The 62,176-nt window shown below is 41.0% G+C and overlaps 3 protein-coding genes and 1 long non-coding RNA gene across 6 annotated transcripts; 1 reads left to right on the top strand and 3 right to left on the bottom strand.

The window, feature by feature from the left end:
- Positions 1–2,671: 2,671 nt before the first annotated feature.
- On the bottom strand, positions 2,672–14,994 carry tbc1d31 (TBC1 domain family, member 31). Of its 2 annotated transcripts, none has more exons than XM_044117765.1 (23): positions 14,581–14,994; positions 14,252–14,392; positions 13,671–13,786; positions 13,350–13,528; positions 12,567–12,718; positions 12,315–12,474; positions 11,116–11,316; positions 10,853–11,026; positions 9,859–9,938; positions 9,628–9,774; positions 9,400–9,533; positions 9,181–9,314; positions 8,625–8,804; positions 8,312–8,544; positions 7,404–7,476; positions 7,205–7,284; positions 6,984–7,119; positions 6,771–6,863; positions 5,882–6,010; positions 5,546–5,740; positions 5,289–5,358; positions 3,241–3,393; positions 2,672–3,115 (listed from the first exon to the last, which is right to left on the bottom strand). In XM_044117765.1, exons 1-23 carry the CDS (start codon positions 14,649–14,651, stop codon positions 2,964–2,966), a joined length of 3,183 nt encoding a protein of 1,060 aa, XP_043973700.1. In that variant the 5' UTR covers positions 14,652–14,994; the 3' UTR covers positions 2,672–2,963. The 2 variants fall into 2 exon arrangements, with proteins under 2 accessions (XP_043973700.1, XP_043973699.1); XM_044117764.1 differs by having other exon boundaries at positions 3,241–3,396; positions 14,581–14,993.
- A 970-nt stretch (positions 14,995–15,964) lies between these two features.
- On the top strand, positions 15,965–23,177 carry derl1 (derlin 1). The gene is made up of 8 exons (XM_044117809.1): positions 15,965–16,364; positions 17,917–18,028; positions 18,120–18,184; positions 18,749–18,775; positions 19,862–19,957; positions 20,079–20,131; positions 20,213–20,323; positions 21,228–23,177. Exons 1-8 carry the CDS (start codon positions 16,212–16,214, stop codon positions 21,376–21,378), a joined length of 768 nt encoding a protein of 255 aa, XP_043973744.1. The 5' UTR covers positions 15,965–16,211; the 3' UTR covers positions 21,379–23,177.
- A 1,959-nt stretch (positions 23,178–25,136) lies between these two features.
- LOC122831557 lies at positions 25,137–27,397 on the bottom strand. Its single transcript, XR_006370716.1, has 2 exons — positions 26,137–27,397; positions 25,137–25,999 (listed from the first exon to the last, which is right to left on the bottom strand). It is a non-coding gene; the product is annotated as an uncharacterized LOC122831557 (long non-coding RNA).
- A 7-nt stretch (positions 27,398–27,404) lies between these two features.
- Positions 27,405–52,987, bottom strand: zhx2a (zinc fingers and homeoboxes 2a). 2 transcript variants are annotated; one of them, XM_044117767.1, is made up of 12 exons: positions 52,027–52,987; positions 35,174–35,588; positions 34,048–34,767; positions 32,432–32,644; positions 31,454–31,705; positions 31,099–31,314; positions 30,854–30,938; positions 30,548–30,733; positions 29,235–29,629; positions 27,968–28,220; positions 27,719–27,875; positions 27,405–27,520 (listed from the first exon to the last, which is right to left on the bottom strand). In XM_044117767.1, the coding sequence occupies exons 2-12, from the start codon at positions 35,270–35,272 to the stop codon at positions 27,406–27,408; spliced, it is 2,691 nt and encodes an 896-aa protein (XP_043973702.1). In that variant the 5' UTR covers positions 35,273–35,588; positions 52,027–52,987; the 3' UTR covers position 27,405. The 2 variants fall into 2 exon arrangements, with proteins under 2 accessions (XP_043973702.1, XP_043973703.1); XM_044117768.1 differs by lacking the exon at positions 52,027–52,987 and adding an exon at positions 50,402–50,423.
- Positions 52,988–62,176: the final 9,189 nt, after the last annotated feature.

Genomic DNA, 62,176 nt, shown 5'->3' with positions numbered 1-62,176 from the left:
GTGATGCGATTTGTTTTCTAAAAAAACCCAAAAACACCTGTAGTCTTCATAAAACAGCTGCACAACGTCACAGTTATGTAGATTAATAATGAAATATATTAAAGTTTGTGGCCGAATCCTGACAAATCGTGGGGTTCAGGAAGCATGCGTGCTCTTTCAAGGTTCCAAAACAGTTCAGCATCCTACTATGTATGTGAAGTAAAAAAAAAATGGGGAGGAATGTATATCTATGTGCAATTAAATGAAAGAAACACACTACTGCCTGTTTTCATACAGGCAGTAGGAAAACATTCACAAGTGCCTCTTAATGTGGTTAATAGTTCAGCACAGCAGACGTAGAGTTTTGTTCCCAGGCCTGAAACAGCTTGATGAGCGCAGATTCAAGCTGGATGAACATGAATGAGTGACTGGAATGAAGATGGCTGTCACTTCGGCTCCTGTCAAAGAACGGCTGACTGGCTTTTGGTTCAATGGCAGACACATCTAGACAGGGATTAGGAGCAGAGACACAAAAGCACAGGAGGAGGCTGTTTCTTACACTGATGATGATACATTTAACCCTTTGATGCATAACATGGGTCAAAAGTGACCCGGCTGAGTTTTTATCTTCTATATCTTTGCAATAAATTAATTTCATCATTCAGTATTCAAGGTATTCCTCAATTAACTTGTTTTTGATCATCATACATCCTTAATTAATTTTTTTAATTTTTTTTTGAACAAAAACCCTTTTTGTATCACTACCCTTCTAATGCACAACATGGGTCAAAAACGACCCGCATTCATTTTCCAGGTTACTTCATGTATGGTTGAGTGTTTCTATGATATACTTTTGAAATAAATTAATTTTATCATTTACTTTTCCAGATATGCAGTAAATATCTTGTTTTTGTTTACCACAAATCATCATTTTTTATTTCTTAAGTTATGAACAAGCACAGCTTTTGTAATTCTACATCAAGTTTACACAAATGGGTCAGAAACAAACCGCATGCATTTACTACAGCATTTGGTGGGAACTGTCCTTGTGTCAGATATTTCACAGCTCAGCACAGCACCCTTTGCCCATCTAATACATGCAAGTATTGTTTTTCAGTTGTTCTAACTTTACCTTAGAAAATTTTTTATTTTGTTTAATATGCACCTTGAAGTGGGTACAGATTACTTGTCAGCAATGGGAAGGTGTGGGTTAAAAAATGACACAGCCACCACTCAGCTACAAGAGGACATCAGACAGGAGGGCCAAAGGAAGAGGAAGAGGTGCACGATCTGCCCAGTTTCGAAAGCCAGAAAAGCCAGCAGCTGGTGTTCCCAGTGCACTAGGCCGGTGTGCAAGGAGCACAAAAAATTTGTCATCATTTGTGAGGCATGCAAAAATTGAGATGGCAGTTTGTGTTCTACTAATGTGTTCAGTTGTGTTTTCTTTTGTTTGGTCACATTTCACCAGTTTACAGTTGTTCAACCACAGATAAAGTTCAGTTCAATAGCTGTTATCTGTTATCAGGATTTATGTGTATGTGTGATAAAATGACAAACGTGTTGCAAGTATTAAATAAATAACTGTTTGGCCCCATTCACTTTTTTTATATAGTATTAAGACATTTAATTTTAAATCACACTTGGATGACCCATGTATAGTAATATAAAAAATATTTTTGTTCATAAAGTAGGAAATAAAAAAATAAATTAATGATCTGTGGTAATTAAAAACAAGATATTTAAAGAATACTTGGAATATTCAATCATAAAATGAATTGATTTTGAAACACAGAGCAAAGAAAAACTCAATCAGCATGAAATAACATGGAAAATGAATTTGGGTCATTTTTGACTTATGTTGTGCATTAGAAGGGTTAAGCAGATCTCCAGTTGACAGGCATCTGTCTTCAATGCAGTTCTTTTTTTTCTTTTTTTTTCTTTTTTTACCTTTTTGGAGGTTTTTCTGGTTTGGTTTTTGCTTTGCACTGATGCCACCCGTCAGGTTTAAAAGTTAAACACGAGTCTTTGCAACAACTTCAGTAGATAATTGTAGCTTTTCACTGCCCTGGACGCTTTGGTCACGCAGCGGCCGCTTTTGAAAAATGCTCAGGTGGCGTATTTTAGGTAAAATGTGAGTAAATCATTATAAAAATGTGTCAAGATGAGATAAATGGGAAACAAAAGTTACCATAAAACAGACCGAACACTGGCGCCTTTATCAAAAATGACTTTAAACGAGAAAAAAACATCTTTGATATAATAAAGATAAGAAAAGATCAAATTAGAGCACTGGTGCTCTTACCAAAGAAAATATAAAAATAAGTAAACTATAGTAATTATGGCCACTTATTATGGTTACAATGGCTGCAAGAGTTCATGCTGTACCGTCAGACTGCTCATTGTGCCCCTAAATTATACTCCTGTGTTTAAAGTTGTTGCTCCTTCCTTGTCAGAGGGTTTCAGTCTGAATAATACGCACGCTGAAGTCACGAGTACAGAAAAAACCGGAGACGTTCAGAGTGAGAAGACGCTCGGGTGAGTAGGAAGTGGAAATCAGAAATTCGAACACAGCACCAATCTGACACTGCTCAACTTGATCCATCTGGACCTTTTGCTCTTTGAAAAGTCCTTTGTCAGCAAAAAACTAATAAGTGCTTCAACAAAGACCGTAAAAGATGCAGGAACAACGCCAGGCAGGAGACGCATTTTATCGTTTGTTCACAAAATTCTACCCAGAACTGAAATAAATTAAACTTCTAACTGCGCTCAATGATGTTGTTAAGGAATCTTCTCATGCATGAGTTCATCTGCGTGAAGTAAACCCACAACCTGCCAGAGATGGAAGGGCGGATGATTCATAAACACGCAGCAGCCAGTCAGCACGCTCCACGGTCTGAGTCACTGTTTGTGTTTTGCTGCAGTAAGCAAAAGGTTCAGAATATGTTTCCTTAAACGGGGAGGCGACAGAAGGCAGCTGGTGGTCACTAGGACGCAGAGGACGGCGTGGGCACAGACGGTGAGGAGGTAGTGGAGGACTCTCTGGCTCGCGCTGCCAGCTTCTGTCTCAGCTCCCTGATCTCCTTCAGCAGCTCCCTCTCACTGCTGTCCAAGAGGGCCCGGCCGCGGTCCAGGGAGACTAACAGGACACAAACAGAACCCTTAATTACTATTAAATAATCATTACCACACAAAATCACTGAAGTAGATTAAGTACTAAAATGTACTTAATCTAATGACTTTTTACTGCTTAAACCGACTCACAGTTGGTGGTGGAGCTCCCTGAAGGTGAAGTGCTGTTGAGACACACCATGCTGGTGCCTTCCTGCCTCTGGGTGGCAGCAGAGCTCCTCGCTGTGGCTGTATTTACGCCTTTAGCTGCAACAGAAGCAGCTGGTCTGTGAAGAAGTCTCTCTCCTTCTGAGACAATAAAAAAAGACCAAATTAGTAGTGATGGGCAAATGAAGCCTCATGAAGCAATGAAGCTTCCGGCCCATTGCTTTGCCCAAAAGTTCATTACTCGATGCTTCATTCATTTCTCACTAGTGACACCTGCTGGTGAAGCTGTGGCCTTGTTACTCAGACAGACATATTTAAAAACAATTAGTAAATGCACTATTGTCACAAAGTTTTTGTCAAACTCACGTTTAGTAACAGGAGAGTCAATTAAATCCTATTTAACTAATCTTTTTTAGTTATTAAAATTATTTGTTGCCAATCCTAATGGCTGTTTTCTTCTGTCATTGACTGATTTAACAATAGACATTTGTTTTGGTGTACTCGGAGTCCAGTGCTTGTTGGGGCAGACAGTTTTCTTTGAGTTTTGATTTGCCTCCTGAAAAACTTTCTATTGGCTCTCTGATCTGATCCCTTATATTTTTACTCATAAGCCAGAATTTTACTCGTCCAACAGCTTTAAGTCTGTTTCTGCTGTGCAAGAATGATATATTTTTGCTGAACAAAGAAATGGTGAAAATTTCAAGAAGGTGAAAATTTTAGAGGTGAAGGGTTTAATTATTGTTATTTAAGAATATTGTGAGTGAATCATCTCAAAGTATTCCCAGATGTCAGATTTTTTCTTCTTGCTGGCTCCATTTCAATCAAGTTTATTTGTGTAGCACATTTCAGCAACGATGCAATGTCAAAATGTTTTACTTAATAAAAACACATAAATATAAAGTCATAAAATATGCCACAATAAACCATTGAGAAAACTGGTAACAAACATTACATTTTGATGAGTGTCATCATCAAAATCATTAATACACATGAACTATAAAAGGTTCCTTTTATTTCGGCCACTTATGAAGACAAATGCTCCACTCATGCGATCAAGCAGCGGCTCATCACGCTTTTATTTTGAAAACCGACACGCAAAATGAAGCAGTCACGTGACCCATGCAATGCGAGGCCTCGTTTGTTGCCAGTCACGTGGTTTTCAGCAAGACGACACAAGCCTCGAAGCGGGGCTTCATTGACACGCCCCCTTATTACTCGGTACAAGCCTCGAAGCCTGGCTTCAGATAGCCCATCACTACAAATTAGATCTGTGTAGTGCAGGTTTCCTGGCACATCATTTATGTTAAAATTCATTGGTGCGAGTTTTTTATTCTGGTAAAGAAGACTGGAATTGATTATAATTGATTAAACACATTCTAAATATTATTTGAATTAATCGTTTGGAAATGTTCCAATTTAAAATCCTGTAATGGCAAAAGAAAATGTTTTTAATCGATTTTGTGCAATACAGCTCATTTCTGTGGTAGTGACTGGCAAGCAACTTGATACACGACACTGCCACCTTGTGGTCGGGAGCAGTCTGAGCAGAAACAAGTCAGAGCACAATGAAAGAGTGAAGCCTTTCTCTAACACCCCCGCGGAGGTGACGGTGCGCATGCGCAGAACGCACGGCTGTAAGGTTTATGTTACGCGTGCACGGGATGGCAATAACAAAAACAATGGCGGATAGCGTTATGCTACGTTGTACTAATAACTGGTTCCGTTTTAACACGTTTCTGGTAAAGAATAAATGTGTTACATGAGCTCTTCGCTCCTGGGAGACGGAGGCAGGTTATTGTTTACAATGAGGCGGAAGCTAAGGGTGAAAAGCGCCTGCGCGTTCGATGACAATCTGAAAATCACATCGCCATCTGGTGGCCTGACATGACAACTACAGCTGACTCGAAAAGCTCCCCCCCCGTCTACATCGGAAAATGCAGGCAGTTTCCGGACAACTTTCTCGGGTAAATTTAAAGACTGTTTGACCATTTATTAATGTCCACCTCTACTATGATGTGTGTGTGGTGTGTTACCTGTGTCTGCTGTGGACCAGGCCAGTCGCTGCTCCTGTAACTCTGCTCTGCTATTCATCACTTCATCCCACTGCAAAATAAACACAGCAGTCACTCTCCATGAATAAAAACAGTAAAAATAAAAAACAACCTGAACAAACCCCACACTTCTCAGAGATGAAGCCTATTTTGAAGTCTGAGATAAAATCACACCTGTATTATTTGTTTCTGTTCCACACTGTAAACACTGACAAAAAAAAAAAAAATCCTATTCTCACTTTTCTTCCTGCCACTTCTCTCACGGTGTGAGCCAGTTTCTCTTCCTCTGCCAGAGTTTTTCTTTGAAGCTCTGCCAGCAAATCCCTCTTCCTCTCCTGCTCAGCTTCGACCTGCTGCAGGCGCCCCAACACCTCTCTCTGCCAGTCCGACTGTAGGCCCTGCTGGTACGCCTCTGCCAGGGACTCCCCTAGGACCTGTGTGAGAGTTTATGTCGCATGAACAGAAGGTAAATATTGCAGAAACTTGGACCAAAACCCAAGTTATGGTGACTGCTTAGTGCTTTCCTTGGAAAACTGTTGTCAGGTGCTAAATTTCCAACGGGGTGTGTCGCTGACCTGCAGGTTGCTCTCTGCGCCGTGCAGCAGCTCTGGGCCAGTATTGTCTGCTCTCTCTGCAGCTCTCATTTTCAGCTGCACCTCCTCTTCAACCTTTCGTCCGACGTGCTCCTGCTTCTTCAGCAGGTCCTAAGCAGCAGCAGCAGCAATTTTTTTCAGGGTTTGTTCACTAATCCCACAGTTAAACATTAAACACTTTCCAAGAATTTTCAAGGTAAGTTTTCAAACATTTCCAGCACCCCAGTGGAGCAGGGAGGAGGTAAGCTAAAATATAACAACATTTTATGTTTTGAAATGTCTTTATAACATTCACCCTATTACACCCGACTGGTCCAGGAATAACACACGAACTAAACAACAAAACATTATGAAATATAAGCCAACCTGTATTTCAGTTACACAGATAAGAACATAATTGAGTCATTAGGAATAATAAATACTCAAAACTAAAATAATAAAAAAACTATATTTTCTGGCTTTGTTTTCTGGTATTTAGCAAATCGAAATAATTTTGGTAATTCTAAATTAAGCTAAAATAAAAACAGTACAGTCTGATCTAACTCCAGACCTTGAGACAAAAAAAAAGTCTGTCTTTCTTTAGGAGTATGAAAATATCTGATTTTAACTATAAATAACGTTTTCCAAATTTAGGCCTCCAATCAAACATTAGATTGCAGTTAATTACAAAACTGCGCAGTTTGGAACTCAAGCACTTCTTCAAGGATTTTACAGAGAAATCAAGCACTTTCCAAATCGTAAAAATACCTCACTGAAATTCAAGCGTTTTCAAGGATTTCAAGCCCCTGTCCAAACCACATAGAGAACCATTAATCTAAGTGTTTTGTGATGTAAAATATGTTCCCCATTAGACCCAAGCGGCTCTCGTCACCTGCTCAAGCCGTTTCCTCTGCACCTCCAGCTCCATCTGTCTGACTTCTAGATCCTGAACCGCTGCGGCCGTCTCTTGCTCCCGCTGATCCATCTGCAGCAGAACGCGGGGGTTGAGTATCGAGGTTCATCATAAAAAACAAAAAAGCTCAACGCCGTGGACGACATGTCAGGCACGGCAGCTGTAGTTGCGCTCAGACGCAGAGAAGTTTACCTTCCTGTTGATCTCCTGGTCCAGCCTCTGTATCTGCGAGGCTTGGAGATCCTGTTGGTGCTTCAGGAAGCGCCTTCTAGTTGCGTCCAGCAGGTGTAGCTCCTTCACCTTCAGCTCTCTCTTCATAGCTGTCAGCCTAAACGGCGTCAAAACTTTAGTAACTAATGTTGCGTTTCTTCGTTTGGTAGCAACAACGAACACGGGAGACGGTTATTGGATACTTTGCCCTCTGCTGTGCGAGCTTCTCCTCCTCTTGTGCCAGGATGGTTCTGCGCTGCTCCTCGGCTTTCTGAAGCAACTCCTACATTGAAATGGTTTAATTTTGATCATTCTGATTATTTCAGGTGGTTTGTATTCAAATCTGAACACTTTGACACAATACAGTCTCTGCTTGTGAGGAAGTCTAGTAAATAAATCCACCTGCTGGGCGAAGTAGGCTTTCTCTTCCGCTTGGCGGCGGACAAAGTCAGCTCGCAGTGCCGACAGCTCCTCCCTGAAGACGACACAAAAGTCGCTTTAAGTTTGAATAACTTAGGATCAGACTAGAGACACAAACAATTAATCGCCTTATGATTAATTGTTTATTAATGGCTAATTAGTTGCAACAATGGTATCTTTGTCCAAATCAAATGTTTTGCATCGAGGGCCAAAATACCCAACTTGAAAGTCGTCAGGGGCCAAAATTTGTTTTCTCCTTCAATCTATAATGCAAAAACAACATAACTGATTTTTTTTCTCCTTTATCTGCACAACAATAAATTAAACAAGTTAAAATAAATTTAAAAAACATTGTATTAGGATGTCTTAGTGTTTACAGTTATTTAACTTTTTGGGTCAATTAATTTCTATAAAATATCTTTTTTATGTTTGTGGCATGACGATGAAACAAAAATAAAAGAAAAAAGTGTATATATATATATTTTTTTACATTTTTCATTTAAGATATAAACTTGGTAACAGTGAGTATCCATCTGCACCGGGTCCATGTGTCAGAGGGCTAAATTTGAACATTTAAGCCCTTCCTGTTATGGAAAGACGGTCAAGAGAAAACTCCGGTTTTTAAAAAAACTCCCGCTTATTAATCATTAGTCAATCAATACCAATCAACTTTAGATTAACTCGTTAATGCATCCTTAGCTCAGACAGGATAAATAATAATAATAATAATAATAATAATAATAATAATAATAATAATAATAAAAAGGTCATTCAAAGGTCGCAGTTGGAAAGCATAAAAATATGTTTAACCTTCTCTGCTCACAGATGTCATTACATCATCATGCAGCTGTGATGATGCAGTCATATTTCTGCTATTGAGATTAGCTTGCCTTTCTTTTAGATACTCCATCTCCTGCAGCCGTATTCGCTCCCTCTCCCTGCTTTGGTATTCCACTATGAATTCTGGGTACTGGTTGAAGATGGGGTACTGGCCGCTGGTGAGGGGCGTAAAGTCGGAGAGCAGGGTTCGGGGGTGGATGGCGGCCGGCGTGCTGCCAGTAATCCTGTAAGCCTCCTTTATCATCGCCGCAACGTCCAGGTTGTTACGATGGTGAAAAAAGTACTGAGGAGGAGGAAGGGACATTTGTGAAGCGGAAACAACAGATCGCAGTGGTGGTTAAGACGGAGGGGCAGAAAGTGTACCTCAAAGTCCTTCTTCTGGGAGCACAGCAGCAGAGGTTCCCGGCAGGAGATGACGTAGGCCACACAGGCCATCAGCAGGAAGGACGGATGGTTGGAGAAGACGTTGTCAAACAGCCGGAGCCACTCGTCGCGCGTCAGAACCTCGGAGAACATGGTCTCCAACAGCGGCCACACGTACAGCTGGGACAGACAGAGAGACGGAGGTCAGGGTTCTTAGAAATGAGGATAAACCCGCCTGATCCGTTACTGTAATGTGCAACTCTCTGAACGTCTAGTCTCTGACAAGTCTCCTAACATTCAGCATGGGAAGATTACAAAGTTTACCAGACGGAAAATTCTGAGTCGCTTGTGGCACATTTTGAGAGAATGCATTGAGATGAACAGATGAACAAATGGTGGATTATGGACCATCAGAAGAATAGATGATCTTAAAAGATGGATGGATGGATTAATTAAAGCCTAGAAAGGGCGGAAGCTATTTTCCGTTCCATCCTATCCAGACCTGAATCAGCAGAAGTCAGACTCCAGACTGCCTCTCTGTTGCTGCTGCCGTTACCTGCGTGGTGATGCCGCAGTCCTTCAGGTGCTCCAGCAGCTCCTTGTCGTGATGAGCCAGAATGTTCTCCGCCATGCTCAGGATGTTCAGAGGAGGGTTGGGGAAGTACTCGAACCAGTGCTGGCACCAGTTCACTAAACCAGCACACAGTGAGTCAGCAGAAATTACAGAGTAAAACTTTAATCTAATCTTTGAAACAGCGTCGCAGTAAAGACGTACCGATAACGGTGGCCACCACCTCAAAGCAGAGCATGGGGTTGTTCTGGAAAAGCTTGACAAAAGGAAACGATAGCAGAGGAATATATTCCACCTCTGAAAAAATGGCTGCCCAGTGAGCTAAGGCAGACAGAAGCCTGCAGAGGAGACAAAAAAAAAAAAGATTCACACAATTAAACCAGACAAAAATCCCTCCTGCAACTTTAAGCAACATTTGCAGGAGAAACAGACCTTTGCAATCCTCTCTGCAGTTTCTGGCTCTTGATTGGGTACTTGTCTTGCAGAGTGAGGAAGGCTGAATGCAGGCCTTTGTCGGTCAGGCTGCTGTACGCTGCGTGGTTCTCTGGGAGACACAGCAGAGACTTCCACACAAACATCCTGCAGAAACCACGCACAAAAGGATTGTAAAGTATCAAAATGCCCTCAAATATGGCAACATGTTTAACAGAAAGAGGTTTGCACCTGTATTTAGCTGGAAATTCCCCAAAAGCTTTCAGCAGAGCTACAAGTCTCTTCTTGTTCAGGCCAGCAGGTAGTTCGTTCTAAAGCACAAAACGAGAGAAAACCAAATGATCAGTGAATCTTCCTTGTTTGATTGAGGAAATATATTGGATGACAGACATTTCGTCATGTTACAATCAAACTGTGGCATGCTTATCATGAGTTAGACCATCGGAAAACTATTTTATAACTGTGAAAATAAAGAATAATACAATTAGGTGCATAAATATCTCATTCGTCTCAAAAGGAACCAGATTTCTTCTGGTTTTTTTCCCCAACAACTGAAAATTTTGTTGGTCTACCACATAAAATAATGATTAAATGAGATTAAAAACTAGGGACGCACCGATCTTAATTGGAAGCACCAATATCTGAGGTTTTGGTATTGGCTGGTACCGATAACGATCGTGCTAAATTGACGGAAAACATTTATTTTTGTAAACACAGACATAACTGTACAATTTTATTTGATAGTTCTGCATCAGTCCAGGACATTTAAATTCACATTTCACCAACTCGGTCAAATATGTAAAAACAGCACAACTTTAATTGGAGTGGAACAGCCACAGTAAATAAACAAAGAAGAAACTGAAACTGACTAAAACAATAGGTTGACTACTTTGGTCAAACATGTAAAAATAAACTGCACCAAACCTTTGAAATTGTTCAGAAAGTGTAATTAGAAATTCTAAATATAATGTCAAATAAATAATAAAGCAAGATGTCGCTCAGAGCACAAAGCATAGAATTAGACTGACTAGATCTGCCCTTCTGGATCAGACACCAATGCCCCATATAGAATTTTTTTTAAATATCGAGACAGATACAGAGATTAATATCGGATCGGTGCGCTTCTGGTAAAAGCAAGGGTAGAATTTGCTGTATTATAATAAAAATAATAAAACAAACGTGCTAGAAGCATTGATAAAAGTGATTCCTTCTGTGTTTCTCCTACCTCTTTGTCCTCAGCTGAAGAGCCTGCAGCAGGGGGTCTCAGTATCTTCACCTGTGTTCCTCTGCCTGATCGCCTGGCTGGTCGGACCGCCTCTGACCTAACCTTCATCTTTATGTTGGAAAAGTCGTGACCAGCTCCATCGCCAGAGACTACGGCCACCCGAGACGGAAGAGGCTGCGGCAAGGACGCACAGATGCAAAACAGAACAGCCTTCAGCGACCCAGTGAGAACACGTGTTCTGTGGCAACGTGTTTCACCGTCACCTTCTTCAGTTCCTGCGTCAGGCTCTGGACGCTGTAGATGTTGATGCTTCCGTTGTCCATGATGGCTGCCATGTGTCGGCCGTTGGGGCCGACGGCGACGGCGGTGATGGCTTCGTCCACGGATCCCGTGTGGAAGAGGAGTTTGCATGTGTGAATGTTGATGAACCGCATCACACCGTCCTGGCTCAACACCCCTAAAGTCTGTGGAGACCAAAAAAAAAAAAAACTAAACATGAAAACTGCAGGACTGCAGAAAAGAAACTGCAGACGGGGAATAGAAGTACAAAAGAAGGAAGCTGTTCTCTCCAATTAATTCTGCAAACATCAGACGGCCGTTCCAAACATCAAGCCTGAATTATTTAGTTCTTCTCTATTTGGATTATTCCCTCCATTCTAGTACATTTCTGATTTTTGTCAATCTGCTCGCCTTGGGCACACGATCATATCAGGACGTCCAGCTCATCGGTGTCTGGCACCATCCAGAAAATATGGCTGAACCTTCTTTTTGTCACTTCAAGAAATGTCAAAATATTTCTTGAAGTGAACATTTTGTTTTTCTGTCTAGGAAAATAGAAACTGTGAAAGAAACAAAGCTGTTTTCCTCAGAGAGGTCAATGGGAAAAGGAAAACAAAAGAAATCCCACAGGAGGTGAAGCAATATGAACAATAAAATTAAATTTGTACTTTTCTATATGTGTGTGGGTGTGTGTGTTTGTAATGAGTAACTGCTCAAAAATGTGGAGGTTTGCCATGGAATAATTTCATTATGCTGCGAGTTTCTGTCCCTCTTTTCATTTTTGTCTTCAGATATTCTGCGGTAGGATGATTCTGAACAATTTGAACATCTTTTAAATAAATGCATTTCAATAAAACACATATTGAAATATATCAGTCAGCTTGAATTCACATTTATTCACTGCTGAATAGCTTCAAAATAAATCTAAGATCTACAACATTAGTGGATATTTATGTCAAATGCTTAAGTTGCTCATTTTCTGGGATGTTATTATTATTATTTTTTTTTTTAATCTCTTCAAACCCAGAATCTAACCAGGTTTCTAAATGTGGAGGCAAAGTGAAGAACATCGGTTGTGATGGAGGATGACTTTCATGTCAAACTCAGCAAAGTCAAAAGAAAAATAACAGAGGAAGATCTTAAAAAAAAAAAAAAATTAAATAAAGTCCTGCTGCTGGTCTACCTGGTTGGCTCCACAATCAAAGCTTTCAGGCAGGAATTCCAGCTGCCTGACAGTTCGGACCTGAGACGGCATCTGGATCACCCTGACCAACTGCTGACTCTCCAGGCACCACAGGTGCAGCAGGTTGGAGCGGCCCCCGGTAGCAAGGCTTTTACCGTCTCTGTCGACACAACACCCAAGTTAAAGCCTTCTGACCCCTGCAGAGTTTTATCGACAGTCACACGCAGCTCATCGAATGGGCTGGAGACCCACCGTGTGACGGCAAAGGCCTTGTAAAAGATCCTGGGTCCGGAGTCGGGAACGGGGAGCTGGTACCTGCAGAACAGGGTGTCGCTCTCCCACGCAAAGATGGAGTCGTCGCTGAAACAGCTGAGGATGGTGTTGCTGAGGGGGAGGAAGAAAACCTGAAACGCAGGAAACAGAGAGTCGCTGCAGAGCTGCCAACCACACAGAGTGACTGAGCTGGACCTTGATGCAAAAAATTACAGGTTAGTCAGAGACCACTGTCTTAAACTGCTGACTCCTTTAAATCAGCGCTAAAAATGAATACGGTAGCTTTATAATTTATTTTCGGTCTCAATTTAGTATTTCCAGAAAAAAGTCTAATTATGTCTCACATCTTTATGCTTTTATGTGATTGTGTATCAGATGTTGTTTCCTCCTGCGAAGCACTTTGTGTTACAAAGTGTATGAATGGAGCCACACAAAGAAGCTTCTTTGGTAAGACTTTAATTGAAGGGCTGTCCATAAGACTAACACGACATTCATGAGTCTTCATGAATGTTTATGACTGTTGCCGTGAAGTGTGATTCTGTAAATAATGACATTTTTAATGGACTTTTAGAGTTTCAAAACATTTAAGGACAAGTGTAAGACCATTACTGAAACCTTGTTTTGGAGTAACTCACCAAAATTGTTGATTATAATTTTTTTTTTCTTGAAAGAAAAAAAAAAGACTTTAGATTTAAATCTAAATCTGTCAGAAGTATGAGTGAACCTGGGTCCAACTATGTGGCGCCGCAACTGTTTGTTTACCTTCTGTATGCCGACAGACTGTCTGATGTTCAGCTTCCTCTTCCTCTGGAAGGTGTCCAGGTCCCAGAGCTGAGCTGTGTCTGATGATGTCGTGATGGCGTATCGGCCTGAGCTGTGGACGGATATGGAAGTGACGGCTCCCTCGTGACCTCTCATCCAGCTGACCAGCTGCTTCGTGTCTGTGCAAGTAAACACGTGGCACGGCAGAGAAAAAAAACACCGGCGTGTTGAGGAGATGCTTCCGACATATTTCGGTCCGTCTGTCTTCGCTTCCAGATAGTTTTGCTGCTGAAAGGTAAGATTCAGAAGAGTCCGTCTCACCTTTGTCAAAGCATTTGATGGTGTGGTCAACCAGAGCTACAAGAAACTCAGTTGTCCTGCGGAGGCTGAATGCCAGAGCAGTACAGGCTTGTCCTGTCCTCAGCACCAAGCGGAACCTGCCCAGGAACGGGGAGGGGATGTTTAGACATCAAGTATCTAGGCTCTAAGAACTTAGCATTATTGTTCTACGCATAAATTAAAACAAAACTTTCATAGCTCCCATCAGCGCAAACCATCCCTCCAGTTGTGCTGAAAGACATCCAGTACTGTCTTTCAGTGGGAACGATGCATTCAGGGTAATGTTCATTTGCATGTAGACCAAAAGATTTCATTTTGATCTCCTCTGACCAGAACACCTTCTTGCTGCTTGTGGCCACCTGCAAATGGCACTGACAAATCTAGCGTGTTCCTTGCACAGATAAGTCCCAACTAATTACTCCTAATCGCTGCGGTTGTGATGTGACAAAATACAAAGCAGTGCAACTGGAAGGACTGATTTTGTGAGACGCTTTAAATGCTCATTTATTTGCGTTTTACTCCGCAGCATCCCCTCACACCCAGCGGGACCCACAGATAGTCACCTGTTTCTACTGATGTCAAAGAAGTAAATGTTGCCATGGTGATCTCCGGCCAGGAAAGAGTCCCCTGTGGTGTCGAAGGCCACATGGAGGAAACGCACCGTCTTGGACTGCTGAGCAGTGCGGACCACCGTCGCCAACACGCTGAGGAGGGGAAACCCACGGACAGGATGAAACGAATAGAAAAATAACATTTTAATGGAAATCAAAACTTTGCCACGTTAAACCTTTAACATGTCTGCTTTAATAACACTCTGTAAGCTCAGTAGCACTTGATCACTGCTAATGAAACAGGTGTTTTAAAGAGGCATCCTGGATATATTCAAACCTACCTTTTGCCGGGTGTTGGTTTACGATGCCATACTTTCCCTTCCTCTTTGTTTCCAATGTCCGTCACCTCCATTAAAAAAATGTCTCTGCCGATTAAACAATCACTGGAATAAAATTCACTCTCACTTCTCTATGTTCCTGACCTGACAGAGGGAACCAACCTCCATAAAGCAGAGGCAAGCTGAACAGAGGCGGAGCAAACAGCGCGAAATTTAAACTCAAAATCTTCAACTTTATTCTGTAAAAGTATCGACAAAAAACTTTGTAAACATCAGCATAAAAATCTAAAGCTAACAAAAACTCGACTGAGCTCTAACAAATGAGCAGAAGTACAGCTAAACAGCTGCTGGTTAGGCAGCTTACATGTTTGTTTTGAAGACGGTTACTCGTCGCTCAAAGATGACGTAATTAGCGTTGAATCGTGGGAGTCGAAGTTTAGTGTGTGTTCTTTGTGGCTACTTGTTACTATCACTTTCTAGAATGAAACCTGGAACAAAATAGTTTCAAAAATATCTGTATTGTTATCGAGGTTTAATAAATATCTGGACAGTTTAATTGGTTGAACTATACTAACATAAAATGTTGAGTTTCAATTTTATTAATTATAATTGTACATGTTTGTTGCAAAAATACTGCTTTCAAGCGGTTTTCTGTGTTATCACATATGTTGTAGCATATTTAAAGACGTGTTAAGGGAGCCTAAACAAGAGTGGGATTTTACATAATTAAAAGCAAGTCTGGTGTTATAACACATTTCTACGGATATTTTCCTTGCGATCTAGATCTTGTCCATATTTATCATCTTCTTTCAGTTTAAAATACTTCTCAGTTGCTGAGTCAACTGGCACCGATACGCCTCTTTCTTTTGCTGGCTTCTTCTGAATGGTCAAGGGGGCGCTGTACAAATTTGACAGGAAATAGAACATAAACAAAAATCTGGCACAAATTCAAAATGCATCCGGTCCTACTAGCCTCTTAACATTCAAATTAAGAGTGGTATTATGCCTATTTTGCAGATCAAAGTATTGATTTTTATAGTAGGTACTTATTATATTATATTGTATTATATTATATTATATTATAATATATTATATTATGATATGTATGACCATGTATACAACTAACTGAAGTAAAGAACAAATGTAAAACTCTTTAGAAGCCTTTAATCTATGTCACTTTAAACAATTAAAATGTAGCAATGGATCTGCTGACAATGTCTCAAGAATAATATAAAAACAACAATATATATCCGTAGTTTCTGTAAAATCAGCTTGTACTTTCATGCTTTCACATATTTCTAAATTATCCTTCTGACAATAAAGGTTTGAAAATTTTACAATTTATTATTTTTCGGGTAGACTGAATATAATTTGTTAGAACTTTGTAGGGGGATATGATAGGTACAGTTGTTGCCTTTTTCGATGAAAATCTGAACCGGAAGCTACCGCTCGGAGTTTTGTGACGTCAACAAATGCAAAACTAGCTCATAGTGATTAGCCACGTCATGTTAACTTAGCTGCGGACCAGCTGTCAAACAAACCCAAGAAGGCTTGTAGTTTAAAGCGAGTTTGAGTTATTTTTAAAGAATATACTTTGTTTCGGCTTTATTGGTTGGCAGGAGTCCTATGGAAAGATGTCAGACATCGGGGACTGGTTCCGAAGCATCCCTTTGATCACCCGGTATTGGTTTGCTGCTTCGATTGCTGTTCCTATTATCGGTAAACTAGGATTGATTGATTTTAGGAACCTTATGCTGGTCCCAGAGCTGGTCTTTAGCAGATTTCAGGTGAGTATATTATGGTTGTCTCTTTGAGCCAAAGCGTTGGTTGTTGTTGAGGTTCTATTTATGTGTTCGGATTGTTAGCAGCTGGCTAAGCCCAATAGGCCTTCTGCTACAGCCAATCAGAGGCCGAGACGTAGGTTGGAACTTCCGGAAGTTTTGAACATGTCCCCTAATGTGCTCACACGAAAATACTCAGTGAACCGTGTCATTCTAAAGTGTTATCGGTGACGAATTTAATGTTTTAATTTTTCCACGTATGTGATAACATTTCTGTTTTAGAGGGCTTGTAAATATGTGTTTATTTTTAGGGTGTTGTTCTGGTGTGGTCCACAAGGCGGCGACTGTACGACAGTAATCACGAAAGACGTTCTGCTTGAATGTGTGCCCGAGGGCAGTGTAATTCAGAAAAGGATTTTTAAATGTAGCATTAAAAAAGCAATTAATATCGTTCTACATAATTATTTTTGTTCCGTAGAAAAAATATCCAGTAATGATAATTGTATTCACATGTTCTCTTAAATGACGGAGTTTAACAGTAAAATGACATATAATTTACGTTATATTCTACAAGAGACCATATCGATAATATATGCTTCAAAATGAAGTATTTTACAAGTAAAGAATAAACTAGAATTATAACTCAAACACTGTTTACCTCACAAGTGTGTTGTGTATGGATGAGTATAATAAAACATTTCACAAAGGCATGAATACTTAAAGAATAATACAATCCACATCCATTTATCCATCAAAAATACAGTCAGCGTGCCCATGTTTGTGTGGATGTGTGTATATTATTTTATTTGAATCTCAATCTTAACAGACACATAAGGTGTAGTTTGGTGTGTGTTAGGGGTTGGAGTTGCCAAAAGGACCCATACACACAACACAAAAATGAGACTAACATATATCTCTTTAAGATCTCACCAGATTATTTTATTCAGCTTACACACCTGTTTGTATTCCACTGTCAATTAAATAATAATAAAAAAAAAAGTTTTATGTAAGGAGATGGTTGTAACATGTTTACAACAGGTGTTATAACACACTCCAATACTGGCAGCCATGGCTCAGCTAAAGAATAGTTTGAAACTAGCTTGGTGGAAAATGCATTAAATCTTGCCCATTAAGCTTCAGTTTGATTCCATGTAAGTCATATGACTTTTATCAGTTGTATTAGTACCAAACAAAATTTTGTGCTGGCCAAAAAATATACATATTTCTATCTCATAATTTGGTTTCCATCTTTGGAGATCAAGTAGGAAATCAGTAAATCCTAAAATGACCAAAGGGCTGCTGCTGTCTCATCCCAGATTAATGGAATTGTTGGTGCGACAAAGAGAAATAATTTTTACAAGTTAATAGCTAAAGCGATTAGCGACAATTGTTCCTGGATTGTTCACAGAGCTCTGTCCCTTCAGCACACTTTAAACGCCGTGTTGTTCCGATCGCTGCCGCGAAAAGATCTATTAACACGGATAGAGAAGACTGAAAATGTATGATCTGTGATCCGCATCCCGTTTGTTTTTATTTTATTTTATTTTATTTTTTTCAGCTCTGGAGGCCGGTGACAGCTACCCTTTATTTCCCCATCACCCCAAACACTGGCTTCCTCTACCTGGTCAACCTTTACTTCCTCTACCATTACTCCACTCGGCTAGAAACAGGTGAGGCTGTCGGGCTGCTTACACTTTCTGTCACCTTTTTTTTGTGTTTTTTTTTTTTTTTTTTTATGTTTTCTTTCTTCCCAATTCTTAGGAGCGTTTGATGGCCGGCCTGCAGACTACGTTTTCATGCTCCTTTTCAACTGGATCTGCATTGTCGTATCCTTTCACCGCCTTCGCCAAATTAAAACCTTAAAGGACAGAAACGTTGAAAGTTGCAGCCCTTTGTCGGCCTGATGCTTTTGTTCCTCCTCTGTACCCCATCTATCTCTCTCTCTGACTTTTCTCTCCCTCTCTCTGCAGCAGAAGCATGCCATGTCAGGGTGGCTCTGCGCCAGTGGCCCAGTGTCAGGCTACCCTCTGCAGAGCAGAGAAACTTAATCTAGGTCACAAGCCGCACCAAGCGGCTCCACAGTCCGGCTCGGTTTGTTTTGTCAGGAGTTCAGTGCTAATTAATTGGCACCTCAGACTGAGTCACATAAAAATCAGGAGTATTAATTTTCCAGTTTTTATAACCTCAGGTAAAAAACAGCAGGAAGGCGTGATCCGTCAAGGTCGGCTCCTTTGCTCCAGCGTGATTGCCAGGTGCTTTTAGAGCTGAAATGCGGATTTAAATGGGTTTTTTGGGGGTTTTTCCCCCCCCTCCATGAGTACCTTCTCCCTAATCCGGAGGCTGCAAATGAAACCGCCTACAGCTTGTTGTCCTTGACTCGGCGTCTCTAGATAACCGGGCTGCTGATGAACATGCGGGTAAGAATTTTCGCTGTGTAGGTTTGACTGTACCGAGTTGTTGAAGCATGCAGTGCTTGTTTCCAGGTAACACTGAAAACCCAGGATGCTGCTATGAAAAGCTGCACAGTATCTTTAGCAAAAGTGCTCACTTCATAAATTTGTAGAAATGTTTTTGTAACAATACAGTTGTGATCTTCATTGGATTTTATGTGATAAAAATCTGAAAAGTGTGGCCTGCATGTTTATTTAATCTCATTTGATCGAATGCTTAGTAGAACCCAATTTGGCTCTTTTTACAGGCGCGTGTCAGAGTTGGATACATTTTGTATGTTTATCGTCCCGCAACCAAGAGTTATTTTAGTAATTGATTATTTTTGACGATTAATCGATTAATCAAATGTGCTCATTCTGCATATTTTCCATTTAACCTCTGAAGGCTTTTTATCCAATCTTTGAAATGCATTAAAGGATCCAAATAAACAAATAATTTGATTACTTTAAAAAAAAAGAAAATCAACATTTTATTTTTAGAGTTCCTCTCCTGTACATTTGACATCAACAAGCTCTGAAGCTCAGGCATTTCTGGTCGACTTAACTACATTTTTATACAGTTTCAACTTAATCACTGTTGTTTGGATGTCTGGATTTGGTTTTCTGGACACATAGCGTTTCATACGTACCACCTCTTCCCCCCACGTTTGCTGTGTCCTCCACAAGGTTTGTGGCAAACTTGACATATTTTTGTGTCTAGTTTATTTCAAGGTATCAAAGCTGGGGGAAGAACACAAAAGCACGCCACACTTTTCAGATTCGTATTCCATCGTTTACCGTCCACTTTGCAGTTCTGTTCTATTTTGTGTTGGTTTATGGCGTAGCTCTTATAAGCTCAAGGTTGTAACCGGACAACATGTAAAATAGTTCACTGGAGCCTGAAGACGTCTTGCAGTCGGATGTGTTTACTGGTCACTCAGACTCCTTTGTTCTGGTCCCAGTCAGGAAATGCTGGAGCGTTTTCTAGCTCGGCGAACAAACTCCGAGCTTTAGTCCTGAGTGTTTTACTTTGCGAGCGCCTGACTTGGCGTCGCCTTCTGTTGACGTTTTCAGCTGCTGATGATCCCACTGATCATGTCGGTGCTGTACGTCTGGGCTCAGTTCAACAGCGAGACGATCGTGTCTTTCTGGTTTGGAACTCGCTTCAAGGTACGCGCCTCAGACCTCGTTCAGATCAGACACGCAGCTGATTGTCAGAGGGACTTCTGGTGGTTTTGCTGCTGCTTGCATGTGAACGTTCAGTTAAAGATGTCTGCCGCTCTGTTTGTAGGCACATTATCTGCCTTGGGTCATCCTGGTCTTCAACTTTATCATCGGAGGATCGTAAGTACCAAGTACCGGACGTGTCGCAGCGGATCGGTGGCGTGAGGTCTCTTTAGTCTTCCTCTCTTTGCTTCTGTGCAGGTTTGTGAATGAGCTGACAGGCAATCTGGTCGGCCACCTCTACTTTTTCCTGATGTTCAAGTACCCCATGGACCTGGGCGGACGCTCCTTCCTCTCCACGCCGGAGTTCTTGTGAGTGTTCAAACAAAAGACGAGAGCAGAAATGCACTGATCCGTAACGTTGCGGTTCATTTCTAGTTTTTTGTTAAAAAGGTAAATTCCTCGTCTAATTTCTGCATTCAATAAAATTGGGTGGTAAAAATTTCACGATTGAAAATCTGCTAATACAGTAAAGTCCTGCAGGTTGTGTGTCAGCGGAGTCTGGACGAGTGAACTGAACTTTAAAGGATTAGAGCGTTTTTGTAGCAGCTGCCTCAAAATATGCATCCTACACTGCAAAAACACAAAATCTTACCAAGTCTAGTTTCTATGGAAAATATCTTAGTACACTTAAAATAAGACAAAACTAACTTACAAATAACTTTTCAGCAATATGTGGGAGTTTGTTTTAAGTCAAGAATTCCTTAATATTGATGGGTAAAGTACTAGTTACAAGAGAAGTCTGCAGGTAGAACAAGTGGAATAATATGGCAGATTTTTAAACTCTTATCTTGTACTTTTTCCATCAATATTCCTCCAATTTCTTGCTGAAAAGTTACTTCTAAGTTAGTTTTTGTCTTATTTCTAGAGAAGTAAGACATTTGTACCAGAATTAGACCTGGTAAAATGTTGTGTTTTTGCAGTGTATAGTACCATGAGTCATATTTACTTCCTTTCAAAAATAAACATCTTTAGCTAAAGCTGTAATTTATAACGTGTCAGATTCTTGAATCACTCACTAACGTTTCGCCTTTTGAAGATGTACCATTCATTTTCTGATGCTTCTCTGAATAAAATGAATTAAAAAACTGCTCGTCTTCGTCTTAAAGCAACAGTGAACCAAATAAAGTCGGGAATCTGTTCTGACCTCCAGCTGGTTGCGGTTGTTCGTAGCATTCGACGTTCTATAAGTCGCCTCTTTGTTTTCCTCCTCCAGGTATCGGTTCTTCCCGAACACGAGAGGAGGAGTGTCAGGGTTTGGAGTTCCTCCGACCAGGAGGCCGGTTCCCCAGGAGCCGCCAGCGGCAGGCGGGGGAGGAGGAGGCCGTCACAACTGGGGACAAGGCTTTCGCCTCGGAGGAGAATGAGATCCACTCCCCCTCAGCTCCTTCTAACAAACAACTGAGCAGTTGACTTCTTCTTTTTTTTTTTTTTTCTGCCTGAGATTTTTTGCTTCCTCACAATTTTCTGTTTTGAGAATGAGAGAGAGAGAGAGAAACTTTACCTCAAGTTTGATTCATGTGTGTGTCTGTGCGCGCGTTAGGTTTTAAAAGATGCTGCAGGATGAAACCGGAGAAAGTGTGTGTATGTGCTTTAAGCGGAACTGCTCCGCTCTGCACTACAGGACTCGGACTCTGACCGTAGGCTCGGCTCAGCCGTTTCTTCTGCTGCACGTCTCCGGCAGACGGAACTTATGAAAATAAATTTCTTTTTTTTTTTCCACGGTGACCCCGAACGCCTCCCGCTCAATTTCCGTCTTTCCTGTCCTCTTCCGCCGTTTTCCTCCACGACTCGACTGTCGACACGGGAGACGTTGCAGCTGCACGCTGTTGATTCGGACTCCTCCCTCCCTGTGATGCCATATCAGATTGCATTGTAATTATCACTGCCGATGCGCCGTCAGCCTTCCTCCAGCAGAAGAGAAGGGAAGCAACAGCGCATATAAAAAGAAAAAAAAGTATTCACCTCCTTGGATGTGTTGCCCTCTTTATTGCTTTTACAAATCAGTCACGATCAACAGAAGTTGGCTTCACAAAAAAAGAATAATCAATCTGTCTTCTGCAAAATGACAAACACTTAACATAAACATTCACCCCCTTTATATCAGCTGACCTAATTTAACAGAGCTCCAGTCAGTTAGTGCCAGCGATCTCACGTTAAGAATGGAGGTCACCTAAATGCGGTAACATAAAGCAGCCCGTAGATGGGAGGGCCAGTAATCCTGGCTGTCATGACAACGGGAAGAGAAAACGACACTAGAGGCAAATCAGAGTAAACATTGCTTAAAGTATAAGTCAGGGGAGGGATATAAAAAAGCTTCAGCCGGTGAAATGGTAGAGACTGCCCGTTGCCTGTGCTTTTCATCTCTTAAAAAGCACAGGCAAGTGACGATGAGAAGGCCACTGTTAAAGACAATTCATGTAGGCTTAAATAGAGGTTGCCAAACGGTAGAAGAGCGACTCCATGGTCAAGTGGAAGAGAGGGGTTTTTATTAGTGATGAGTAAAAATGAAGCTTTTCAGCCATCGAACAGAACACTATGTTTGGCAGATTGCAACACCGCACATCGTGTGCATGGCGGCGGCAGCATCATGCTTCTTGGCAGGACGGCTAGTAAAGGCAGAAGGTCAAACGAGTACAGCAAAATATTGAGAAATGCCAGAGAACTAAGGAGCTAAAGCGACACAGAAATTGTTTGAAGATGAACAGAGTGGCCTAGTCAAAGCCCAGACTTCAATCTGATAGAGAATTTGTCAGGTCTTGACACACGATCCCCAGTCGATCCCCAGTATCCCGACGGAAGATTGAAGAGTTTTGACAAGAAGAATGGAGTAAAACTCGCAGAGTCCAGCAAAAATCACGTCTGCTAAATATTTATGCAATCAGTGGTTTTCTTTTGTAAAAAGCAGTTTTTCCCACAGTCAATTTTTTTTCTATAACTAAAGCATTTGCCATTTTTTTGGCATTTGCCATTTTTTTGTCAAAAAAGTCAAATTTGTAAAACATCCAAGGGGGTGAATACTTTATTTTTATATATAGAAACTGAATTTAAGTTGTGTAGCGCTCAGGTCTGAGCTTGTTAAATATTTTCGAGTCTTTGGTGCGAAGAGCTGGAACTTTTTCTGACATGAGACGATTTAAATGAGGTACAAAAACAAAAAGAAAAAGAGCTGCTGCTTTCTTTTTTTTTGTAAATACAGCACATTATTGAAAAGATGAGTCTGGGTGTGTTGATTATTTTTTATTGTTGCCTTAATCCAATACTTTGTTAAAATAAACTATTAGAATATGTACAGAAGGAACGGTTCAGAATTGTTTCATTACTACTATTTAGGTTTCTCTGCTCTGGGACATAAATGCTCGTTTTCTCCTCTAAAAGAACAAACACTGACATTAATTGCCCTCTGACTCATCTTACATTGTTGCATTTATTTGGGCTGATTATCAGTTTCGTATTAATACATAAAGTAGAAGAGATGTCCATCTACTGGGTCATGTTGGTAACTGGTGCTGGAAGAAAACCTAAATATTCTCAAAGAACCCTCAAGCTTGAAGAGTTAACAGCAGTTCTTCCATTCTGCTCGACATGGCTCTCTGTCTAGGGCGGCATGTTTTTGGGGGTGGCACAAGAGATTGTAGACAAGCGAAAGGAATCTGCACACATTTAAGTTGGACATTTTAGATGTGAGGCATCAGTCAGGCATCAGATGAGCAGATTTATTCGATTCACATCAGAATTTCACACCAAGGAAGACAAGGAATCAGATGAGATACGACCCATTTATAATCAAATTTGCATTTATTTTATTCAGTCCATATAATTTCATTTTTATTTTAGCCTAACCAAATGTTTTCCTTAGGCGTGCATGTTCAATATAGACAATTATGTACACATTCGCATTATATTTCTTGTTTTGAGGATTGGATCTGGTTCTCTGGGCCCAATCTCCCGCATGGTTCAACCCCAGATACGACTTGTCAGACCAAGTTCACATTTCAATATGGCCGCTTCGCAGATGAAGATTAGGTGGAAAAGTATTTTACAAGACACGCATGTGAAAGTGCGTCTAGAATCAATCGTATATGCAGCGGCCCAATCTCCTCTGCTGATTGGGCAGTTACATGCAAGATTAAACATATTTAAAGTGGTGTCTGGTTATTAAAAGTGAAGTTTAAAACGTTTCTAAGAGTTTCAACGAACAATGCCTACGTTCATCGCCACGTTGAAATTCAGGCTTTTTAACTAGAAGCCGCTACCTCACCTCTGACGACAAATCTGTTGAGTTCGTAATTCATATCTGAAAAGTGTGGCAAGCATTTTTTTAATCAATCTAGGTTAGAATTTTTTTTAAAAAAAGTGTTCAAATGCTTATGCAAAGCACTGTGCTGACGCTGGCAGAGAATAATCCCAGTTAATTCAAATACCTAGCAATTTAAATCCTATTGATCTTCCTTTAAAAAAAAAAAAAATCCTATTCTTCATTTTTATTCAGACTACCACGGCATTTTGCAGTCAACTGTGTTTTTATTAAATTGCATCAGACTTAAAAGGTAGAAAATGAAAATGCAAGCAGTAATCCTGCACACGTCAAAAACAAGACGTTGAGTTATTTGAGACCGTGAACCCAAAGCAGCAGGAACCAACATGCAGCCAAACAACCTGCCGATGCTAAATCGTAGCTTCCCTCCCTCCTTCTGTGACTGAAAGAAAAAAAATCCCACCGATTTCATTCAGGTAGAAATAGAGGTCAATTTAAACGACACTTTCCGAGATGAGTTTAAAAAGAGAAAAACACTTGAAACTTTGTGACAGCTTTTGACATTCCCGCCGCCTTTTACAGCTCCGTTTCTGTTTCTCCCGACGTTCGTCGACCTCCGTTTTGAGCGTGTGCGGAAATGAAGAGGGGAATTAATCCCACCCTGACTCTAAAGCGAGGAAGCCTAGATAGAAGACAAGACGTATTTACAGCTAAACGGATGGATATATGTGAGAAGGTTCAGATAAAGGTGCTCAGGCTATTTAGAGTGCATGTAGCATTTTCACAAAGAAAAAAAAAAAGCTTTTGGCAGGTTCGGCCGAGAAGATTTACAACACAGAACTGTGAAGCTGCTCCACTCTGCTCCCTTTTTCTTTTTTAAACAAAGTAGACAGGAAACAACAGGTATGAGCTGGAAAGGCAGCATGGTGTCCAACAGACCCTGCATTCTCCGGGATTTATCAGTTCTCTGTAGAAATGTGCACATCATGCGCCGCATCGGCTTCAAGAACACGCCTGAAAAAAAAAATTGCTTAAACAAGCTGCGGATTTTATTTTTTTTGTTAAAGTATTTGCACCACTGCTGCTAATCAGTGTGTGTGTGTGTGTGTGTGTGTGTGTGTGTGTGTGTGTGTGTGTGTGCTCGCTGCAGTTTGTTTCCTCAGCTGCACACTCCTCCTACTCGCCTGTTTCGCACATCTGAGTCAGCATTGTATCACCGTAAAGGCATTTGAAAAGCAGCCTGATACGGGAACATCTACCACTACGGCAAGAAAAATATGCAAGTGCCATCAAGATCTACTCATAATGAGCAAAATGCAGATAGTTTTTTTTTTTTAAAGGAGGTTTCCAGCAAATAGACTATAATACATATTTGTTCTTATTACAGCAACCAAAAACATTCCAGGTTTTGGGGTGACATTCATTCATCTTGAAAATAAAGACTAAAAGAAAAGCTTGCCGCTCTGCACCTGAGCAGACCGCCTACTCTGTATGGCCAGAATATTTACAGAAATGTTACAAAAAAACAAACAAACAACTAAAAGCAGCAGTGGGAGTTCTGCATCGAGTCCAGCTTTGGCACTCCTCTTCACATCGGCGTCCGTTCTTCACCTCAGTGCCGCAAACGTCCCAGGCGCTTTGTGATGACATCACAGACACACTGCGTCTCTGATTGGTCGTCTTGACTTGCCCCAGGATGGCTGGAGAATCAGCATTTAGATTTGCCTTTCCTAGGACAGGAAGAGAGTCATATTCATAATATTGGCCAATATTTTTCCGATAACCGTTAAGAAGTCTCACTCTTCTTTTGGAGATCTGTTGTTTTTTTTTTCTTTTATCCATCACTCTCTTATTTACATAAACAAACCTTCTCCTTGCCCTTACATGACCATAATTATCTGCTTTTGTCTGCGCATTTGATGCTAATGGCGGTGCATGCCATCTTTTTGAAGGACCAATCAGACGTAATTACACACCAGCAACTTCCTGGACGGCTGCAGAAGCGCAGCTGTGCCCTCTTAAAGGAACAGTTCACCATTTAATTTCAGCCAAGTCACAATCTGTTCCTGCCACCCATTTGTTCTCTATAGTTCGTCCTGTCAGGAGTCACAGAGGGCTGGAACGTCTCCCAGCATCCACAGAGGAAAAAGCCTGGCAACAAAGCAGCAGCGGCATCAGCAATAACTGATTCTGAGGGCTGCAGACCAAAGCAGAAAAGTAAAAGTTTGGTTTAAAAAGTGAATCAAACCTAAATTAACCAAATCACTTCGTCTGTAGACCTGCAGGTATATAGACGATGGATTTTACTTGTCGATCAGAACTATTATGTTCAAATTTCTAGACATTTAGGAGGCGGTATTATGTGTTTTCTATGTAGTCCCATTTTATAGCACTTTCTAGTAACCATATTACCCTCAGTTGTTAGAAAAATTCTATATATATCAAATATGACTTTGTAATTTAACAACTTGAAATTGGGCTTCTGTCCCTATAAAAACTTCTGCTCTGCCACGCCACGTTCAGAAAGTCATCACAACATGGCTCCTCTATTAACCCTTTAACAATGTTTCTATCAGTGTGGCACTGAGAAGTAGCTCCTATAATGAGCTCAGCAGATGTGCAGCTCCGTCAGGTGTTTGCTAATTGCTGCTGGCTAGTCTGAAGGAGCTGAGTGGGGAAGTCATGGGGGAAGCCTGCTCTGTAATGCAGAAGCTCTGAAGTCTCTGCAATACAAACTGCTACAGGACATCCTTCCTGCCCACAGCCATCACCATCCACAGTAACTCTTTGAAAAACCTTTGCCTTTGGCATCAATAAAGTATTTCCGAATTGAATTGAATAAATAAAACCAAACAGATTTGGATGTAATTTAATCTCTCTGTTAATCCAGTTATTCTGTGCAGGGGTTAGGATGGAATACAAATGCACGCCACACTTTTCAGATTTTTATTTGTAAAACCGTGTGTCATTTTGCTTCCAGTTCATAATTACGTACCTTTTTTTTGTGTTTGCTCAACCACATAAGAGTCTAATAAAATAAGTTAAAATGAGATTATTATGTGACAAAAGCCAGAAGGGGTGTGAATACTTTTAGAAAACGATTTAAGCACACACAGATCTATGTGTAAACCTACCATCACCCAGTCACTCTTCCTGGTTGCTCCATAGTCATAACACCAGTGTCGGTGGCCAGTCTCTGTCTCTCCTCTCCTTCTGTCTCGTCTCCAGCAGCAACAGTTACCTTGACCCACCTGGCAAGAAAATATATGAGAAAAACCCCTTAATTTAAGCTGTGCATTATTAGATTTTATTGACACGAAGAATAAATTCAGATTGAAGAAATTATGGTTCACAATGTCTATGAAGAAATACCTGGTCTGCCCGTTTTTTATGCAACCAAATGTGGGTCAAAATGTTTTTCTTCAGTATGAAACCAATGTTTTTCTTACCTTCCTTTGTCGGATGCGCCGCAGCTGTTCTGGTCCTGCCCGGTTCGGCTCAGATTGCTCACATCCTGCGCTAGTCGCTCGGCCAGCCGGCGCCCTTTGTCTTGGGCGGACAGTTTGGAGTCCTCCCCAGCTGCTACGTTCCCACCAGACTCCTCCACTAGGATCAACAAGATAAAATTTTTAGAGCCTCAGACCGGTGGAACAATAATGAATCAAACAGAGAACAGAATGTCCTCCGGCGGGACTCACCATTCAGAGCCTTGACTTCCAAGGAAACGGCCTGGTTCTCGTTGGAGATCTGGCCGTTCTGGTGCTGGCCCGCGTTCTGTTCCTCGGCGAGGCTTTGCTTCTGGACAGCGTCCATCCAGTCCAGGGTCTCGCCGTTCTTCAGGGCCGAGCGGTGGTCCTTGAACCAGCGGACGATGTCGGTGCGGCCCAGTTTCGTCTGGAGCTCCAGCTGGCTGTACTCCTCGGGGGAGGGCCACTGGGTCCGACAGAACATCTGTGGGTAAAAGCACAGCATGTGCTTCACTAAATAAGGGACGCATCTTGAAACGTCGACAGCAAAAGGATCCACGGGGGTCAGTAGCTGCGTTTTCATCGAGCGCATAATTGCGCAAATGGGAATTACGCGGCAAGATTTTTAACGACTTACTGCGTCTGCAAGCTTATTCACCTAAAATTATTATTTTTTTATTTAACGATAACACGGATATTTCAAAAACCTTTCAATAGGAAAACTTTGCGATAGGACGAGGTTGTTGTTCAGTCGTATTGAAATGCGATCAACAACCGAATGCTACCACTAGCAGAAACGAGAAAGAAGACAACAGGAAGAGGTAGGAGGGTGATGACGTGGCATGTTTTTAACGACTTATCGCAATAATTTAATGGAAATATCGCAATTGTGGGGGGACAGGGAGAGGTTTGACATTAGCCGAACATCAACTAAGCTTTTTGCACATTTTTAATGGAAATGCGGCTAATGCTTCATTGTTCTGACTAAAAAAACAATAACATCACACGAGTCACGTGATCGTGTCACAACTGGTGGAAAAGACTGGAAGTGGGAGGAGGAGGATGACATGGCGTGTTTTACAACGATTTAACGCATTAATTCATTGTGAAATCGTGGGGAGAGGTTTTGACATTAGCAGAACATTGACAAAGTTTCGCGCACATCTGCAAGGGAAATGCAGTTAATGTTTTATTGTTTGGACTAAAAAAAACAATGAAACATCACAGGAGTCACGTGTTCATGATTCTACTGGCGGAAAAGACGAAGGAGGCGACAGGAAGTGCTAGGAAGATGATGGTGTAACATGTTTTTTAATGACTTACAGCAAGAACAAACTTATGTGACTTTAAATGCCTCATTTAAGGGAAACATTGCAAGTACAAAATTGTGTCGCTTTTTGATATTAGCGGAACATCGACAAAATACTGCATACATTTTTAATGTTTTGGCAGAAAAATAAATACAATCCATTAAAAACATGCTTTCATTGTTTCTCACCTCCCTGAGAAGGGCTAGCGTGCGACCGGAGATGGGCGTTGGGCTTGAGGAGACTGGCAGGAGGGGAGGATGAGGAGAGGACGAGTTGAGTATGGGAGGAGATCTTGAAGAGGAATGGGTGGGAGCTTGAGGGGAAGACGCTGCGAGCACAGGGGGGGAGGTAGAAGACGAAGAAGAGGAGGAGGAGGAGGAGGAGGAACGAAGAGCCTTCCCGTCCTGCTCTCGGTGAGAAGCCCCATTCAGCAGCGCCCCTCCCGCTCGCTCCAGCCTGTCCTCCGTGTTCCTGCAGGCCATGGTGAGCAGAACCTTCTCCATGTTGTCTCTCAGGGCGCGGCGCTCCGAAAACCAGCAGTCCACCTCCGTCTTGGACAGCCTCGTCTCCTGAGCCAGCTGGTCTGCGGCAGAAACAAGACGACGAGAAAAAGATGGTCGTTCCCCTTTCGACAAACCGCAGGATTCAGTCCCGCTTCGGGGGGACTTGTAAAATGAGGCCTCATTAAAAACGCCGCCGCTGTTCCCGTCATGGTTGCGGCCACGGGTGAGGAGCGCGCAGCTCCTCCGGGGTGAAAGAAAAAACCGAGTCACATGCTGTGGACTTGTGTAAGTGAAAGAAAACAACCTGATTTGTTTTAGTGATGTAAAAGTCTAATTCATAGGCAGGAATGCCAGAGACGGCGGGAGTGTTACAAGTTGCTAAGTAGGCTGACCGGTATGCAAGAGAATAGATAGCAAAACTGTGATTTATTTATTTAGCACAAAAGTATTCACGCCTTTTAAATTATTTCTTATAATGTAATGTTGTAACAACAAAATCAGGAGTTTTGGTTGTATATTCTGTGTGTCTCTGTTCAAGATGTACCCTCCATGTATAAGAGGGTATAGAAAATGGATGGATGGATTAAAGTTTCTAATTTTGCATATGTTCCCAATTGGATTTAGATCTGGACTTTGACTAGGCCAGTCTACCAGTTGAATATAATATCAGCTACACCCTTCCCCTGCAGCTCTGGCTGCATATTTAGGGTTATTGTCCTGCTGGTAGGGATTCTCCTACCTGAGTTAAAGATCTCTGCTGCTCCTCCAGAGCGTCTCTAGCCTCCTATAACACCTTCTAATTATTATTGCTCTAAAAAAATGTCATCTTCTATTCCATCTCACAATCATTCACTACTTTTGTGGGTCTTTTGTATGAAATATTAACACATTATGTTTGTGTTTGTAACGTAACTAAACGTGAGAAGGTTTAAGAAGTGTGACTACCAGGAAGTGGGAGTAAGAAGATAAAAGTTTATGCGCCTGTTTGGGCTCCTTACCGAGCTCCTTTTCCGTCGGAGAGCTGCTTCTCTGGAAATTCTCCTCCAGCGCCTTGAGCTGCTCCGATGACTTCCCCTTCACTCTCTCCAGCAGGGGAAACTGACTCGGGACGGCTTTCTTAATGGGGCCGTCCAGAACGGCTGGGGCCGCCTCTGCTTTCACCAGCACAGGTGGAGAAGCCACGCCTCCAAGAAGACGCACACAAATAAACATAAACGACATTTGCAAAAAGAACTTTTCCATCACGTAGAACAAGAAAACGCAGATAAGATATTGTTTAGAGTGAATTTTCTATGCTTACATACTTTTAAGATTGAGCAGCCTCTGTTCACTGAACCACTTCTTTATCTCTCCCCTGGACAGTCCCGTGGTCTCTATCAGCCTGTAGATCTGCCACAGTAAACAGCGGTAAAGTAAACAGTAACTGTGGTTTACCGCTACAGATAGGTGTGGATTTTACAGGAAAAACACTAAACTGGGAATCAAACCATTGGAGAAACAATTATGTTTATTACTGCACAAAAAAGATGTCATTCCACTCACTTCTTACCTCATCTTCCTCGGGGAAAGGACACTGTGAGTAGCTGGAGCGCAGCACTGACAGCTGCTCGGCCGTTTTGTTCGGGTCTGCTGTGAAGGTCAACATTTTGGGCGACGCTAGCTTCGACGTGGCCGTTGACGCGTGGATGGTCTGAATGATGCACGGCCGCTTACTCTCAGTTGCGATCGCCGGAGTGGCCAGTGTTCGCTTGAGCGACTGTGCCACCTGCAAGAGTCAAAACGGCTTCTGTCACTGATCAAGTTGCGACAAGACACTCCTGACGGGTTCAATCAGAATCTGCTGGAAACAACATTCGCATTCAAGTTTTGACGTTTAAATGTCATTTCCACTGCTGGTCATCTACCTGGCTCGCCACTGTGAGCGCCAGTGGTGTGCATGTGACACTGGAGCCGTTGGCTACAGGAGTCAGCACCAGGCTGTTCTGGCCCAGGATCTGACAGGGGAGGGACTGCAGGACTGAGGCAGCTGACGGCAGAGGTTTGGAGGCGGTGCTGTTGGTGGATGAGCCGGAGCCCAGCTGTGAAGCCACCACAGTCAGAGTCTGAGGCACTGATGAGATGGTGCCGTTGAACATTTTCTTCCTCGCTTCTTCTACCTGAGACATAAAGAATGAGAACCTTTGGAACGTTTTGGATCAAACTGAGCATGGTTGGCAGGGCCGGATTTACAAGAACCAGGGCCACTGGGCTAACGCCAGATTTGGTGCCCTATCCGCTACAAAAAAATTACTCTACTAATGCAAATCACAAAACATTAATAGAACAGAATTATGGGGAAAATTATGGTATAACAGCAGCAACGGATATAAAGGTTCACACAAAAAGTTCCTAAAGTGTTAAAATAATGTATAAAAAAATAAGCTTTATAATAATAATAATAATATAATAAGTGATCTTTTACATAAATTGATGCATAGTAGGGTCAATGCATCTCCTGAGAAGTAGCTTCATGTTGTTCCCAAAGAAATTACTGTAACTTCTTAACTTTTAAATACTTGAAAATTTTTTTATGTTTATAAAAACCCCAAAATATTAATAGAACTAATCTGATATGGGACTACGAGTTTTATATAATGTACTACGCAAAACATGCGTTATAAAAAAAAAAAAGAAAAAAAAAAAAAAAAGTCTCGGGATGCCCCCAAAAAAATTGTGCCCTGGGCTTCGGCCCCAATAAGCCTTGTCTATAGACTGGCCCAGGTTTTCAAATGAGGTAAAATTCAGGTGTATTCACTGTTTCTTATCTACCAACAGCTCACAGCTGTAATAAAAACAGTAGCAACACAAACAGCAAATTAAGATAAAAGAAATGATCATTGCACCTCTTCAGGCGACCAGCTGATGCCCTGCTTGAGCCGCTGAGTGGTGAACCAGACTTTGATTTGCTCCTCCGGGTGTTTGGAGGCTGCGGTAAGCCAGGAGAGCTCGGCCTGCGTCGGGTAGGGGAACTTGTTGAAGGAGGAGATGAGCGTCAGGTTGTCGTCCAGGGACGGGTTGTATTTGGTTGTGTTCAGGGGCACTGCGATCTTCGGCACCTAAAACAAAAACGGGAGAAAAGGGCAACCGGAGGATTTTTCTTTTTGGTAAATTCTTACTATTATCAGTTAAAGGAATAGTAACTAATGATTCTATTACCTGATTCTGGATCGGCTATGAAAATACCCCTATCACATAAAGTATAGCTTTATTTGATTGAATGGCTTTCTGAGTTGGATGGTGGAGTGCAAAGTTTACACCTTTCTGAAATTTCCTTAAATAATTGCAAACATTGTTAGGCAACATTTTCACAAAATAACTTCACAGGCAATTCCAAACCAATGCACTGCCAAGTAAAATCATTCACACTTTTTAATATCTGGTCGTGTTACAACCTCAAACTTAATAGCACTTTGCTTGGATTTAAAGTGATACACAAACTAGAATATGAGGGGAAATGGAAGGGAAGCAAAAGAATCTGAGAAGTGAAATGTGCATATGCATTCACCCTCCTTTACTCTAATACCCCAAAATTAAAAAGTCGCCTATTTGGTAACTATGGTCTAATATACTAATTGGGACAACATTCCTATCCAAAAACACTTGCAACTGTAAAGGTTGCAAAGTTAGTCCTACAAAGTAAATTGTCCCATCTACCTGAACGGAAATGCAGGGCAAGGAGAGCATCAACTCTAGATCAGCAGCAGGTAGAAGCTGTTCACAGGACAACTATTGGCTGGGCACTGCACAAATCTGGCCTTAGCAGAAGCACGGCAAAAAAACAACACTGTTCCAGATACAAAAGTCCTTTTTAAAGTACCAATTTATGGGACATAGTTAATATTTCACATAATGGTCAAATGAGACCAAATTGAAGCATTTCTTGACATATTTTGACTACTATTTTATATAACAATCCTCGCTGGAGCTCTCACTTACTCTAGCCAACTATGCTGGAATAATAACTAACTGGTCCCAAATAGAACCAGTGACGCCATGAGGTAACGCCTACCAATGCAGGAGTCAACGAGGTCAACAACTGAGTGTGGCAGAGCGACTTCCTAACAACAATGATTTTCAGCAATGAAGCCATAACCAATGATTCTACCACAGCGACTACACTTTACAACTAAAATCTCATTGGAAATTGTGAATTTGTGGCAATTTGATTCTCTCTGTTCATTCTGGCTGAAACTGAGCTACTTTGTAAAGAAGAAGAAAAAAGAAGTACAATCTCTAGGTGTACAAAGATGGTAGAGACATTCATATCCAAAAACACTTGCAACTGTAAAGGTTGTAAAGTTAGTCCTACAAAGTACTGACTTAAGGAAGTTTGATAAATGAAGAAAAACCTATATAACGAATATATTCTCTGTTGGGACGATAATAAAATCCCAATAAAATATATTGAGGTTTGTACATGCAACATGATAAAACAGCAGAAGTTTTCCCTTTGTCCTACCTGGGTATAATTTATAGGCTGCTGTAAAGAAGGCATGATGTGAGAAAGGCTGTCTGCTTTGAGCAGAGTTGACTCTGGGATGATAACGGTCCCATTCACATTGAGCGCTGTTATTGGTTTCTTGGCGAGGTCTGGGGTCAGTTTACCCATCTGCAATTCTGTCCGTTTGGTGTCTGTAGACAAAGTTTTTGGTTTAGCAGTTTTTACCGTGTTGGTTTTGCTAAGCGAGGCGCTAACCGGTCTGTCCCCTTTGCCAGGAAGCGAACCCAACGTGTTGTAAATGACTGCACTGTTGCTGCAGCCCTCTATTGTCTGTTCCAGGATTGTCTGGTTGTTCATTTTGATGCGTTTGAATTTGAAGTTGCTCTCCCCGGGGTGACATCTCTCGTTGTGCTCCGTTAGGGTATCGAACTTCTTAGTGTTGAAGTTGCAGACAGCGCACAGGTACAGTGGGTTGAGGATGACATTCGGATGGTTGGAGTCCACATGTTCCTTGAAAGTGTTAAGATTCTGTGTGGAAAAGGTGCAGTATTTGCACTCGTAGCCCCCCTGCTGTCTGCGCTGAGGTTTGGCGGGGTCTGGCGGCTCCTTCTGTGGTTTGTCAGGACCCGTGGGAGCGTCTGAGGCTTTGCCTGTCCCATCGGAGTCTGCCGGTGGCTCTGCTTGCACCGGATGGTCTGTATTCAAAGGCACCTCCTCTTGAACATGGTTTTCTGTTACCTAGCAAAGCAAAAGCAAAAGTCATTAGATTAGATTTTTATTTTTTATTTTTTCCCCCCCACCAGGGGGTCTTTTTGTGGGCTCTAGTGTCCCTTATACAACAATAGGCTGACAGGAAAGGCGGAAGAAGAGCGGGGAAGACATGCGGCAAATGTCGTCGGGTCCGGGAATTGAACCCGCGACGGCCGCGTCGAGGACTGAGGGCCTCCAAGCGTGGGGCGCGCTACCCACCACGGCACCGGAGCACGCCCCAGATTAGAGTTTTAACTTATATGTAAAAATTTAATTTAACCTTTTGCTATATAAAAGATTGTAATTAGGATCCTTTTCACATATTAAATTCCACCAGGGCCTCCAAATGTGTAGTTCACGTTACAATAATAAAAAAACAAAACAAAGCTCCTGCCTCCATATTGTGCGATTCCTCCTCCTCATCATCCACCTCCAACTGCGTCTGCTCTGGTCGGATCATGCAGGGAGTGGAAGCTTTGCGTCGACTTGACATGATGTTTTGAGGTTGCGGGTCAGGAATGTGCTTAGAGTTGCTTTCGTCTTGGCTCAGGATTCCAAGATGAAGGACCACTGATTGAATACAGAATGACTGTCTAAAGCAGAGCCAGACAGATCAAACGCAGACCAGAACGGGACTTTCTGGGACAGTCACAAAGAGACGTCAAAGAAGTGTTTTGGTATTTGCAGAGAGACCAAATACGATGGTGAGAGATGAAGGACTGTTTGTCGAGCAGCGTGGGGCTGGACTCGTTTCACAGTGTCAGCTCCAACAATGGCAGCTCTTCTGGGTCTTCATGACAGGATGCTGCCTGGATGGGAGACAAAAAAAAAAAGCCAGCAAATGAGAACTGATCAATCCCAACAGTAGAAAAATGTTTTCGCGCTCATCTACAGTTCTTCAACCTCTGTGCGAATAAGATGAAAACTTCTGCGTAGCATAAGCAATGACAATGCAATCATCTGAAAGCGAAAGCCAAGGTTAGGTGTCTGAATGTTGTCTGGTGTAACAAATTACCACAGTTTTCAAGTTTCAAGCTGAATGTCGACGGGTACAAAACAGTAGCTGGCAAGTGAGCGGCACGGCAAACAGGCGGTCTACAGGTGGTCTGCTTCAGAAAAGTCTTTGCACAACAAAACAAAACTGCAACAATGCTTTTTTTTTTTTTTTTTTTTTTTTGCACAAACTACTGTGCAGGCAACAATCTTAAGGAGTACCTGTGGTGAACCACTGGAAGATTAAACAAAAGGTAGCGTGCTGCTTAATGAGCATTTGTTGTTTCGTGCTGGGAAAAAGACTGGTGGAAAAGAATATGACAAAAAAAACAAAACAAAAATAGAAACCTTTTGACAATATTGTGAGTCAAAACTCCACAACTTCAAGCAAAGAACAAGCCAGAGATGATACTGGCTGTAAAATGTGAGGAACAACTGTCAGAAAACGTAATGTGCTAATTGAATGAAAAATGATTAAGTACAGGGCCGGGAAAGGAAAATACAAATTGAGGGTATCAACGACTTGAACATTATAAATATTATTGTTTGTAAGTCAGATGATAAAGATGGTCTTTTGCTAGGTTTTGGTCTGCAAGCCTGCAGATCCACATAATAACTCTGTTGCATCAGATTCACGGTGGTGATACTGTAGCTGGGATGCAAATATATTCAGATCTGCTGCTGTCAGGAACAAGAGGACTGTCCAGAGTAATACTGAATACTTATTCAGCTGATTGGACCACAAAGTGTGGATAGAATGACAAATCAGAGACAAACCAGATTCACATTCGCATCTTGAGCAGCCAAGAACAGCTTTATTGTGGAAAATGACACCCCATCAAGAAGGAACATTCAGAAATATCAGAGGAAGTGTGAGCTGAGGAAAGTTTTCTTGCAGGCTAATGAGAGAGAAGCTTATCTGACTGAAAAGGCCCATTGATATTCTGGATGCCTCTCACACAAGCTTTACTCTCATATTCACATGAGTAAAAATCAAATGAGTTCATGCAGCTGTGGTGCTCTTCTATCGGGACTTAATGAGGTTCCATAAAACATGGCACAGAAGAACGAGTCCTCATTCCAAATTAAAATCTCACTTACACAACAGCGCTTTATTGCTCCGGTAATAAAGTAAAAATAAACAGAGGAAGTCTAACACTTCCAAGCAGAGACGACCCGAGGCAGTTTCATCAGCTCTGGATTTACTTTGTAATCACCTCCGAGAGTCACAATCTTGATGCGAACCTCTCCAACATCTCCTCCATTTAGAATAGCACTTTAGCCTTTGAGGCCTAAATGCTGCCATCCCAGTCACTGTCCCAACGCGTCTCAAATCTTCCAACGTCCCACTGGAGCATCGTCAGGATGCAGCTGCATTGCCGTGGTGTCGCTATGACAACAGTGAACATAAAACACCACGAGCTGTACATACATTGTCCAACTGTATTCAGGCCTGTATCTTAGAAACAGAGGAGGACTAAGAATAAACTAATGCACCTGTGATGAGGTGGGTGGTGTGTGAAATCTGGATAGTAAATTTACTGGAAAAAAAAAAAAAAAAACTCCCATAGATGATCATTAACAAATTAAACAGTACACAAAGAGGCAACTTTATGATGTGCTTTCAGCCCAAACCAAGTAACAGTATGTTTGTCGTCAACTTTTCAATTCTGGAGGCAGAAAGGTTGGAAGTCTTGATTTGTGCACCTACAATCTCCTTCCTGTACAACTCTACTTCTGTTGATGTTCCTGGTGTGTGGCGGGTAGATTTTCTACGCAGGGACACCTACGGTTTAAGAAAAGAGTTGTGGCAATTGTAGCAACCGACAAGTTGCTCGCACCAATGCCGACATGTGGTTCTGGTGTCAATATTTTACAGACTAAAAGCCAGATTTGTAATTGGCTGATTAGAGCTGGAAAGTTTGCAGCATGCTGGTTCAAAAGCTTAGACCTGCTGTGGTCAATATGCTGACAGTTTATTTATTTATATTTTTAATAAAAATTGCCAATAGGAGTGAAATGCCAGTTGTGAAATATTATGAAACATTCTCGGCTGTACAAAAACGGGGACGGTAATGAGATCTTGTGTCACAAGATATTTTTGCTTCACTTTTATTAGCCACATCCAGGTCTGGTTATTGCCAAATAATTTAATCAGAACCTGCTTGAAAACATGAAGTAGGCAAAAAGATCTTAAAAAGCAACACATCTGAAGAAACAGTTAGCACAATTCTGTGTTAAGTGGCGACGGGACGTAATTTCCCATTGCCACTGGTTACAGTATATAGTACACCATATAACTCCAGCATAGAACTGCATACCACTGCACCACGCACCACTTGCCCCTTGAAAAGTTTGATTCGTCTCTGCTGAAATCCAGTTAAAATCTGATAAGGAGGAATGGAGGGATGTATCTGTCAGCTGCGACTGAAGCGCCACTTCACATGACCTCCTGAACTTCAGCTGCCACACTGCTGACACAGCATGAACCCTTCTCAAAAGTGATGATGGGAGAGACAGAGCAAGCGAAGAGAAAAGCCATTGTGCTGCAGACGAATTTTTATCTCCTACAGTGGATCTTTGCAGGCTGAGAGGGAAGATGAGCCATCCCCTTATGCAACACCTTTTAGTCACAGGAACTTATATGACAAGCACTTAGTGTCGTCAACAGGATGCAAGGAGGAGAACATCGGACACTGCTTTATGTAATAAAGAAGTTGCTACCGTGCCACTTGAGTAAAAAAAAAAAAAAGTGTTCAAAACGTGTCCGATTTTGAGCAGAAGTCAGTTTTTTATTATCTTACACAATGTAAATATGGTTAAACGTGTGTGCCCACCATCTCAAACAGGGAGAAAAGCCTGAGCACACAGATGAACACTGGAGAGAGACCAACACTCTTCTCTTCCTTTCTCCACATTTCCACTGGAGGAGGGGCGGCTCTCCTGCTGCTACACCGAATGCCATTACAAAGAATCCATGTTGTTAATCATATCATATCTGCAGCCTTTATCCAATTTAAGCATTTTTGTAATACACTAACAAACAGACTTTCAGTCTCAAGGTAAAATAATACTAAGGGTTTCTTGTCTGATGTCCTTGAAAAAAGATTTTTTTTTGGACTCTCCATTCTGTTGTTTTAAACACCAAAAAAAAGTCTATGTTCTTCAAGCTAGAAATTGTTTATTAACGGTGATCTTTGCTTTAAAACTTGAGCTGCGTCCATAAGTTAGGTCAGACTGTCAGCCTCCCACCTGTTCCATTAGTGTGTCTAACCCAGTCAGCCAATGTGTGCAGAGTGAGCTCTGTGCCAGAGCCACAAACTCCCTACTGTCTGGATGCTCATTAAACTTGTATGAATACCGAGCCTGGCTGCCTCTAGCCTGGCCGTCTGTCAGTTTGTGCTGTCCTCCTGTTTGGCTGCCTGGTTGGCATCATAATAATGGAGCCATCTACCTGAAAATGTTAAGTAATGCGATGAAGAAAGACGGACAGTAACAAGGTTACGCTACAGACAGTAAGACAACAGGAATCAAGACAATGCCATCCGGAGCCGCTGCTCTGACGTATGAAGACAGGACAGACGATCCGATACGTCAGAAACACAATAGGGCTATAGGAAGGATGTGCTATCAAACAGCACGGAGAGGCAAATGACACAGAACAGATGAGTCACAGCAGTACACTCGACTCAGTCCCTATTTCTGTGTGCCATTAAGGTAATCTCACACTGAGGATGGGCAGATGCTTCTCACTTCCTGCATACAAGATCTGGAGTTTCAAAGAGGCTGTTTAGCTGAACCTGTCATCATAAAAATACCTATCACAGCTTCTCTGTGAAAAGAAATATACGGCTAGACTTGTAATGAAAGATCTTTATGTTGTTCTTTATGTCTTAAGACATTTTACTTAGGGATCACTATGGCAACCGCTGCCAATGATGTTCTAGGAAAAAGTTGCTAGACATTATTATCTTGTCAACTTGTGCTACAAGGTCTCAAAATGTTACAAACACCCACATTTGCAGTCAAACTCAAGTCATCTGGCAGTGAGTGCTTTAGGCTTGTATTTGTTGAAGTCAAAAGGACGTATTTCTTGAAAGGCCTAGTTGTGTTGAAAGAGGCAACGACGAGTGAAGACTACTAGTTAGATCATCAAAAAACACTCAGTTGAACTAGAATCAAAGAAGTCTCCCGCATGTGGAAATGATCAATACATCTGTCCATCGAACATGGCACCACGGGGGGTTAAAAGGTCCAGAAGAGAAACCCAGACATTCTCCTGACATTCTCCAATGCAATCTGGAGGATCGCAAAAGGTTCCTAGGCCAAAAGAGATATAGATGGTGCCTCCAGCCTGTTCTAGGTCTGTTGAAAGCACCTCTTAAGGGAGGTGCCCAGGAAGCATCCTGATCAGATACCTGAACCATCTCAAACTTTTTACAATCATTTCCAGGATGGTAGCACTCCTTACCCCATCTCTAAGACTGGACCCAGCCACCCAGCAGAGGAAATTTTTTTTTCTGCCACTTCCACCCAGTATCTTGATTCTTTGGTCACGATCCCCATCTTATAACCACTCAGTAAACGTTGGAACATAGACAGACCAGCAAATGAAGGATTGCACTTTTTGGGTCAGCTTATTGTTCACCACAACAGACTGGAGGAAAGTCTGAACTACTGCAGATGAGCCCCAATTCTCCTTATCCATCCCCTTCTCTACAAGACACTTCAACTCCTGGGCTAGAGCCAAGGGCAGATCCATGACCCAAAGGAAGCAATCCACCATTTCCCAGTTAAGAACCAGTTGTTGGGCAACAGGTACTCCACAGACAATTTGTGACCACTGGGAACACTCTGACAGGGGAACCGCGGCAAAGTTGCCGTTTTCTTTGGACATTATCTACTGGCGCAGTCATAACCTTTTTAATCATTTCTAATTCAAACTCTAAAACACAGAAAGAAGCATTTTGTGTATTAGACAAGCATAATAATATATGGAAACCAAACAGCATTCTTGGTATTCCAATGAAATATTACCAATTTCATCCTCATGAACATGAATACATTCCTACACTTCTTGTGAACAACCATCCAGCTGAAAATTTGGTTGGGTTGCAAAAATCTCAATGGTGAAATCAAGGTGGAGAATTAACAGTAATGCAAGGATTAGCGGGTCAGGAAAAACAAACACAAAGGCATTCAAGTGAAGCCTCTCCGACTCCTGCGCATGGAGAACAAACCAGCAGGTCACACTAGAGCGCGGAGCAGAGCGAGAAAGCTGTCAAAATCCTGAAATGACTCCTATGTTTCTTTAACAAACAAAAAAAAAATCTCAAAAACCTGATAAGCTTTGACGTTTCACAGGCCATTTTTCTTTTTACTACAAACAGAGGGCGTGCCCTCCCTGCTCTGGTAGCTGGGCTCGGTGGGGCGTGTCCACCCCCATCTCTTGTCTTTTTTTTTTGGAGCGCTTTTCCCCTCATGATCCACAAGTGAGCCACTGCAGCGCGGAAGTACAATGAGTGTGTGTCGGCAAGACTTGTGTGGGTGAGGAGAAGCTCCGGCACAAACGCAACGCGTCCCAGAAGGAGGGAGTTGGAGGCTGAATTTCGGACTGTCGCAGAATTAATTTAAATCTCATCACGCGGCTCCTCTGGAGCAAAGCGAAGTGCTGCACTGTGTTTGAGTGCTCGCTATGTTCTGCATAGCAACAGAGCAGGGCTACTTTTTACAGGCCTGCTATGAAGACTACTGTAAATGTGGCTCAGTAGCAAAAAAAATTATATTTTCCTAGCAGAGTCTAGTCTGGAGCCGGTATTTACTCCATTAATATCAGAAATGACAAATCAGAAAATGAGAAAAATAAGAAGAACATGCTGTACCAAGGGGCATGGTTTTACAGTACAGTGGTCTCACTAAGATGAGACGTCAATACACAAAATAACCTTCAGAGATAAGCTTGTCTGGGGTATATATGGATTATTCTTAGATACATAACATCTACCAATTACTGATGCAGATCAAACACACATCAGTGGTTTTCTCCAGCGGCAAAGTTCTAAATACTGATTAAAAAAACATAAAAAAACCATTTTGTTCTGACGTCAAACATCCCAATCTTTTGAAATGCTTATTAAACATGAAGAAGAATCCTGGTGCCTCAGTCCAAAAGACAGTAGATGTGGAATATATAAGGATTTTGTTTTTTTTAATTTTCTGTTTTCCCCTTATTTAAAAAGCTGTTTAAATTTGACTCAAAACTTCAGGGAAAAAAAACAACAAAAAAACATTCTGATTACTGCGTCACCTTTACTAAGCCAAGCATTTTCCAAAAAGCTGGTGGATCCGAAACGTTCGTCTCTGCTTAATCTGGCTTACAAAAAAATAAAAATAATCAAAGAAAAAACCCCCACTAAAAACAGACTCCTTCTTCCTCTTTTCCCTTCGCTACCTGTCTCCTTACAGAACGTGCAGCTACACTGGGACGCATATACAGGGCAGGCTATAAAAATATCCAAGTGCGGATGGTTGGGTTACTATGGCAACGCTGTAACCAACAGAGAGCGTGGTGTGCGAGTGTGTGCTTCCATCCTGGAGCAGAAACCCCGCAGAGGTCAGAAACCGTCACAACAGCTGCGATGTTTGAAATCCAGTTCAGCTACACCTTTCAGCGCGAGAAACCCGCAGCTTGCTCTGAACACCGACAACTTCATACGAATCTGCCTAAATAACTTGATCGCAGGCGAAGAACATCATGTTCAACAAATCAAGGCCACAGCCATAAGGGAGAATTAGTCTTCTCTGTTTCCCTGGTTATATTAATGCCACCTCTTTTTCTGCAGCGTCTTGAAAAAGTATTCACATCCCTTCGATATGTTTTGCATTTTGCTGTTTTACAGCCACAAACATCAGTGTTTTACAGAGGGATTAAAGGTAGCAGAATTACAAAGTGGAAGGAAATGGTTCCACTTCATAATGGTTCTGATTTTTTTTCCTTTCGTACAAACCTGAAAAGTGTGGCATGCATTTGTATTCTGCCTCATTGAGTCAAAACTTTAACACCGGATAATAATATTGCACTTTATCTCCCGTTTGAAGCTGGAAGAAAAACCTCCATCCCGGTTTCAAATCTTTAACCCCGAAGTTAGAATGAAGACCAAAACTATTCACACCCTTTTTAAAATTCCTCATCATACTTTTGCTTTTCAATTATTTTCTTTTTTTATTACAGCTCATATTTTTCTATGACTTCCAAGTCTTTGAAATTTGAGGACTGGACCTCCGTGCCATAACCCTGATCTTGAGTTTTCTGCAAAATTTCACCATGGGATTTAAATCAGAACCCTGACTGGGCTTCTCAAAAACAATGTTACTTCCAATCAGAAGAAATGTTGATCAAATTTTTAAAAATATGTTCAACAAAAGTATGTGAAGAATACTGGGCTTAACCTCCATATTCCTGTCGACTGACCCACCTTAGCTGTCCCTCCTGAAGTAAAGTGTCCCCACAGCATTATACTTCCACCACCATGTCACATCGAAGACTGTATGTTTGTTTTCAACCACACATTTAGTTTCGCATTTCAATCTGTTATAACTTCACCTTATGTTGCTTCATATTGGTTTAATCACAAAAATAAAATGAAGTTTCAACAAAGAATCCTGTATTTTCTTACAGCTAGAATTAACTTTTGCTTCCTTTACAGAAAATGACCCTGAAGAACAAGGTCAGCATAAGGAAGCAAGACTGTAAAGAAGACAGGAAAGACTTTGTTCCCTTCTGCTACAACAAATCCAGAAATACTGGATTAAAGCATTCTTGAATTTCTTTTCTAGAAAAAAACGAGGCCTCCAATATAAAGAGCCCCCCCCTTGACAAAGCTCTGTAATCTTGTTGTTTAGTCGAGCCACTCCTCCATTCTTCTTTTCCTCTCTCTCCCACGGCCTTGTTCAAGACCAGCCAGCCACTGCGTTATTCTCGCTCGATGGTCTCAAAGCAGTAATTTTTTTTTTTAAACTGCATAACCCATCCGAGAATTTCCCCGCAGTGTCTTTTTCCATAGAGAATCTGACTGTTCAAGTTCGTAGAAACATTATCTAGCTCATTTCTATAAAATAAGAATTTCATAGAACTTCACTTACACGTTTCCAATAGTTTAATCCCTGACATTCAGTCCTTGTTCACTGCAATACGATCCAGTGTTTTTGGATTCCAGGTAAGCCTTTTGTGTTTTCCATGAACCTCAAGCAGCCAGAGTCCCTGGGGGGCCGAATTTCCCACCTGTCAGTCTATGCCTTCGCTGCAGTAGGTGGGGCATGTGAGCGAAGGTTCCTAGCAGCTTCTTATTGGCCTCAAACGGACAAAAGGGGCACCTATGCTCTTCCTGTGGCAGACAGAGTGAAAAGCTCTGCGGCTTGGACCCTCCATTTTCCCTTTTACCCCCACAAACATGAGATTCAGAGGACACAGTCTATGCCACGCATGTTTATGCATGAACCTCTTCGTGACATGCAGTGGCGCAAAAATTATTCACAGCCCAGGAATGTTTTCACATTTTCTCATGCTACAACCACAAACTTCAACATACTCTGCTGAAACTTTATGTAAAAAATAAAATAAAAAAGTTTTTTTTTTACATAAAGTAAAAAAAAAAAAGTATATATATATATATATATATATATATATATATATATATATATATATATATATATATATATATATATATATATATATATATAAAGTTGAAGGAATATTGATTAGTTGTAAGTTTTTGTTTTCTTTTTCCACATAGTACGCTTTCCACTTATTTGGTAACTTCTAAAGACAATTTGATGCCATGTTTTTTATTATTTAGGGTTTGAGTAAAAGCATGGGAAAAGCCATTTTGTTTATCAATTAAATAAATTTGGACTTAAAGACTTGGTCTATTCCTTTGTGATATGATTGTGATAACAATAAAAATTGACAGTAAGAACTATTTGTTAAGTAACTGAATGGCTGTGAATGCATGGCAGAGCAATTATAGCTCCCCACCAACAAAACAAAAATACTGCTCTTGACAAACATTTCCATTTGTGATATGCTTCTTTAGGACGCCAGTCACATAAAGACTGCACACAGTAATTTGATCATATCTTCAAATGTATTGATATTTGTTGATATTCTCAATGGAGAAAATAGTAAAAATAACAGTTCAGACAACAAGCAGTTGATTTAACATTTAATTTGAATTTATTGTGACAACAATAAATCCAAGATTCTTATGACAAGGAGTTTTCCATATAAATAATAAACAATGCGATAAATGTTTGCCCCAATTGCATCCCAAAGAACGTACATTGCAGTTTGTGGTTGAAACGTGTCAGAATGTGGACAGTTCATACCGTATGCTTCAGTAAGGTAATGAAACATGGATTGCTGTGATGTTAATGAACGATCTGCTGGTTCGGTGCAGACAACACAGCAGAACCTCCACGACACTGCAGTGAATATGGTGGGGGAAAAAAGCTGCTGGGTCATGTGCAAGTTTAATACATTGTTGTGCAAACTCCTCGGCACTCCTATGCTCAAATACAACCCAATCCCACAGTGAAGCTGGAAGGATTTTTAATGAAGTAAGATGCTGATGAAGAACCCGGCTCCAAACACTGAACCCGAGTGGGCAACCGTTCTCTCACATCAACAGTCTCAGTCGACTCTCGTATCTCCTTCTTGCTGCTCAGACATTCTGACTCCGGTGTCTTTCTTTGACCCTCCATGGCTCACTCAGAGTCACCGTTAGCTCGGTTTAGGATTTAGAACGCGTCGAGAAGCAGAGACAAAGATGTGCTTCTGTAGCAGAGACGGCGATCCCGACCCTAGTGAGATCCGGACTGCGTTCACCGACACACACTGTTGTGACCTTTTGTGCGTTTTACCTGGAAATGTTGATGTGACGGGAGCACTTCCAGGAAGTCTGGAGCCGGCATATCTAAACTATTTACACTGAAAATTGACACCGACATGAAAAACTGTGTTTAAAGGTTAAAGGACATTAATCCACTTTTAATGTTTCCCCGTTTACTACCACGCGTGATCACTTTTACAAACAGCGGGGTAATTGTCTCATCCTCGTTTCTCTCAGTCTCAAACATCACACCTACTCCCGGTCGCAGCCTCTACCGTTTGACCCCCCCACTCTACCTCCACCCGTCTCCTCCGGCTCCACCTACAGGTGATGAGCTCATCTCTGCGGTTGCCTTAGTCACCTAACAACACGCCTGAGAAGCTGGCAGAGAGGAAGACCTGAACCAAAAAGCGCAGGAACAAAGCCCCGTGTTAGACGGCAGTGACGTCATCACGAGGCCCGGGTGAGCACGGCAGGCCGTGATGACAACAGCCTCCATCCTCCGAACCCGTGATGACTCACTCCGGCGCTCCACAGAGAGAAGGGGCAGCCATTATACAGCTCGGGATGAGATGTGGAAATCTAATGTGTGGTTATGAAACAATGGATGGTTCTAATCAGTATGCAAAACGAGAAAACATGTTCAACACCCCACCACCCCCCATTAGTTAGACAGCAGATTATACAAGCACACAATATTTCCATCAGTGACATCTAAAGCAGAAGGAAAGAGAGAAAAAAAAAAGAGCTCTGTTATAACTATCCCTGGACGCGCTCCATAGCTGTGTAGGATCAGAGTTCTGGATAAACGGTTTGATGTTGGAGACGCTCAACTTTTTACCCCAATTTACAAAAATAGAAGCTGGCCTTTCAAACTATGAATATATGCTGTTTATGCCAAACAGAGCTCAAAAATGAGCACGCCACGCTCCAACGTAAGGATGTGCAAGAACAGATGACAAACAAAGTCACTGACATTTATCAGTTCTGAAAGAGCTACAAAACCAATTCTAAGGCTTTGAGTTGCCAGAAGAACATATTGATTATTATCCTGTAGTTAAAAACACTCCCAATGACAGAAGGTCACAAAATAACTAAGAAAGACATCCAACACACTGCCAGGGTTTCTGCAGGCTTCACCAGCTCAAATTTAATTCATAGTGGTCTTAAAAAGGTCATAACTTTAAGATCTGCATCATGACAGAGATGTACAAATGAAATTGCATATTTTATAAAGTAGTGCCAAGCTTTTTTGCACAGAATGCCCATAGCGTCATATCGGTTGGTAACAGAAGTGAGACAGTGACAAAGACAAACGTCGTCCAGCCACCTGGCAATAATTCACACTTACCAATGATAGATGCAAAAAAAGCTAAGAGGATAGCAAGGGTCTAGCAGCTAGTTAGCGGGAGCCTCAACTGACCCAAGTTACAGACCGTAATGAAGAGTTTGAGTCTGCATGAGACTGAAGTGTTTGCCTGACGGAAAAGTCTCACAAGAAAAATAAACTACACACATTGAATATATAAGCAAATAGTCCTGAAATGGACAAATGTAAGACCTGTGATCAGCGTAATTAAGGTCAACTGAAACGTTTGAATGAATTTCAAACATTTTAAGGCTTCATGAATTTAGGAGTTTTAAAGGCTATATGGACACCCTGACTGCGTGTGTTCACGGTTAATGCAGGACTCAACAACAAGCTGCCCAAGACTTTAAGGAAAATATTCTGTGGACTGACAAGACAGACGTAGGATTTACAGTCCAACGGTGGCAGTGTAATGCTCTGGGCCTTCTTTGCTGCTTCAGGACCTGGACGACCTGCTAAACGATGGAGTCATCAAATCTGTTCTCTATCTGAAGAATCCTAAAGGAAAATGTTTAGTCAGCGAGGTCACGCTTGGGTTTTGCAGCAGAAAACTAGTACGAAACATGCCAGCATTCCACCTTTGAATGATTCAAAAATACAAAACGCTGATTTTGGAGTGGCCTAGTCAAAGTCAAGCCCTAAATCTGATACAGATCTTGTGGGTTGACTTTAAATACGCAAGTTATGCTTGAAAATCATTTAGTGTGAATATTATAAAATAATTCATCAAAGACGAGTGATGGCCTTTTACTAAATCATGGCTCTAAAAAGTGCTTCTCACATTTTCTCTTTATCTTTGATATTAAAATGTACTTAATAATTTGAAACATCTAAGTATGATTAAAAAAAAACAAAACAAGAAATCTGACAGGAAGTAAACATTTTTTCACTGCATATTTCACACAATATTCAAAACAGCGCAAACAGACAGGAGCTGTTTACTGTACATAAACATGGTTCTGCTTCAGGTTTTAATCTATACCCAGAGAAATAAAATAAAAAATCCATTATAAAACTAATCATTTTGACTCATTAATTTCTGACGTTAAAAGAAAACAGTTTTTCATTTAATTTACTTAAGTCACACTGATTGTATGAATGCTACTCTATTCTTTGCTGCCCTTTGGCATTCACACAAATACACACATTGCTGTTTTGGTACTCAAGAGGGATTTCCCCTCTCCTTCTCAACTTCTCTGTTTAAAAATATGTCTAGTAGTGAAAGAAACAGCTCGACCGCCAGATGGGAACTGCTCTCACTCTTTAAGACAACAATGCTATGAAAATGAACAAATCTGCTACAGTGTCTGTCCGTAAAATAAACAGCTCATTGCAGGGCTGCTAATGGCAGCTTATAAGCTCCAACTAATTTCCTTTATTGAACCTCCTGATAAAGCTAACAATTTCCAGAACATCAGAATTTTGAAAAAAAAGAAAAAAAGTTGAACAATCAGGACGTTTTTTTCTCTCAATGAGTTTTCTGAGAAATAATAAAATGTGACAAAGGAACATTTTGTGCTGAACGTCTCTAAATCTGTACGTAAATAGGAAATGTGATTTTGATGAAGTAAATAAAAACACAGACTGGTGGAAGCTAACAAGGTAGTCACATTTATTCTGTATGAATGTCCCTCACTATTCATACTAATTATAATCAGTACTTACAAGTACAAGATGCTAAAGAGAGATTAAAATTGTTGAAATTGTTGTGACATCACTTCTTTCTCCCAATATAAATATTTTGTGACTTCTCAGTGGATTGAAGACTAGAAGAAAATGCACCTTCACACAGGATCAGAAAGTTTAAAAGCGATAACTCAGGACATAGCACTGCTACAACTAGTGGTACTGTAGGAAATCGGCAATGAAACTCTGATATTTTATCAAACATGGTCAATGTGTTGCATTATACAGTTATGTAATTTACACTAGCAATATCGATATGATCAAAGTCCTTCAACGGTTCTGGACCTAGTTGTATGCATCACATACAACTAGGTATGTTGTACAGAAAAGTTAAACGGTTTGCATGTTCTGCATTTAGAGCACCTTTCACAATCGGAAAATAAAAACAGAGCAATGAAAGGAATTTTTATGACACAGTTTTCAAAATAAAAGAGTTTTGGGAAGCCATACATTTTAAAAAGCTGTGCTCAATCAGAAGGCACAGATTCAAATCCTGTTAACTTTTTCACTTGTCCTCTACTTCATGAACTTATTTTAAATCTCCCTCGAAAACAAGGCCTGATGTCTTGTCGATCCCCACGTAAGTTTCAGCAGGTAAACTTCCTCAAATGATTGACACGCGAAACATCCGGCTGCACGGCAACCATCCGTCATCTCCTCTCCAAATCGCACTGGACTGGATTGAACCTAATCTTCTAGCAGGAGACGCAAAAAAAGTCTTAAACAATAAAAACAAAGTTGTTCTGATCACTGCAGGAGTTTTACAAAACACGATCCCTCTAATTTACTGCTGTCAAACACAATTAAAACTTTGATTTAACAGCTTGCCTTTGGACTGCCTGAATAAATATGCTTAAACAGAACAATCTCTGTGTTTTTCCCCTTCCTTCCGCTGCTCAAGTCTGACACGAGTTTTTGAAGCCATTTGATCTAAACAAAAGTGACAGAGCGAGTCTTGTTCATTTTCCACCATCTGACTATGGTAAACGGATAAACGCCTCTAGGCACAAATAGAGTAGATAGCTTCACAGCTGGATGTTTTGACTGTGACATTCTGAAAGAGCACAACGTGTTGAGAAAGACCACATGGTTGTGTACAACTGGGGAAAAAAACCCCCTCCAAAACATTACAATAAAACAAGAGGAAGATTTATTTTTATGCTGCTTCAAAAGGAATCAAGCTGATGTAAAGAAAGCCGGCAATTTTAGGATGCATAAGGCATTTATACTCCCTGCATGTAATGAATACTGACTAAAAAGGTCCAAACAGCACAGAAAAAAAAAATCTTACATACAAAAAACTTAGCATTGCTTTCTCATGTACAGAACTTGACGCTGAACAGATGGTTTTCTAAATTCTGCAAAAAAACAACAACAAACTTGGATATTATTTTTTTTGCGCAATTTCAAATGGAGCCGTCTGATTTTTAATCAACCGAAGCAGGTACGCGCTTTTATCGTTTTGCCACCCAACACCCCCCCAAAAATAAAAATAATAATAATAAAAAAAAAAACTTCACCTTTCGTTCCACATTACGTAACATCATCTCTGATGTAGAAGATCAGGCAGAAACCATGTGAAGAACAAACACGACCCAAATTTCTCCTCACAATTGAGGAAAAAAACAACAACAAAAAAAACAAAACAGACACACACACACACACACACACAAACGGTAGTTCAAACCTAAGCGAGCGCAGCCAAGTTTATCCTCAAGGGAACAGCTGGTAACGGGCCTGACGGGAGGGTTAACTGCGCTGTGATCAAAATCACTTTACATCTTCTAGAGGGAGGGAGAGGAGGGTTGTTGATCAGAGAACATAAAAAAAAAAGCAAAATACAGAAGAACATCAGGTCATCCAAGAAATGGGAGGAAAAAAAGACATTGGATGAACAACATATTTCGCATGACGCACTGGATGAGAGCTTAGAGAATCACAACTACTATTTTTTCCCCCCTCTGTCAAAGTGCAATGAATCATCTTGACCATCACGTTTTAAAAAGCTTCTTTAATTTTTACTCCCACAGGCTGATTGAAGTAGCATCAAAAGCCATAGCTGACATCCTTGAACATCTCGATAACTATTTTGTTTTCATTTTGAAAAGGCTTTATATATTCATTACATAAATAGAGAAATTAGATGAAATATAGATGTCAATAACAGGATGTCACGAAAATATGTTTAGTAAAACAAAAATGTTTTAAAAAGTGCACTGATGACGTAGTGTGTGTATTAAAACTACACACCACATGAAGTTTGATAGATTTTACAGTAAAGTCTGCTCATTGGCTTTATATAAAAAACTGTCACATCCTCCTTATTGGTGGATGAATGGTGACAAACCTGTGGCCTAAAGCTGTTCCAGTTGTTATGGAAAACACTTGCAGGAGGTGATGGGCGGCCGGGATTGTGGCTGTTTATGTCACCTCTGTGACCTTACCCAAATAATCCTGATGGATGCAGATGTGTCATTGGGTACATTAGGTACACCTTCCCTCTCGAGGAGGCTGTGTGACACTGCCAGCTTACAATGTGGGACACCGAGTTCTCCACCAAAGTTGATACAATGACAGGAAAATACAGAATTAGGGAGTTTTCGGGCTGTTCCTAGATCACTGCAGTGAGAGGACCCACACTAGCGGCGCCGTGTGTCGGGGGGGAGGAGGCATCACCAGGGGTAACGTTCCGCCTACATCACAGAGCCTCCCAAATCAAAGTCGAGAAACAACCTTGGAGTCTAAAAGTTACGGCGAAACCTCAGCACCTCCAGCAGAGAGCCGCTGCACCCACTGCTTTGCGGACTTTGCCGGGTCCTTTCCGCCGGGCCCAGGCGAGACGTGAGAGTGGGGCGCAGAGAAGCACATTCTCTCCCCCCTCTCAAATGTTCCCCCTCTCGCCACCGACGTAACAACATGTCGGCAGAGACGGCCATGTTTTGCTGGTTATGTCGACACGGGGGAGGAGGAAAAGTAGACACGATGTTTCTCCTCTCTGCCTGCCGACGCCACAGTCGCCGCATATCAGAATGAAACTCTCACACGGGGCTTGAAAATGTCCACCTAACTTCAGGAGGGGACACGTTGTGTCCCCCCGTACGCAGGTGTAAACGGCAGAGCCACGCAAAGTTCACGCGGCGAGACAACTTAAAATGTTTACACGGCGGCATGTGGACGTCACGAAGCACCGAGAGGGACACAAACAAACAACAACACGCAGCTTCAACTTGGGGGGTGAGGGGGGGACTTTTTGATAAACAGAGCCGCGGCGAGTCGACAGAAAACCAGAGGAAGAGTTTAGCCGTTTCTTACCTGCCCACCCCCTTCTTGACGCGACGTTCAGGTAGCGCGGTACAACCCCAAAGCGACCGCTGGAGCAGCAAGCACGCCGAACGGGTTTGAAGGAGTCTCGCGGCGGCCCAATAGCCGACGAGACAACAGGCGACAGGGAAGGGAAAAAATTGGCGATCACAAGGAGGATCTACGCCAAAAGCCACATGATCGCCGACGTCAGAGTACGTATTTGCATGTCGTACCGGAGCGCCGATGTCCGTCCACAGCGGCTCCATAGCGATATGGCCGTGAAAAGTTTGGCCGCCGGAGGAGAAAAGTGGGACAACTCTGCATCCCGATATCAGGAGGGAACCTGAAGTGTCCACCAGGCATGTCCGCAGCGCTGAAAATGAATGAACTGCGTGTTGTTGCTGTCAAGTTGGCCCTTGATGATGTCCTCTGCTCGGAGCTCATTGAATATTACATCCAGCGATGGGGCGTTTGTTGCCACCAAGAATCCCACCCTCCATCCATGGCCACGCCCACCAGCCCCATCCCTCAGAAGCAGAGCTGCTGCAGTGCTTTCTCAGCTGGAGGCGGTCTCTTCCAGCATGCAGCAGGGGAAACCCGCATTCAGCTCTGCCTCTCCTTCATTCAAAGTTAAAAACACACTCCCTGCTGAATCTATAGAGGTTAGTGTGAGGTCAGGGGAAGTGACTTGAGGTCACAAGCAGACACGCAACACTGACCTCCTCTGGATTCATCCAAAAACTGCTGACCTGTGCTCAGGCATGGTCTATTTGATGATACATTCAAGGATGTGGTTGTGTAAGAACAACACAGAATCAAAACAGTGAGGTGTAATATTACAGTAAAGTTTGAAACCTGGTATTTTCGTTGCAAAGTAATAACCAGAGTGCTACCTTTTCTCCAGACAGGTTTGCAGTAATAGCGTGTGTCTCAAAGTAGTCTTTAAGAAATGTAAAAAACAAAAGAAAAAAAAAACCCTTTTCCCCTACAGGTTTTCAAGTTTAAAAATGTTGAAATGTCAAATAAGGTATTCTTTATCAAGGGCGGTAAAAACCTAGGGCTAATAAAATATCTATGAAACAGAGGGATGGATTGTGAAAGGAGTAAAATGACCCTGAGCTAGCCCAGTTGGGTGAGGGTTATCTTCCCCTTCACCACTCTGTGTTGTGTCTATTTGTTGTGTCTATTTGTATCACAGTGGCTCTCCAAAGTGTATAGAGTGCTAAGGAAAGCTCTGGAAAACCTAAATAGGAAAGCCACATTTTTCTGTCAGGTGAATCAGGTTAAATATTACTGTTGGAGCTTGTTAACTCCAGATCACTTGCATGAAGTGACTCAAATGATGCTTTACCAAAAGCTGGTATGTACCCAGTTTAGTGTACCCTTGTTGTTTTATTTAATTCTAACAAATTTGCTTATCTTCCAGTTGAATAGCACATGGAAAAAGCTTTTTTTTTTCCTGGCCTAATTTTGTCTACATAAACTAGACTTTATTGTCCCCAAAGGGGAAATTCTTTTCCACAAACCAGGCCCTGCTCTCCCATCACCACACAGACAATAACAACCAACAGCCAGGTAGACAATAACATGCAGCATGAGACAAAACATAACGAACAAGATTCAACATAAAATGATATCCTTAGCGCGTGCTGTTGTTTCGGTTGGCTTTCATCAAAACAAGCCGTCCTGCACCTCAAAGTCTTCTGTCTTTGCCCCGAGGGCAGTAAGGTGAAGTGTTCCTGAACTGGATGAGTAGAGTCCTGTGTTATTGAATACAGTGTCACTTAGCGCAGTCAGTTCTGCATTTTTGTGATTTTTTTTTTCCTCCAAACTTCTTCATAATTTATTGAGAAAAATAACCGTAGGGTAAAATACTTGCATATATATATTTCCCTGGATAGCTAATGAAGAAACAAGTGAATGGTTGAACTGACCCACATCAGACAGAAGCATGTTTATGCTCAAGGAAGACAAAGGTATTATTTTTGAATAACCATTGTTCTGGAAAGCAATAATCGTATTCAGTTTTAAAAATCCCTTAATACCAATGCTTTTAAATGAAGATCAGGAAAGCTTCGAATAAATATTTACAATAAAAGATGGAGGATGGGTTTTATTTAAAGGATCATATTTTGTGTCAACAATCCAAATGAGGTTAATCATGGTTACATGCATCGATGACAGGAAAATCTTATTTCGAGGTCGAGTACCTCTGACCCAAAAAGTAATTGTGCCATATCCTTTTTGTGAATTGAACAAAAGTTTCAATTATTGGTTTCATAAAACGTTCTCTATCAAACCTGATTTATGTGTTCTTCACCCAGACTTTCAATGGAAACTAAATGTTAAAAAGAGGACTGTTTTTTTTATTTTTTTTATTTACTTCTTGCATTTACACATGGTGAGACTAAACATATATATTCTGATCTGTGAGTTAAATAAAAGGTCACTAGATGGTGCCAACTGGCTGCATTGATACACACTGCACTGAACTCCACCTATGTTTTCTCAATGGATTGGGATCAACAAACATAAGTATGAATGACAAGTCTAAGGTAACTTAGACTTTTAAATTAACCAATGCAGAATTCTTGTTTGCAACCTTTTCCACAAACTGACTTCTAAATACAACTGATTCCATGTCACGTAGACAATAGGAGGTGAAAAATTAAAAGACTGAATGGGGTCAATGTCTTTCATAAAAACATGACAGAAACAGCATCAGATGTTGTTTTGATAACAAAATGTCTTGCTGCCGTAGTTTGCTCTGAGCTGAAGTGACGGTGTCAGCATGTGGTCAGATAGAAGCCTGCAGGCAGGACATTTTCCTCCCCACTTTTGTCCTGTTAAGTGACCTATTAAAGTTTGTTTGCAATTTCAGATGTCACTTGGCTTCTGACATTTTTAAAGGCTTTGGATTTCCAGGAAACATTCAACTGGACTCTATCAGTGAATGTAAGCATTTGTGTGCCTTTTTGTTTAATTTACACAGAAAACATGCCACCAGCTGAATTTCATTAAGTGTTTGTTCTAAAACCATAAATAATAAGGCATGTGACTTCCTCTTGTGTTTATTCAAACACACAGTTTTCAGTTCTTAGTATAAAACCTGCCTTTACAGAAAGTAACTAATCATACCATTGGCAGATATATATATATTTGTTTCTCATATATATACATAAGAGAAACAAACTTTTTAATGAATGGACATTATGTAAATCTTACTCTGCCGAGTGTATGAATAGATTTGGGTTAAACACTACATTCAGATTCACTCGCTATAGTGTTTCCCTGTGATAAATGTGATAACCATGCTGCACTTGAAAACCTGAATAATGAGCATCTGAGGATTTTAATTTTGGTTGCTTGTAAACAACTCAAGAGAGTTCACAAAATCACCCATATTGGTTCTGATGAATGGCTTGGGGTAAGTTAGGTCCTTTGCTAATTTATAATGCATTGCTCTTTTTGAAATCTGAAAACACACCATTTCCAAAACAATAACCACTGTGAATTAGTTTATTGCTCTGAAAAAAAAGACTCATCAAACTGGTCAAATCTCTGTTTGACAGTATACTAGTTTTTGTTTTTTTAAAGATTTTAATTAAACCCATTTCTACTGACTGACAGCTGCAGCCCTGCAAAAACATTGTTGTTTATTCAAGAAAGAGTTCATATTGGGCAGGCAGAGAATAAATCAGAAGAGCAGCCTTTTTAACTCTGAAGAAGTTGTGTGTCACAAACCTGGCCTTGCAAAAAGAAAAAAAAAAGGTAATTGTTAAAAAAAAAAACCTATGAGACGTCTCGTTTGTAATTTCCTACAAGCTAAATAAGAGACAGCAAACATGTGCAAGAGCTACTCAAGTCAGAAGAAACCGAAATTGAACTTACTTGCATACCTGCAAAATGCTATGTGTGCCAGAAAGCTGACGCTACACAAGCCTCCTGAACACACCATTCTATAATAAAACACGGCAGTCGCACCATGCTGTGATGTTAAACATACAGACAGAGCTGCTATATGTTCATGTAGATTAAAGCATGTTTATTTGTTTGAATTGCGCAGTCAAAGTCCAGGTCAAAATCAAATTAAGAATTTTGATTTCAATTGAAAAATTGCTTTTCCCAAACACTCTCCACCCAGAATGTGTGTGCTTGAACTATTTCGCAAAGAAAAACATTACAAATATTTCAGTCCTTAAAAGAAACTCCAAATACCACGATCACACACTTTTGGCGTATTCGTAAAAAAAAAAAAAAAAAAAAAGATATGTCCTATTTTTATTTTAGCATCACAATTATCTGCTTTTCTAATATGTGCAGGAACATGTTAAAACGTCAATGGATGCTTAATATTTCTCATATAAATCTCAGACACTTCCTCCTAGATGTGCTCTGGTGCACCAGCTCTTGTAGCTCTGATGAAAGCAATAGTGCATTGTGAAATGTGTGTGATTGTGTCTTCTTCTTCTGCATTTGGATCCCTGGTGAGCTCTCAGACACCAGACAGTTGGAACACGATCAGCAGACTGTTTTGGTAACATTTCATTGAGAGAGCACTGGGAGCTATCAGTCCTGTTATCGCTGTAGCCTCAGCCTGATGTTTCTTCCCACGTTCAGGCTCAGGTTCAGGTTCAGCCATGACACAGCTGTCGGCTGGGGCCATGATAGTGCAAACAGAGCGTTGTAGAAGAGCAAGATGACGTTTTGGATAAATAGATTATCATGTCACTACTCTTCCGTTTGTTCTTGTATAGTAGTTTTCTAAAGTGTCTAAAATAACAGTTAAGAAAACAGGACGTCGAGTTATATTGTTATATATGTTTTTGTAGAAAAACATCCTCTTAAGATATCTGTTTTCAGACTGGATTCACTTGGAACTGAAGATTTTGTGATTAGGACAGAAATCCTTAAAGGGATCGGTCAAATCATTTGAAATGCGACCCAGATTATAATCCAGATTAGTCGGTCCCACAGGCTGAAGCTAACAGAAAAGTCCAAGAGGGGCCAAGACTAAATTCATCTACTACTGTAAATCTTTTTGTTTTAGTTTGCAATACGTGATTATTTACACAGAAGAGAATAATTATGTACATGTTCCTCTCATTATGTGTTTCAAAGGGGATATTATTGGTACCTCACGTCTTCCTACGTCCATTTTTGTGTGCAAATAATATTTTCCTTCCAGATAAATAACTTTCAACTTCAAATTACGACTTCTGCTTTGGTCTCGGCCCATCACGGATTAGCTTTAGCCTCTTTCTCAGGGCTCAGCCACATAATTTGAAGTTATTAAAAAAATGAAGACGCCAACATCGATATCTACTGTAGGTGAAATACTAACTGCGTATTATCTTGATTATTTCTTTAAGCCTTTGTCAGCAAATTCCACTGTCAAATTATGTTTTTCATTTGTTGTTTTGAAAGTAAAGGAGCTCCCCCCAACCCTGACCCCATTAAACTCATTTGTACAATACTCTAAAAAGTATTGTACAAAATCCTATGGGTCCCATTATACACAAGCATCCATTTAATTTCACAAATTTCTGAAATTCAGCAAGTAATGATTGTAAAAAACAAAAAACAGAAAAATATTTCAGTGGTCCTTCGTTTTAGCCTCTCATCTTTCTTTGATTTAAAACGTACGTAATTCCTTTGTTTTGCAGGACAAAACCAGCATTCTTTTGAACTGAGCAAGGCAACAACACAATACACAAAGCTTGGCATCGTCACGATTTCCCAAGGCACACAAAAAGAGTGGAAGAGCGAGAGTTTTTTGTTTTGTTTTTTTACTAGCAAATCCTTTGCTCATTTCCATTTCTGTGAAATACTTATCCTTTGCGGTTCAGGGTACTGTCACTTCGCGAAAACCCTGATATGAAAATATTCACCGCAGCGATATTAACCGGGAGGAGATATGAAACTGCTTCCACTCCGTGTTTCAGATTGTGCGTCTTTAGTCTGTAGTGGCCCCAGATCGGCTGCACGTGTGCGTGTTTAAGTGTGTTCGCATGTGCGCATGTGCACGTCGGTGGGCGTCACCTCCCTGCGCTACAGTAAAGGTTCTCAGAGTCTGACAGAACTGCCACTGTAATGATCAAACAAACACATGGTTGCAATTAGCCCATATGGCTTCCAGTGTCTAAGGGAGGGGTGGGGGCCGAAAAATGGAAAGCAGAGATAGGAGAGGCAAAATAAGTGAAATTACAGTAATGCATCCAAGAGAGAGTGAGAAAGAGGAGAAGAAAGGGATGGGAAGGAGATTAAGGAGTAGAGATGAAGAGCCTGGAGTTGGAGAGAAGATAACAAAAAGCAAAAGAATAGAAGGGCGGGGAAGGCAAGGGGAAGTTGCAGTGAGAATTGGGTGGTTGCAGCCAAATTTTCATTCAGATTTACTTTTGAGAAGAGGCTAATTAATCGTGGAGAATTTGCTGATCTAAGTCGGCTTGGTTGTGTTGACCTCAGAGGGGGTCGAGAGCTAGACCGCCTGACAGAAGAACCACGCTCTCGTGAGCTTTGTTGCACCATTCACTTCGACTTAATCTCTTCCATGGGGACATAATCTGTTCCAGGGGTCTGAATGCAGTTGTAAGACAGGGGTCAGTGACGCAAATCCATCTTTTGAATAAACCATAACTTTGCAACTTTTGGGAAAAGAACGCACATGGAAGAAGTTTGTCCTCAGGGGTTTCTGGCAGAACGCCTCTTTGTTTTTAAAAAAATAAAATAATTTTAACAATTGTGAAGTTGTGAAATGGTCTGGATCTTTTCTAAACCCATCACCCTATACAGTTCACAAGCCCATTCCTGTCACTTGGCAATAATAGTAAAAAAAACATCATCGCAAACTGCAAGTTAATAATAAGTCAACTGTAATTGGACTAAATAATCTCATTGTGTTTGATAGACCGGTTTTGATATAGCCACATTTATTTGGAATATTTAAAGCAGCACCACAGAATCAGCAAAAAAAAAAATAAAAAATCACTATGAAATCCTGGTTTAACTGCTTGGTCTAAGTGAAGAAAGGCAAATTTGGCTGTTTGACATTATTATCAGTCACAAAAAACACAGAGTCATGTTGTGGGAACTAAAGGAGTTGTACCTGTTATTCCTTTGAAGGTACAGTACAAAAGTTTGGACACACCTTCTAATTGAATACAATTAGAAGGTGTGTCCAAACTTTTGGTCTGTATTGTATAATCAAGATTTTCTTCTGTTTTTTATATTTTGTTGCTCTAGTGGCCTTTATTCGCAGTAGTCAGGCAGGAAATCTCTGACTAATAAAGTAATTCTGGTCTTCATGGTGTCGTAAATAAATTACACTCATGGTTGTCAAAAACTTATTGCGCTTAAGATAAATCTTCCATATTGTGGCGAATGTACTGCAACAAAAAACAACACAAAAAGAACAACAACAACAAAAAAAACTGTGTATGACTAGCAAGAATCTGTATTAAGATAAATCATAATGCAGCAGTTTTACTTTTCAGCGTGCCACTGATGCTTTCTCTTCGGTTTTAGTGTGTATACACTGGTTTTACACATGCTTGATGCATTTGGGTTGTTGGTCTGTAATCAGAGTATACAAGGACAACTTTATGTTCTCCGCTGCAATGTACTCGCGGTTTATGGGGGATGTTTCCCCCTTTGATTTTGTTGTGTATAGGATTTCAGAGACAGTCCCTCGGTGATCTGGCCAGAACCCAACATACATCCTGCAGTAAAAGTTCGACAGCTATAAACAGAGCCATGCTAGTATTTAGTAAATATGGAGCTCAATAGTTCTTTGAAGTTTTATTGCAGGGCTTAAGAATCAGGGTATAATCTCCCGAAGAGCAGTACATCATCACAGCATTTATCTTGGTAGTTTCTGACTGTTTTTATACACAGCTCTCATTGAGTCATTTAACCGTTTCCTGCTTTCGCAATTCTCCTTTGTTATTATCATACCTCCACATTTTTCAGCAATTCTGTGTATTTTTTTTCTTTTTTTTTTTGCTATAATCTTATGCCACAATAACAGACACTCTGATTCTTTGTTACAGTTTCAGCAGAGAGCAGTGTTGATATTCTGCAATATAAAACATCACAAAAAATACTAAAAACAACCTTTTCAATTCACTGAATAAGCCTTGATTTTTTTTTTTTTTAAGAAATCCTCCACTATGGTAAAATAAATAAATAAATATATATAACCAATCAAATCAGCCAAAATATGAGACGTATTCCTCCCGTTCACTCTCTCAGCATTGTCCTTCCTTTGTCGTCACATTTCCTTTTCATCTATCCCACAGCATCAATTGTGGTAACTTCTGAAACAAAGAAATGACATCTCAGTCTTTAATTAGTAAGCAAACAGCACACAATAATAGACCTTTGCTAGATGAAAAGACGTAAATGGTCAAATGTTTTTGAAATCTTTCCACATCTTGTTCCCCTCATCCCCTTCTCCTTCTCTTTGACTCTTTGTCAGAACCCAAACATGAGCCTTCCAGCTGAGCGTCTTGCGTGTCAAGGAAAACTAATGGGGCTAAAGTGGCTTAATGAGCCTGTGGGCTAATGGTGTCCATTTACGGCCGAGAGAACCAAACCCAGCAAACGGGTGGACGGAGGCACTGCTGCGACCACAGCCTGGGCCGGTCAACATGAATTGGGCTCAGTGCGGAAGCGGGATGGATTCCAGCTACTTTGACTCAGATTTGATGGTTTAATTGAATGTGTGACCAATGGTTGAGGAAGGTAGGTTAAACAGCTTGTTTGAAGTGTGGACAGTTAAGGGACTGAACAGATCTGTGGTCATTGAGGGGGAAAATTGTTTGGACCCTGAGAACACTGTTTGATGTCCAGTATGGGATCTGGAGTGTTACCTGGTCTCATGCTGTTTCCTTTTGGTGTTTTCTGGAAAGTTCAGCTTCTGGCTGGTTGTTAAAAAGGTGCATCCCTCCAAACTCTGGTTGGAGGGATGCACCTTTTTAACAACCAAACAAAGTTTGGAGGGATGCACACGCAGCACTGTGTGTTTTGCAAGTGCAATGCTAATTGTTTCAGAGCTCATTAAAGACACACAGACAATAAGTGATGTCTTGCTCTGACTTCACGTAACTTCCAACATGAATGGTCATCAAAGTCCTGTATATAAACTATATGCACAAATGCTTCTAGGAAGGTTGGTAGTACATTATTTTGTTGACATGTCATGCACCACATCATAGTACGTCTCCCTTCCAAATGAAAATACCTTCACTTTTGAGATTATATTGTTGTGTTTCATGCATCACCAACTAGTTTGTGAACATAAGGTAAGCTACATGGCTAAGCTACCCTCATAGTGTTTCATACCTTAGCAAAGCCGTCATTTATTTTCCTTGGCAGTCATTGGTTGTGCCTTCAGAGCGGAGCTGCAGTAGATTTTAGCTGTTAATGTATAGAATATACTTGGTGTTTGAATTTTTGGAATAAGCATTTACAGGTGTTTTCATAGGGTATCTTGAGTATTAATTGAGTTGCATCATGTTCTAAATATCGCCAATACGGTATGCAGTAATGACGTTTATTACATAGAGAATGTTACATAGAGAATTATAGAGAGTGAAGCAATGTTTGTATGAACTAAATCAGATTTAAATAATCTCTACCAATTAAAACAAAGTCATGATTACTCTGTATTTATAATTTACAAATTTAGCTAAAGGATGTTTTGCTTAACAAACAATGAGTTCTTCTGATAACTACTTTTTCTAGACAAAGACAAATTGGGAATCCAAAGGCTAGGGTTTAATTAAATAAAACTGAAAGAAAATACTACTGAATTAAACTCATTAAAAGTCTTGAATACTTGTCAAACTCTGGTTTCTTGTCACTTTTCCACTCTTCCCTGGAGGAGTTTGCTGCCTATTCATAAATAAACTCATGCAGGCTGGAGCTTTGTTAAAGAGGCTCTGATTGACTTCCTGAGAATGAGAAGAGTTTGCCAAAACCAAATTTTATCGTCTACTGTGCGGAAATCATAAATCTTTATGTAACTGCGGTTGCTCCATTATGTTTTACTGTCACTCATATGAGCCTGCATTTGTTTTTTTGACAGGAAGACAAAGCCGGACGTAAACGTTTGACCAGGGACTTTTTGAGATTCAAATTTTTTGTCAGGTTTAAGGCT

Source organism: Gambusia affinis, linkage group LG05, assembly GCF_019740435.1.
Source record: "Gambusia affinis linkage group LG05, SWU_Gaff_1.0, whole genome shotgun sequence".
Taxonomy (NCBI): Eukaryota; Metazoa; Chordata; class Actinopteri; order Cyprinodontiformes; family Poeciliidae; genus Gambusia; species Gambusia affinis.
This window is presented reverse-complemented; position numbering and strand designations above follow the sequence as displayed.

Coding starts and splice junctions, on each gene's coding strand:
- tbc1d31 (XM_044117764.1), bottom strand. CDS start 14,651: ATGGAGGTGACGGACATTGGAAACAAAGAGGAAGGGAAAGTATGGCAT. Junction 6,011..6,770: donor AGAGGAAACGGCTTGAGCAG/GTGACGAGAGCC, acceptor GCTGCTGCTTAG/GACCTGCTGAAGAAGCAGGA. Junction 5,359..5,545: donor GAGAAGTGGCAGGAAGAAAA/GTGAGAATAGGA, acceptor TTTATTTTGCAG/TGGGATGAAGTGATGAATAG.
- derl1 (XM_044117809.1), top strand. CDS start 16,212: ATGTCAGACATCGGGGACTGGTTCCGAAGCATCCCTTTGATCACCCGG. Junction 18,185..18,748: donor TCAACTGGATCTGCATTGTC/GTATCCTTTCAC, acceptor CGGCGTCTCTAG/ATAACCGGGCTGCTGATGAA. Junction 20,132..20,212: donor AACTTTATCATCGGAGGATC/GTAAGTACCAAG, acceptor GCTTCTGTGCAG/GTTTGTGAATGAGCTGACAG.
- zhx2a (XM_044117767.1), bottom strand. CDS start 35,272: ATGTCAAGTCGACGCAAAGCTTCCACTCCCTGCATGATCCGACCAGAG. Junction 28,221..29,234: donor CGCTAGCCCTTCTCAGGGAG/GTGAGAAACAAT, acceptor TTTTACCCACAG/ATGTTCTGTCGGACCCAGTG. Junction 27,876..27,967: donor GGAAGTCAAGGCTCTGAATG/GTGAGTCCCGCC, acceptor TGTTGATCCTAG/TGGAGGAGTCTGGTGGGAAC.